We start from the raw sequence: 72,089 nt of genomic DNA on the forward strand, positions 1-72,089 counted from the left end.
TCCTAAATATAAAATGCACCCAACATTGAAGCATCCAGATTCATAAAACAAGTACTCCTAGACCTACAAAAAAAATAGACTTGAAGAACTACACAGTAATAGTGGGGAACTTCAAGACCCCACTAGCAGTATTAGATAGGTCATTGAGTCGGGAATCTAATAAAGAAATTCTGAACTGAAATTTGACACTTAGCGAATAGAGTATTTGGTAAATATACACCACAGAATAGTATGCAGTCAAAAAAAAAAAAAAAAAAAAAAGGAAATCATGTCCTTGGTAGCAACATGGAGGCAACTAGAGGACATTATCCTAAGCAAATTAATTCAGGAACAGAAAACCAAATACTGCACATTTTCACTTACAAGTGGGAGCTAAATACGGGGTACTTGTGAATATAAAGATGGCATTAATAGACACCCAGGGCAACTACTGAGGGAGGGGGTGAAAAGTGTTGAAAACTTTTGGGTGCTATGCTCAGTTCCTGGGTGACAAGATCATTCATACCCCAAACCTCACAATCATACAATATCCCCAGGTAACAAACCTGAATATGTGGCCCCTGAATCTAAAATAACATTTGAAAATATAAAAAAATAAAATACAGACTATTTCCGTTAACTCACTCACTGGGAGCTCTCCTTGGTGCTGAAGCCTACATCTTGCCTGAAGTATGGATCATTATTATTGTAATTTTTATATTAATAATTTATAGTTTTTGAGGTTAGTCATTTCAATGACATTCTGAGGAATTATATGCCTATTTAGAAACTGCTACATTATTTATCTAAAATGTAAGTTTATTTTCCAAGGCCACACAACTACTGGGGGTGAGGTTAGAACTCAAATCCAGTACATTCTACTCAAGTATAGTGTTCTGTCTCTCCACTTAAATCCAACTATCCCCATATTACTATATCTTGCCACTAGCTAACAATGTCACTCAACTTAACTATGAGGGACCCTTTGGCTCTGTGTCTAGAAACCACTTGATAAAGTTTAACACTCTTAAATAGGCATTTTTCAATTGAATTTTGGAACATGCAAGTGGAATGTAGTACTACCTATGCTGTCCTATCCCTGAGATGAAGAAAGCAAGGTGGAATCTGGACACTTGTTCTGTCCTCTTGACCAGGCATTTTAACTGCCCACAAGATTAAAGAAAAAGGAGTCAGTGAGTACTTAGCTCTGACTTAGGGATACGTGGAATAGGAAGGCTCCACCCCACTCCACATGGGTAGGAATGTGGGGCTTTTATTGCAGAGAAGCTTTGTAATTTTGCCAATCCACCTAACCTAATGCCACTGTGAATATATAAGGGAGGAAGACTGACTAAATAGGTAACATTTTTTCTCTTACCTAGGAGACACACAGAGACTGAAAGCCGGTTGAAGGTAGTATAATCTTCAAACAGGAAGTATCAATAACCATCAAAGAGAATATTTAATCTCTAGTGTACATGCCATGAACCAGAAGACCATTAGGCATGCCTAAATCTCAATTTTGTGGTTATCCTTTCCCTTCTTTAGAGAAAGTACCATGATATCATACTCAGGAGCATGAATAACATGCATCTAATATTAAAGCATTTTCTTTACATTTTTGGAAGTATGTTTTAAATAATAAGAGGAAAAAATCCTTGATCCTATACCAAAGAATCATGCTCTTATTTACCCAATTCAATTCCCTTGCCTGAAATGTAAGGGGGGTTCCTGCTATTACTGCTTAATGCAAAGACATTGAAACAACAAATAAATTATATACATTTTATTGGGACTTGCTTGTTTTCCTATTTACACCACCCTAAGCTATCATCATAGGAATTTACACCTCCATCCCCAAGCTTATGACTTCATCAACTTCACCACAAATCTTCCAAAATAAATGCTGACCTTTCCCTTTGCTGAAGTATCTTGAAATTTTAGTACAATGGGATAGTAAGGATTGTAAGAAACACCAGAAAAATAAATAGAAGAGACTACCAATGGAAATACAGCACAGACTCTGAAAGATGTGAATTAATGAATAATTACTGTGTAGCAGACTCTTTTTCCAGGACTCTGTAGGTATTACGTCATTTATCCTCACACAAAATCTACAAGGTAGTTTTGTTGATAAATCAGTCTTCAAACAAATAAGTTGAAAAATAGAGAAGTTAAATAACTTGCCCCCTTTTCGCCTATCTAGTGAAAAGGAGCCAAGTTTTAGAACCAGGTTATCTAATTCTAAATTATCTGCCCTTCACTAGTAAGCCTAGCCATAAGCAACAACACAAAATTCAAGTCTCCAATACAGCAACCAATAGTTGTCTACTTATTTTCCCTTTTTGATTCATTCAAGTAGAATTTAATTCCAAAACTTATTAATTACCCTGTTTTAAACATGTATTCTCTTTCTATGAAGATTAACTGGTTTGAAAAATGATCCAGAATTATTATATACCCATTGATATCTAGAACCATCTATGGCCCTGATGGGTACTTGACAAATTTTTATTTAGTTAAATTATTAACAAGCTTTGAATGTAAGTATTTTTTTAAATTCTAATTTTTAAAAGTAGGAATCACTCAGAATCTTAAATTCAAAATTTTTGATTTTGGAAAAATCTGACAGAGTAACTAGTCACAGAAAGAAGAGATAACTTATTCAAGGTCACACAGCCAGTTAATATAAAGCCAAGAAATTCACTGGAGAATCAGGCTCCTTTGGAAAGAGGTGAGCAATTTCTCTTCCTGCAGATAATGAGAGGAGGGTTGAAAGGACATCAGAGCAATGTAGCACGCAAGTAAGTTAGTGTTTGCAACTGGGAGCACTTGAGGAGAGACAAAATCAGGGACCTGGAGGAAATGTTTGATAACTGGCATGTCCCTGTCGTGGAAGCAGTAAAGTAACACAAGGAAATGACAAACTAATGGGAGCCCTGGTGGGAAGCAGCCGGCACATATTCTTTCCTGAATTGTAGCTTAAATGATCATTGCCATTCTTGTCAGAAAGTCTAGTATATTTGGACAACAGCAATCCCCAGATTTCTACTGCCCTGAGCAGGGGTGGAATATGTTCCAAGCAAAGTTGAATCAATGAAGACAGCTGAGAGAGGAGCTCTAAAGGAACAGAATACATTCTGACATAGATTCCAAAGGGGTATAAAAACCACTGTGTGGATGTCACAGGAAAACAGTTATCAGCTCATCACAGACAAGAATGTTCTAACAGCTAAAATGTGTATCACCAGGAGTTGCACTGAAGAAGAGCAAAATGACCTCCCAGTCACTTAAAGCATTTAAGCAGAGGCTGAATGTCAGGAATGTGAAGAAAATTTCAATACCAAATAAGTTGTTGGACTATATAATTTTAAAACTCTTTTCAAATTCACAGATTCTAATATTATAAATTAGCTTATATTACAAAGTGTATTTCAAAGTTAAACAGGGGAATTCTGCCTCACTGTCTTGAATCCAAAGCAAAGCTCTAATCTAGATTCACCCTAGACCATAGGCTAAAGGTGCCAATACTTCACATTTGGATACAGTTACTTGATAGCCTATGCAGCATTTTTCCCTCCTAGGATCACATATAACTCCCACAAAACCCTAGGACAGCAAGGCAGAGACATTATTTCCCATTAGATACAAAGAAACGGGGTCCTTAATTTAGCTAATGGTTATGAACCTCCCATGACATCATAGGCACTTTTCTAGGTACTGGAGATAGGATGGTGAAAAGAAGTTCTAGACTCGCTTCATGAAGCTTACATTCTTGCAGAGACAGACGATGAAAAAAATAAAAGTATGTATTCTGTCCTGAGGGGCTAAATGCTACTGATAAAAAATGACCTAGGGTAAGAGGATGAAGACTAATGACGTAGAAGGTACTATTTTATATAGATTGGTGAGGGAAAACCTGTAGCTGCCTATAAAAGAGTAGAATAGACAGGGGGAATGGAAAGCACAAAGGCTGTGAGATGAAAGTTTTTTGTGCTTTCAAATAATGGAAATTAGGTAAGCATGGCTAGACTGCTGTGAAAAGGGCAGGAAAAGGTAAGGGAGGAGATGAGATTGCATGGGACTTTGCAGACTGTTCTGTGGACTTTGGCTTTGTTCTAGGGAAGGTGAACAAGACTCTAAGACACTGCAAGACTCTAAGCACAGAAGCTTATGATGGCCTAGAATAAGCTAGTAGTGGTGGAGGTGGTGGGAGGTAGGTTAGATTCTGGATTTATTTTGCAGGTAGAATACTTAGCTGGATGCTGACTGAATAAACATTTTAACACAAGTCTTTCCATTTTAATCGGTTACATGATATCCTAAAACATTGACTTTGAGCAAGTCATTCCACTCTGTGTGCATCTTCATGTAACAATTGGGAAGTTCATGATACTTGCTAACTTAATGTGGTACTTTTTAAGTTTAACACATTTTTAGGTGCTACTATGCATGCTCTTCTTCTGTGACATGGGGATGAAAACACTAGGATTGTTTTGTACACAGGACCTGTTCCTTTGAGAATTATGAAGCCCCGCCTGTTTAGAAAGATGGTTAACACATCCCACCACCACTCACATAGCAGTTAGAGGCACACAATACACACAGAGCTCACCACATGCTCTTGGCATTGAGGTTTCCTGCTTTTGTCTAAATATGTTTCTGAAATACTCACAGGATCCCTGGGAGGTAACTGACTCACAGAAAGACCGAAGCAATGAGACATGAAAGGCTGGCCTACGGTCACAGAAATCTCGGTAGGAAATGGTTTTAGTCTCATGTTCAATACCATCCTTAGTCACCCAGCAGCTCTTTTCCTAAAATGCTCCACAAAAATGTTCATGGAAAGGGCCAGATGGATTCATCAAAACTGACATTTTTGGGTTTAAAAGTAACAGAGACAGTTTACACATTCCAGAAAATGAGGGGGCATTGGACTTGACAATTGTGAAATGCTTTTCTGGTGCCATTTGCTTTCTATGCAATTAGAAATTGTTTTTATTGTTGCAAGTGAGATTTACAATATGTACTTCTGAATACAGTTTCAAAAAATTATGCAGGCCTGAATGCAATTTAGAGCTCATGTTAGCAAACTGGAAGGTGGATTTTTTTCACTGGGCGATTAACTGCTTCTACCCCTTCTGTGAAAGCTGCTCAGTAGAATATATTCAGTAATACCCTTCTCCAAACTACAAATTAATTAAAATTTGTGCTCAATTTCTTCCTCCCATCTGCCTTTTCTGCATCTCGTCTTCATTTATAGCATTCTTTTGGGATTTCTAGGTTGCCATCATTTCAGGAAACAGCCCCAAAACACATGCACAAAATGTCTTCCCTTGGTACATTGGATTGTTAAAAGAGGAGTCTAGAAAAATTAATCCTGAACCCTAAAGAATAAATCTTAAGTGGTGGATACATGGGTTGAATAGTGTACCCCAAAATTCACATCCACCTGAAACTTCAGAAGGTGGCCATATTTGGAAATAAGGTCTTCGTGGGTGTAATCAGTTAAGGATCTCAAGATAAATTCATCCTGAATTATAAGTGGTCCTTAAATCCAATTACTGGTATCCTTACAAGAAGGTGAGGGGAGACAGAATAAAGCCATCTGAAAAGGGCCAGAAATTGGAGTGATGCTGCCACAAACCAAACTACACCTGGAGCCATCAGAAGCTGGAAAAGGCAAGAAATGATTCTTCCCTAGCGACTTCAGAGGGAGGATAGCCATACCAGCACCTTGATTTGGAACTCCTACCTTCCAGAACTGTGAAAGAATACATGTTTGTAGTTTTAAGTCAATACGACTATAGTAATATGTTATGGAGGCCCTATAACATTAATACAGAGGGATTTAAAGCATGATGGCACTTGCAGAAGAAAGAAAGATATGGGCAGGCGACCTTCACTGAGCCCATCAAATCACACCAGGGTGTGCGGAATGACTCAGATACCTATATTCAAAGATATACAGTTCTGGTTAATGGTATAGTGTCTGTTGGCAGCAGAATGCCTGGACTGAGTCCTAGCCCACCACTTCCTAAATGTGAGGCTTTGGCAAATAACATCTGTATTCTCTAGTTTCTTCATCTGTAAAATGGCGTTAATACCATACCTCCCTTAAAGAGATATCGTGGTAATTAAATGAGAGATCACATGTTAAACTCAGAACAATGACTGGCACATAGCACTCAATCAGATACATATTTTTTTTAATTAAAAGAGCCCATACCCAGGTGCAGTGGCTCATACCTATAATCTTAGCACTTTGGAATGCTGAGGGAGATGGATCACCTGGGATCAAGAGTTTGAGACTAGCCTAGCCAACATAGAGAAACCCCATCTCTGCTAAAAATACAAAAATTAACTAGGCATGGTCGCACACACCTGTAGTCTCAGCTACTTGGGAGGCTGAGGCAGGAGAATCGCTTGCACCTGGGAGGCGGAGGTTGCAGTGAGCCAAGATCACACCACTACACTCAAGCCTGGATGACAGAGCGAGACTCTATCTCAAAAAAAAAAAACAAAAAAAGTACAGGCACTGACCTTTCCAATTACTCCAATTACTAATTTTGATCTCTAAAATCATCTTGTTTGAAATGAAACATTGTTTATTAGATACATATCCTTTTACCTTAAAATTAAAAAGTAGAATCATACTCTATGTTCCCTTCAAAGCATGACCACTAAAGGAAAATGAACAAGGGAGAAATTCCCTGAGAGCTGAATCAAGAAACTCCAGACTAGCTAAGTAAGGCCTCTTGCCTCCTTCTCCATGGGGGAGGCTTGGGCCACCCGGCTGTTTGTCTCTTACACTACAGGTTAGTTTTCAATGCAAGCAGTAGTTCAAAATTCAGGTGGATACAGAGAGTTTCAACTCTGTAATGTTTAATCTATTAAAAAAATAAGTGAAGCAAACATAAGTGTTAATACTTAATAGAATTTGTGCCTGTTATATATTCCTGTCTGTCAGAAGTATTTTTAACATAATTACTTGAAATAATTATCTAAGTGAAATTTCAAAAACAACAATGAAAACACGTGAACCAACATGAATCAGGATATGAATCAGGATGTGAATACAATACAAACTTTAAGGTCAAAATTTCAGTTAGGCAGTAAGAAAACAGATCATGGAAACAGGTTGGGCAGAAAGAAGCAGGCAAAAGAAAAAAGAGCCTCTATCAGTGCCAACACCACCTTAGATTTCCCAGTGAAAAAAATTGCCACGAACACCTTTCTTGAATGCAGATTATTCATAGAATGGGGGCTTTTAAAGATAGAATTGGCCAGGTGCAGTGGCTCACGCCTGTAATCCCAGCACTTTGGGAGACTGAGGTGGGCGGATCACCAGAGGTCAGGAGTTCAAGACCAGCCTGTCCAACATGGTGAAACCCTGTCTCTACTAAAAATACCAAAAAAAAAAAAAAAAAAAAAAAAAAAAAAAGTGGCATGTGCCCATAATCCCAGCTACTAGGGAGGCTGAAGCACGAGAATCGCTTGAACCTGGGAGGTGGAGGTTGCAGTCAGCTGAGATCACACCACTACACTGCAGCCTGGGAGACAGTGAAACTGCATCTCAAAACAAAAAAAAAAAAGAATCAGGAAAGAGATGGACTACAGGATCCTGTTTTCAGAGAGTATGTCTTGTTCGCTCAGGCAGTTCTTAGGACATACTTGGTCCTATATAAATGTTCCTTGAGTTGAAATGATGAGTACCTTTGAGCATGGACAGCAAAGTGAGACACAGACATGGGGCCTAATGATGTTGACTGTAACCAATGCCTCACCACTTTGTTCAAAAGGAATTTTTCATATATGCTTATTCTAGAGTGAGGGTAGGCTGACTGCTGTTGGAGTTTGGTAGCAGGATGGCACAAGTCCCTTTGCTGGCTCATAAATCTTTAAAGCAATCTCCTGCTCCTGGTTCCCACACTTGGGATCACACTGAGCAGTTGTTTGGGTTTCTGCTGTCACTTCTCAGAGTAACAGTTGTGCAGAATCAAGTGTAGTGAGAGGCACAGGCTCAGGGAATAGTACCTGACTCCAGCCAGGGCTCTGACTAGCATAAATCCCTTTGTGCCATATCCTGTTAAGAATAACTTATAAGTGATGCTGTTGAAATTGCCCCAGAGCCCAGATGGGATGTCTGTAGCCATCAGAAACCTTCATTTCCAGGACACAGCCAACTGGGGGATGGCCCTGGGTCTGACAGGATGGATAATTCTTTACTCAGCAAGCTTAACCAAATGAAGCCCATGCATATGCTGATAATCAGCCTCTCTCTGCCCTTCAGTGGGAAAGACAAGTATTTCCCCTCTCTTCCTTACACTACAACTGTATTTCAGGTGTAAAGCTGCCCTGGTGGTCACTTGCGTCTTAGTTTACTGCATGAAATTCTGGGCCAAGAAATACATGGTTAGGAACCTTTTATCCTGCTGTCAGAGCCACTTGCAGATGTCCAGGATCTGAGAATCTATAGGAAGATGGACACCATCAGGGCATCATATTTCTTCAGTCTTGTACAGAGCAGGACCTGGGAAGCTGATTTTCTCCATGAATCTCCCAATGTATCATGCAGAATTCAGAGATGCTAATCCCAGGATAGAACAGGAGCAGAAGGGAGAGAAAAGAATTTCCCTCACATGGTAGGGAGTGGCTGACGTTCACTGCCTCAACAGTTTTCATGGCTTCCTTATCTTACCTGGCCATTTCCTAAAAGTTGGAAGATTTGATTTGCCTTCAGATTTCTGGATCCCCAAGAATTCAGAGTAAGATATATGACCAGACCTCCCTCCTAGACAGATGGCTAGAGCAAACTTCTTTGGAGTGATTGATGATTCAATGGCACTTCTGCCCGGGCCAACACTGAGGCTGGGGAATCTGAAGCTGCAGAGCCATCCTTGTAAGCAGACAGATTTACTCTTTGTGAGTCATGTTTGTAACCAACTCAGAGCACCCTTTCACAAGACTACCTCAGGATCATCTGCTTTCTGCTGGATGTGCAAACTCACATCCGCACACTTGCCTCCTGCTTTGCCATGGCTGGGATGGAATGACACATTTCTCTCCCTCTCACAGAGCTCTGTAACAGAAAGCATCTCCCTTCAAGTCACTTCGGTCCCGCCCCTTGAGCTCAGAAAAGTGAGGATGGCTTGTCAAGGCTGCAAAATTTTTATTCCTGTACATCTTCACCATACTATGATGAGTTAGTTACAAGTAGTTTATCTGTTTACCAAAGCAAATTCAGTGATCCTCCTGGAAGGAGGTAGGGAGGGTGTACTTTTAACTATAAAAGTTGAGCAGAATCCAGTGTGTATTTCAAATGTGCCTCTTATACCTGACCCCTGTTCTTAAATCAGAGTGCCTTTGCCCAAAGTATGTTGGTTCTCACTTGAGTGCCTACTGGACTACATGTGAGCTTCCCTCTGTGCTATATTCTTTGTGAGGTCAGGGACAAGAGGTACTGGTTTATTTATATAATATTATGCCTAATACATCTGAGCACTCAAATACATGATGGATAAAGAATAAATGCATTACAGAATAAAGTAACGGCCTAGGTTGAAATACAGAGTTTGACTGTTGTTTGCTTTTTTGTTTTGTTTTCCAGTTTTGTTTTTGGTTTGGTTTTGTTTCAATATGGGATCCTAGGGCGAAACTGTACCAAATTGGAAGTTCTTTAAGTTTGGGAGGAAAAAATCCTGTAGAACTGAAGCCTGTCAGAACTGAAAACTACAGCCAGAATTTGCCTGCCAGAAGCTGAATCAAAGCTGTTCCCCTGCTCTGCCCTCCTCCTGAGAAGACATCCAAAAATAGTTCCTCTGTGAGGGTCCCGCTGTGCCCCAGATGCCCTTACAGCTGTACTTCATCAAAACACCATGACCAGCCACAACACTTCTTCCCATGAAGCAAGGCTCATTTCTACACCCTTTCTTCAAATGCCAGGGGAACATACTCCTCTAACCTCAACTTCAGAGTTTCCTGCATCACCACCTATGTGGCTCCAGCCTGGAAGTTACTGGCAGTGTCCCCAAAATAGCCTTTATTAGACTTTGGCATGTTTTGATAACTTTAGTTAGAAGGTTCTCTGGCCAGAGAAATCTTGAATCGGTCAAGCCCCTCTATGAGGAAGGGACTCTCTGGCACATGTGCAAGGGCATAGGATCCAGACGAATGCAGACTTGGGCCAGCTGCTTCTCCAAATGCACAGCTGGCTGGTGGCCCCAGTTTGTTTGGCAGGATTGTAACAGGGCAGTTTGTATGAGACACAGAGGAGGTTCGACTCCTCAACATGGGGGAGCAGGTTAATTACGTTCTGACTCCCACCCAATGGTATGCAGCTCGCTCCTAGCACATGTGTGGGCAAGAAAATTAGACAAGCAGACAATCACCTGAGGTTCACAGGCTAGCCCTCCAGGCAATTTGACATAGGTGATAACTGATGTGGATGAAAAACACAGCCTCTGGAGGGAGACAGAAAGGGAAAAACCGTGACAGAAGTAGAAATGGGTGAGTAGAAGAGGGAAGTGAAGGAACGAGGAGCAGAGAGAAAAAGAAAAGTGATTCTCAATACTGTTCAACCTACTTTTCTGGTCCTTTTCCTTACCTGCATTACAGCATCTAAGGGCATTCCCCACCTAGAAATGCCCCTGAGGAAAAAACTACCAATTTACACTAAAGCTTATTCTGTTAACTCCCATCATTCAACATCTACGTCAACCCATGGGTGAGCCACATTCTCTCACCAGTATTCATGATAGATACTTCAGATGTGTTGTCCTCTATCATAGCACTTCCACATGCTTTACGTCACTGCATCCTCACAACCATCTTGTGGAACATACAGAACAAGCATTGTCTCCATTGTAAAGATGGAGAAACTGGAATTCAGAGATGCATGTTCTCCTCCAAGATCACATAGTAGTGGCAAACTAATAAAAGCCAGGTTTCTCAGACCAACTTGGACCAGTCTGCATGATGTTTATAGAGAGAGAGGGGAGTCCATTTGAATCTGTGCAGGAATCCTCCAGAGATTATTAGAGTGCTCGAGATGTAGTAATCCGTTGCTGTCATTTATCTTATTTATTCGGCTTAGACCAAGAAGGTACCTGCTAAATCACTTGTCACCTTGGAAAGGGGAGAACAAGGTATAGCAGCCATCCCTTCTCGCGCCCTTACCTCACCTTCTGACACTGATGGCTATATTAGTGGAGCTACACTCGTGCCTTGGATTATTCAAAGAACCTAGAAAAGTACATTTCTTTGTCAAGGTCTTGGGTCAAGGTAGGATGAGGGTATTCCAAATGGGTATGTTGAGGCTACACCTAAAATAAAAAATCCCAAGTATGGGAGGCCAGGGAGGGATCATGTCTAGAGGGAGGGTAAATGCCTCGGTAGAACCTCGGTGTTCTGCCTCTGATCTGTGAATAGCTGTATTGAAGAGAGGATCAGAGCACTTTCTAGTTTTTCCCACTCTCCCATCCCCACGGCCTTGGGCATACATTCACTGACTATTAAACTTTTATATTTAATTATATTATTTACTACTTACATCCATGTGTGAATATTAAATATCCTACAGAAGTGGAACCAAAGAAACAGTTTAAATGACATGCTCAGGTGCATTCAGCATATTCAGTGGTATTGCAGATATGAATTTTTGTTCTTATAGAAACTATACTATGTTGCTTATATTACACATTCTTCCCAATGACACCAAAGGGAATTGAACACCAGGCTCTAGGCCATATCTATCCGTACCCTGCTGCCTCAGGAGTTATGGCACAAAGAGCTCTCACTGGAGTCAGATTAAGTGGACTTCCACTAGTTATGTGACCATGGGCCTAGCATGTCAGCCTGTGGACTCCAGCTTTATCATCTTTAAAATGATTGGACTCAATTTCAAAGACTCCCTTCCAGCTTTAACATTCGATTATCTTATTGTTCCTTGGCCCTCCACTCCCACCTGTCTGCAGAGCACAGCAACTAATAAGCCTCCTTTCCACATAACCACTCAGCTCCCTCCCTCCATGGGCAGCCTGACCCCCAGTGCTTCAGTGGACCAAGAGAAAGTTGATTCTGGGAGATGCATCACCTGCCTCCCCATCCCTGCTCCCCTCTTGCCCTCCACTTCTCCCATCCACACCTGTCTTTAGGCCTCAGCTTCCTGGGTCACAACAGGAAAACTCCCACCCACCAGCTGGGTTGATTTTATTTCAGAGAAGAGAGAACAGCTGGGTGATTTTAAAGATGGAACTTAAGATCCACTTAACTAGTCAACTCCAGTTGTCAGGGCCCCGAAGCTGCATTTAAGGACAGGAGTTGTGGATGTGACGGGAAAGCAAAGAGACCCAGATGCTTTGTCCTCCCCTAGCAGGAGAGGCTGTATACTTTATGAGGTTTTCCCAAAGAACTTCTGCTGGGTTGCTTTAGTTTTATTCTTCTGTTTATAAAAGGTATTCACTAGTGTCGGGCCTTTTGAGTCTATTTGCTTAGAAGAGAAAGAGGGTCAGAAAATTAACAAATTAAACATATTCCACCTGGTCAGGCCAGCAAAAGCTAATTTTACATGGTCTCAGCCTAAGCCATCCCCAGATCCTGATACGTATCTAAATGATGGAAAGCCCTGTTCAAATTCATAAAATATTGTACAGCAGAGTAAAACAGATCTAATAGATCTATTTCTCATTAAAAAGGTCAATGCCAGGAACATCTGATGCAATATAACTGTCTGATTCAATTTAGCTGGCCAAGCCTGACTAATCCTATCTTCGAACTGGGGTGAATTCATTTCCCCTGAAAAAAATAATTTCCCCACAAACTGGCATATGGTATACTCCAAACCTATATTGTTACAAGGCATTACTACAATATTGATCAAAACCAACCAATCCACTAAACCGAAACTGAGAAAAAGTTCCATGCCACAAATTAGTATTTAAAAGCCATAAGCAATGAAATCTAAATCCTATTAGGAGCAGCGTAGTATCTTCGGTCTAAGAGCAGATTCCGAACACTTGGAAGCAAGCCTGTTCACAGTTCACCTATTCTGAATCCACAACTGCTATCAGGAAAGAGAATCTGATTTTTCAAACTTTCTTAGGAATCAATAGAATAAGACAAACAATACTATCCAACACAAAGACCACTAGACCCTGAATTAGAACAAGGGTCTATTTTCAGTTCTATCTCTTGCTCACTGTGTGATCCTGGGAAAAAAACTCCTTCCCTTCTCAGGACCCTATTTACTTCTATCATGCAAGGGTTTTAAACTTGTCTTTTTTATTGCATCCAGCAGTATTACTTTCTGTTTGACTCTAAATGAGTGTTAATTATGTAGACAGACATTTAATATGGGTCCTAAGCATTTAGGACTCTAGTCCCAAAGTCACACACACACACTTACCTTGTTAACCCCGAAGTCATCTTTCATGGTCTCTCATTTTAGAGTGCTGCCTTCAGAAATGTGCATATTTCTCCTTATAGCCATTTCTATGTGTAATTCTTAGTGTTTTTCTTGGTAAACTATTATAATACCCCATAGAGGAGTTCATGTGTTCCTTGAATATCTCCATTTCTCCTTTTGGACATAGATAGGTTTACATGTCTCTACCCTCTTGGAATTAGGCATGCTCTTATGGCACGCTTTAGCCAATGAAATGTGCAAAGTGACAACAGAGCTGGCCCATCATTTTCTGCAATTTCTTCCTCTGCCACTGCTACTGACAATATCAGAGACTGTGGCTGCTCCATTTCCCTGAGTGTAGGAGCAGATACATCAAAGCAGAGCCCCCAGCCAACCAATAGGGTGCATGAGTGTTAAGCAAATGTGTGTTTGATGAGGCCACTGAGATTTGATTGATGCAACTCCGCTTCAAAAAGACTATCACTTGGGTGGGCTGTTAGAAGAAGTAGAGTAAGGTATAGGCAAGAAGTGTATAGTCTACCTATTTACAACAGAAATCCTGGGATGTTAAGGGATTCTGTTATAAAATTGTTGTATAAGCGTTCACCCAATAGTTACATTGACAAAACCTTTGGGTATTGCAAAACGAAGTATCAGAGACAGATCAGACACTCTAGGTTGATTCAGGAAAGAACAACAATTACAGAGAAACCGAGTGATAAAACCACAGTCGCTGAGTCATAGGAGTGGGTTTAGGTACAAAGAAATTGATGCTAAGATGCTCAAGAGGCAAATTATAGAGGGATGCCCAGTCTGAATGCTCAGGGCAAAAAGTCCCCCCATGGGTTTGCTTCACTGTTACATTCTGTTTTGCAGCTGTGCCATGCGTTAGTAATGTGGTCATAATTTTGGGTTTGTTTCTGTCAGCTTTAGCCCACTGAGTAGTCTTGGGAAGCAACCATGCATAAAATCAGCTAAAAGGGGGCAAGTCACACTCATCAGAAGATATGTTCTGGATTACTAACCTAAATATTTTTATCCCTACTCTATGTTTCATAACAATGCAACAGCATTAATTTTCCCCACCAGTGTAAACATTATTAATTGCTCTAAGTTAAGCAAAGAAACACCATTAATTCCTAAAGTCAAAACAGAGGGAGCAACAAACAGTAGAGTCACTGCCTTCCTTGCCAAAGTCAGAGCCAAGGACGAGAGCGATGAAAGGCGTGGGGTGCTTCTGTCAGCAGCTTCCTAGCTCCCATCTTTTAGCATCCGGGCCCACTTCATATTTGCCAATCTATGGATCCCTGAGAACCATAACCAGGGTTATGATACAGGCTGTGGGAGGAAAAAACTGAGGGCAGGTGTGTAACTGACATTTTTGCATCAGACAAATGTAATTAGTACCATGTTCCACAGCCTGCAAAATAAGGTCATATTATCTGAATTGCAGATTTCCCCACCTGCTTCCAGCGCAGCCTTGAAGATGTGACTCTGCTACTGCCATAGATTTTTCTGTTGCTAAAGAGCTGTTCTGTGAACGAGATAATGAGGCCACCGCTAGGGCTGTGGATCGAAAACTTGGCTGCCTATTAGAATTACCTGAGCAGCTTTTGAAAGCCTGGCTGCCCAGGCCACACCCAGACCAATTGCCTCAGCATTTACAGTAGTGTGACACAGGCATCACTGACTGTTTACGTTGCTTAATCTCCCCAACCAGGTGACTTTAAATGAACAAGAAAATCTTTTTCTGGGTCTTCTCCCTGTAGATTCTTATTTAATTGGTACGGGTAGCAAGCAACCTAAGCATCAGGAAGTTCTAAAAGCTCTCCAGGTGATTCCAATGTGCAATCACATTTAAAAACGACTCCTATAGAGAATAGAGACATAAAGAAAAGTCAGAAGTGCTGTCTCTCTGACCCTTGCATCCTGAAGATAAAAGGCCCTTGGAGTGCTTATAAAAGTAAAGTGTTTAGATTAAGTCATTGAATTTATTCATTCCAAACTTTTCACAGCCTATGAGCATGAGTCAAACACTAGGCCCAGAAGATACAAAATACAAAAGAACAAAACAAGCCAGGCATGGCAGTTTATGCCTGTAATTCCAACACTTTGTGAGGTCAAAGCAAGAGGATCACTCGAGCCCAGGAGATCAAGACCAGTGTGGGCAACATAGGGAGACCCTGTCTCTACAAAAAATAAAAAATAGTTGGATAGGGTGGCACATGCCTGTGGTCCCAGCTATTTGGCAGGCTGAGGTGGGAAGACTGAGCCTAGGTGGTCGAGGCTGCAGTGAGCCATGACTGTGCCACTGCACTCCAAAAAGAAAAAAAAAAAGTAAGGAAAGAAAACACCAAAACCCGGGAGCTCAAATCCAGCTCAAGTGTTAAAATAACGTACAAGAGATGTGATGAAACAACTAGAATATGCATACATTTCTGGGGGATAGGAGGATGTAAAATACATAAAATGAAACAGCCACTTTGGAAAACAGTTTGGCATCCACTTAAACATAGAAACCGACCGCATGATATAGCAACTGCACTCTTAGGTATTTACCCAAAAGAATAAAAATATAGATCAATACTTATTGTAACTTATTATTGTATATAAATTTATGGCAGCATTATTTTTAATCACTAAAAACTGGAAACTACCAGAATGTATTAGTTTAGTTTTCTATTGCTATATAACAAGTTAACAAAAATATAGTGGCTTTAAAAAAATGCACATTTATTATCCAAAGTCTGGTCATGGCTTAGCTGCATCAGTTCTCAAAGTGTTAGCTAGGCTGCAATCTCATTTGGAGGCTTGACTGGGGAAGAATTTGATTTCAGGATTACTTAGACAATTGACAGAATTTATTGTCTTGCTTCTGTATGATTGAGGACACTAGTTTTTCTCTGTCTGTTAGCTGAAGACTGCCTTTAGCTTCTAGAGATCACCCTTAGCTCTTTACCAAATGGACTTCCTCTACTTTATCAGCACAGCAAAGAATGCGTAAAATGAGTCTGCTGGTAAAACAGTCTTATATAAGGTAATGTAATCATGAGAGTAGCATTGCCTTTGCTATATTCTGTTGGTTAGAAACAAATCACAGATCCCATCCACACTTATGAGGGGAAGATGAATCAAATACATAAACACTAGGAGGCAGGAATTACAGGGGTCACCTTAGAGTCTGTCCACCACACCATGAGTGTATCAGCTAGGAAATGGATAAGCACACTGTGGTATAGGCACATATAAAGCAATGAAGTATAAAATGCACACAATGAAACACTACTCAGCAATAAAAAAAGAATGAACCACTAACACACATAAAACATAAATAGTTCTTAAGTGAATTATGCTAAATAAAAATAGCCAAAATCAAAAGGTTGCATACTGAATTATCCCATGTGTATGATCTTAGACAAAAGGTAATACTATAAGGACAGACAAAGATTTGTGGTTGCCAAGGGCTCAGGGTGCAGAAAGCAATCGAATTGACTACAAACAAGCATGAGGGAACTTTTCTGAGTAATTGAAATGCTCTATATCTTCATTATGACAGGTAGTTATACAACCGTATGCATCATTCAAGATTCATAAAGCCCAAAAAGGTGAATTTTACTATACAGTATACAAATTATACCTCAGTAAACTTGACTTTAAAAAATAAATGGACAGAGTGACAAAGAAGCTATCAGCAGACAGGAAAGGTCCCTTTGATCCTGTCCACAGTGCATGCCCTAGTGAGAAGCCCCTAGAGAAATTTCAGTAAAGCCAATAATATAAGTTGTATATTAATACTATTCGACTAATGCATTTACTAATTGTTTATTTTATATAAGCTTTGAATGCTGCTTTCATCACCAAAAGCACATAATATATGGGCAGAGTGTGAGGGTTGCTTAAAATAGAGGGGCAGGACTGATCATCTGAGTAGCCAAAATAATAAAGTCAAAGTCTTCAAGTAGACTACAAAAACAAAACAAGACAAAACAAAAGAACATCGCTATCTATTCAGAAATAACTTCTTCAAACAGGTTGCAATAAAGCCAGGCACAAAAAGGCCTGATGGCATTTAAATCACCTGACGGCATTCTATCTCTGTTTATAGGTCTATAAACTTACTCCTGCTTAGCATGTTTCAGAGGGCAGCCTATGACAGAGGGACAGGGAAAGCTTATCAAGGGTTTTATGTTTCTAGCAGTGAATTCAGACCATCCCTCTGACCAAATATTTGTCAATAAACCCCTGAATTTCTAGGCAATGTCAACACTTATAACCAAGACACGTTGTGGAGAGATATGAAAGAGACTTATCATAGGGAGAAATTTTGACTTAGTAAAAAAATAATGCCAAAAACCACTGAATAATTATAAACATGAGGATGGTGGAATGACATTTGTATTTTAGGAATGGTCACACTTTAAGCAGTATGAAAGATGAACTTCAGGGGCAACACTAGAAGCCAGGAGAGCAGTTAGAATACTATTACACAATACCAGAAAATAAAAGATGAGCAAAGGCAGTCAAAACAAGTAGAGAAAGGGAGAGATTTATTGCAGTATTATTTGGAAGATAGAGTCAATAGGGGATAGCAAAAGACAGATGATGAAAGCTGTGTGTCTGGCTTGGGTAACTTCATAGATACCCAATAAAAGACAAGTAGGGATTGGAGATATAAGGAATTTGTTTTTCAGACTCTGAATTTGATACAGGTGGAGATTTCTGATAGACAAGTAGCTATGATCAGGACTTCAGATAAAAATACTGGGTTAGAGAAAAAGAAGAGATCATCATGGCAGACCAGAGGCAGGACTAGATTGTAGCTCCAACTCGGACAGAGAGAGCAGTGTGCAGAGGCTCACATCATAAATTTTAGCTCCAGAATGACTGCAGGAATAAATCAGGAATCCCAAAAGGACCCACAGACCCTCTGAAGAAAGCAGACTGCTTCTGCAGGACCCGGGAGACACCCCAAATACTGTGCTGGTATCCACAGCTGAGAAACCCATAGATGGTTCACATCACAGGAATCTGTGCAGATAACCCCCTGTACCAGCCCTGAGCCTGGTAGACTTGCTGGGTGGTTAGATACAAAAGATAGATAACAATTCTACCAGATATTCAAAGAAGAATTGTTACCCATCCTATTGATACTGTTTCACAAGATAGAGAAAGAGGGAACCCTCTCTGATTTATTCCATTTAGCCAGCATCACCCTAATACAAAAACCAGGAAAAGACGTAACCAAAAATGAAAACTACAGACTGATATCCCTGATAAACATGGATGCTAAAATCCTTAACAAAATACCAGCTAACCAAATCCAACAACATATCAATAACACAATTCACCACGGTCAAGTGGGTTTCATACTAGGGATGCAGGGGTGGTTTAACATATGGAAGTCAGTAAATGTGATACACCACATAAACAGAATTAAAACAAAATCACATGATTATCTCAATAGACGCAGAAAAAGCATTCAACAAAATCCAGTATCCTTTATGATTAAAACTCTCAACAAAATTGGCATATAAGGGATATATCTCAATGTAATGAAAGTCATCTATGACAAACTCACAGCCAACATAATACTGAATGGGGAAAAGTCAAAAGCATTCCCTTTAAGAACTAGAACAAGACAAGGATACCCACTCTCACCACTCCTCTTCAACATAGTACTGGAAGTCCTAGCCACAGCAATCAGACAAGAGAAAGAAATAAAAGGCATACAAATCAGTAAAGAGGAGAGTAAACTGTCACTGTTTGCTGACGATATGATTGTTTACCTCAAAAACCCTAAAGACTCCTCCAGAAAGCTCCAGAACTGATAAAGAATTCAGCAGTTTCTGGACATAAGATTAATGTGCACAAGTCAGTAGTTCCCCTATACACCAACAGCGACCAAGTGGAGAATCAAGAACTAACCCCTTTTACAGTAGCTGTACACATACACACATACATGCACATGCACACACACACACACAAACACTTAGGAACACACCTAACCAAGGAGGTGAAAGACCTCGACAAGGAAAACTACCAAACACTGTTGAAAGAAATCACAGATGACACACAAAAAAATGGAAATACATCTCATGCTCATGGATGGGTAGAATCAATATTGTGAAAATAACCATACTACCAAAAGCAATCTACAAATTCAATGCAATCCCCACCATAATTCTTCACAGAATTAGAAAAAACAATTCCAAAATTCATATGGAACCAAAACAAAAAGCCCACATAGCCAAAGCAAACCTAAGCAAAAAGAACAAATCTGGAGCCATCACACTACCTGACTTCAAACTATACCATAAGGTCATAGTCACCAAAACAGTGTGGTACTGGCATAAAAATAGGCACAAAGACCAATGGAACAGAATAGAGAACCAAGACATAAACCCAAAAACTTATAGCCAACTGATCTTTGACAAAGCAAACAAAAACTTAAAGTGGGAAAAGGACACCCTTTTCAACAAATGGTGCTGGGATAATTGGCAAGTCACATGTAAGAGAATGAAACTGGCTCCTCATCTCTCACCTTATACAAAAATCAACTCAGGATGGATTAAGGACTTAAATCTATGACCTAAAACTATAAAAATGCTAGAAGATAACATTGGAAAACTCCTTCTAGACATTGGCGTAGGCAAGGATTTTATGACCAAGAACCCAAAAGCAAGTGCGATAAAAACAAAGATAAATAGCCGGGACTTAATTAAACTAAAGAGCTTTTGCATGGCAAAAGGAATGCTCAGCAGAGTAAACACACAACCCAAAGAGTGGAAGAAAATCTTCACAATCTATACATCTGACAAAGGACTAATATCCAGAATCTACAATGAACACAAACAAATCAGCAAGAAAAAAAAAACAATCTAATCAAAAAGTGGGCTAAGGACATGAATAGACAATTCTCAAAAGAAGATATACAAATGGCCAACAAACATGAAAAAAAATGCTCAACATCACTAATGATCAGGAAAATGCAAATCACAACCACAATGCAATACCACCTTATTCCTGCATGAATGGCCATAATCAAAAAAAATTAAAAAACGGTAGATGCTGGCATGGATGCAGTGATCAGGGAACACTTCTACACTGCTGGTGGCAATGTGAACTAGTACAGTCACTATAGAAAACAGTGTGGAGATTCCTCAAAGAGCTGAAAGTAGAACTATCATTTGATCCAACAATCCCACTACTGGGTATCTACCCAGAGGAAAAGAAGTCATTATAAGAAAAAGATACTTGCACACACGTGTTTATTGCAGCACAATTTGCAACTGTAAAATCATGGAAACAACCTGAATGCCCATCAATCACCAAGTAGATAAAGAAACTGTGGTATATATAAATGATGGAATACTACTCAGCCATAAAAAGGAATGAATTAATGACATTCACAGAGGACCTGGATGAAATTGGCGACTATTATTCTAACTGAAGTAACTCAGAAATGGAAAACTAGACATTGCATATTCTCACTGATATTTGGGAGCTAAGCTATAAGGATGCAAAGGAATAAGAATGATACAATGGATTTTGGGAGTTGGGGGTAAGCGGGTGAGGAGGCAAGGGATAAAAGATTACAAATAAGGTGCAGTATATGCTGCTTAGATGATGGGTGCACTAAAATCTCACAAATTACCACTAAAGAATTTACATAACTGAATACCACCTATACCCCAATAACCTATGGAAAAATAAATAAATAAATAAATAAATAAACAATAAAATTTAAAAAGCAATGGGCATCTCTTGGGACAATTAGCAAAAGCGCTACAAGACCAAGGGCAAGAGAAAGCCTTACCACAAGAAGCGAAAGTATGAGCTGGGGTGCACAGCTGGCTGCCAACACCAAGATTAGCCTTGCCATATCCACATAGTCCGTGTGCAGGGAAGAAATGAGAAATACCGTGCCCTGAGGCTGGACATAGGGAATTTCCCTTAGGGCTCAGAGTGTTGTACTTGCAAAACAATGATCATCGATGTTGTCTACAATGCACCCAATAACCAGCCGGTCCGTACCAAGACCCTGGTGAAGAACTGCATCATGCTCATCAATAGCACAGCATACCAACAGTGGTACCAGCCCCACTATGCGCTGCTCCTAGGCCACAAGAAGGGGACCAAGCTGACTGATGACGAGGAAGAGATTTTAACAAAAAGTGATCTAAAAAATTTCACAAGAAACATGATAAAAGGAAACAGAATGCCAAAATCAGCAGTCTCCTAGAGGAGCAGTTCCAGCAAGGAAAGCTTCTTGCATGCATCATATCAAGGGTGGGACAGTGTGGCCAAGCAGATGGCTACATGCTAGAAGGCAAGGAGTTGGAGTTCTATCTTAGGAAAATCAAGGCTCGGAAAAGCAAACAAATCCTCATCCTTTCTGTCTTTGCCCATGTAATAAAAGTGTTTATTGTTCTGTAAAAAAAAAAAAAAAAAAAAAAAAAAAACTGGGTTAGAGAAAGAATTTCATGCCAACATATAAGGGCAAGTGGAAACTGTGGGTGAGTTTGCCTGTAAGAAGGAGTACAGGCTATATTGAGTAGGTTGGGTAGCTAATGTGTAAGAAAGAAACAGAAATACTTGTGAACAAGAGAGACAATGCCTTGCTAGGAGCATTTTTTACAATTTCCCTGAATGTTGGCAGGGTTTTTCTTTTTGATTTTTTTTTCTTCAAGAAAATGCCAGAGCACTAAGAAAAACTTGAGAGCATATGATAAGATGCTGCTCATATCCAAGTGGAGATACAAATTACTCCAACTGGGAGAAGGTAAAAGAACACTCCAATAAGAAAATAAGAGACAAGATCCTAAATCAAAATAGAGTCACAGTATAGGGCAGAGAGGGTGATGGTAACTGGGAAGAGAGTCGTGTTCTTGCTTGGTGGCTATAAGGATGAATGCTGAAACAATACTCAAGTGTTACTCAAGTAATGAAAACCTGGAAGTAAGCTACATTTATCGGAATTTCCCATTGCAATTTGTATTTCTGTTACAAACTTGTGGTGCATGCTTGCACGTGAGGCACTGCCCATTTACTGGTGAGGAAAAAGAGGCTCCTCCAAGATTTTTCCAGCTAGACTCAGCACATTGTGCTGGAAAAAGACTTGACTAACCATCTAGTTCATCTCTTGGCCTCCTAGAGAGAAAGCAACAACCGCTGCTCCAAAGGCAAGTGCAGTACAAGTCGACGTCTGGGAAACCAGCCGCCAAGTGTTGCCTGGTGGATAAAGCACTGAAGTGATGACCTTGAGAAGTCCCAGGTGGTCACCACATACCTGCCACTGACTGGGTGAGCTTGAACAAGCTACTGACATTCACTGGCCTCAGATTCCACATCTATACACAAGAGAATTACCTAATTTTGATAATTACTGGGGTTCTTTCTGGATCCAAAGTTTCATTACTGGAATTATTTCTTACTTGCTTACCTTCTTTTGGTCTTTAATATCTCCACCCTTAAGATGATTGAAACAGAAGAAATCGAAGTTCCCACCCAATGTTTTTATATATTATTCCCAAATAGCTTTGGGGTGTGGGTGGGGAAATGTTTATGATAACTAAGCTAACAAAGCAGGGTAGAATAAAAATGTAGGAAGTAGCAATCCATTTATATTTTACAATGAGAACAATCAACAGAGCTTTGCATTATTCAAGCGACACACAGGGAAAGCTGGTTTTTAGCTTAACACATTTTGGAGTATTCCTATTTGTAAATTACACAGGTTGCATTATGTCCACTTAACCATAATGTTGCAGGTATGAAGCACTCTGGTGAATATTATTATTATTAACTGAATCACACTATGGATTAATAGTTCTCTGTGAATCAGAATTCGATAAAATTAAACACCAGGCTAAATGTAATAGAAACATTATGAGAATGTAGAGGAAGATTAGGATTCTGATAAAAGCCTCCAAAATGGAATAAATAAGATTAATTTAGCAATAAATGTTTTTGAGTGTTTATTATACACACATCTTTGTGCTAGGAGTTGTAGGATTTCAATTTTCTAATTTGAACTTGAAAGGAAATTTTACTATATTTGGGGTTTTTTAAATGGGACCATTCTCGTGCCTACTAGGCAAGTTAAATGTTAATCTCTTAGTAGGAAGTACCATAACCATTTCTTTAGATTACTCTATGATAATATATTGGGCATATGAGGTTTCTGATTCAAAAGGAGTTATTTTTAAAATTTTTCTACAAACAAAACCAAACCAAAGCAGGTACTTCAAATTTCTCCTTGGACACCTTTGCCTTAAGCAAACAGTTTTGTTCATGCTTCCCTTTGAGCTTGCCTCATTCTTTGGGGCTGCACTGATACTTGCTTTTCACAAAGCAAGAAAGTCTTCATCGTCTTGTCTTGTTTTGCTGCTCCCTATCAAAGGCACGCTGGGTGATGCCCATCAAAATCACAACTGCAGCTAAGTAACATACTGATGCTACCTACCAGGCTGTGGGCACTACCAGGGAAGGCTACTTAGCAGCTGCCTGAACTTTCTGAAATGGCCGAAAATTGCTCTTCTGCTTGGTCTTGCTGGTGACTTCCCAGGCGAAGATAGTGCCCTGCTTTCCCCAAGGGACAAGCTGCCTGAGGACATTGGCCCCTGAGAAGCCCACCGTGCCAGGCTGGCCCAGCTCAGCTCAGCCCAACTGCTGACTAAGGAGCCCCCAGCTTCAGCAGCTGAACCACACAAAGGTTGTGCCTCCCTCCCACAGAGACAGTTTGTTGCTTTAAGTAGTTGGGGGCAGGCAGGAGGGTCTCTGAAGAGCAGTGTACAATTCTAAATGGCTCTTTTTAATATCTATGAGTTTGAATCCCTAGCACATACCTGAACAAATACCAGCAAAACTGCTTTCATTAGAAGGAAGAACTAATGTCTTTTCTTCAAAGAGACACTGTGTGTTTCCTAGGAAAACTCTGAACAAATAAAGTCTCATGGTCTTTAGACTCCTGTTTCTTGGCATTTAAAAGATTACAGGCCTACTTTAGGGAAACTAAATGTTAGCAACCCTTTCTTAGAGATCACTAATAAATGTTACAGAAGGAGCATCAGACTTGGATTCAAAAACCTGAGGACTGATTCTCATTCCTTCTTCTTGCCAAGTATATAAATCAGGAAGGTTCATTTCACCCCTCTGAATCTTGGTGACTCAACAGTAAAATGAAGATAGAGTAGTTGTAAAAGTTACATAAGATAACGCCAGAAACATAGTAAGACTTGATAGATATTCCAAGAACAAAAATCCTATCACGGGCCAGGGGCAGTGGTTCACACCTGTAATCCCAAGACTTTGGCAGGCTGAGGCAGGTGGATCACTTGAGGTCAAGAGTTCAAGACCAGCCTGACCAACATGGCGAAAGCCCATCTCTACTAAAAGTACAAAAATTAGCCAGGCGTGGTGGCAGGCGCCTGTAATTCCAATTACTCGGAAAGCTGAGGCAGGAGAATCCCTTGAACCCAGGAGGCAGAGGTTGCAGTGAGCTGAGATTATACCCACTGCACTCCAGCCTGGGTGACAGAACTAGACTCTGTCTCAAAAAAAAAAAGGAAAGGAAAGAAAATCCCATCATGAACGTGAAACATTTCCTTACCAGCCTGGCTACCAGGGAGCTGCCTTGTCGTGATCTCATGCCAGTCTTCATGTGTTTCTCTTCCTTCACGGCATAGGGATCAGCTTGATTCTTTGTTGTTGTTATTTCCTGTAGCACCAAGTGCAATCCTTGCACCCAGCAGGCATTCAATAAATACTAATTGGTTGATTGATTAAACTTGAATTTTAACACCATCTCAGCACCTTTGAGAATCAGAGAACCCCTTATGCAAACACTAAAGCCATTTACCCAGCAAACATAAGTTTTAGGAGAGCTTTGCTTCTGTAAAAAAAAAAAAAAAAAAAAAAAAAAAAAAAAAAAAAAAAAAAGCATTGGCCCTGGAAAGAAAAATACCTGGGTTCAAAACAGTTTTGGTTTTGTCACATACTGAGTGAACTTGGGCAAGTTACTCAAATGGAGGCAATCCAACCCATCCCACATGAGGGTTCTAAGAATCAAATAAGACACAAAGTGTCTAGTACATTGTTAGTGTTAAGAGTGGTGAGGTTCTATTAAACATAGCATGAATAAATAAAATACACAAACATTAAGTTTCTTCTAATCATTCTTTGGTAGGTCATTTTTAATTAAACTAAGATATGTTATTGATATACTCAGATTCAGGTTGCCCCCACCCCCATCAATTAAAACAAGGGTGTGCTATGTAATTTGTCCAGCAGCTTTGGAGAGGAAACTTGGGGTTATAAAATACCCCGAAACTGCTGGTACATATAAGCAACAAATCCTTAAGGGTACTTAGAACTCTCAAATACTGGTTTGAAAGCAGGTAGTTAGGCTTCGCAGGATAAGGATAACTGGTTATGTGAGCTGACAAGAACACTAACAGGCTGTCAGCAAATATTTCCAGAGATGGTCTTAGGAACCTGCACAATAATGTGGGAACTGAATCAATGTTGGCAAAGCATTTTTTTTTTTTTGAAATAGGGTCTCGCTGTGTCGCTCAGGCTGGAGTGCAGTGGCGCAATCTTGGCTCACTGCAACCTCTGCCTTCCAGGTTCAAGCGATCCCCCTGCTTCAGCCTCCCGAGTTGCTGGGATTACAAGTGTGCACCACCCTGCCTGGGTAATTTTTGTATTTTTAGTAGAGATGGGGTTTCACCATAATTGCCAGGCTGGTCTCAACTCCTGATCTCAAGTGATCCACCCGTCTCAGTCCCCCAAAGTGCGGGATTACAGGCGTGAGCCACCATGCCCAGCCAGCAAAGCATTTTTAATACTGGCAAATTGCAAAGAACAGAATATTTGAGATGAAAAAGAATGGAGCATTTATTGGACACTTGCTCTCTGCCAGTCGTTGTACTAGACACATAAAACTGTTTTCCTATTTGATTTCTTACATTACAGAAGAACTTAGAGCCAGAGAGTTAAGACTGACCTGATATCACAGTGAGAGTTAATATTAAGGCCAGGATTAGAACCCAGAGACTAGTAAAAACATCTTAAACTGTCATTCTTTTCAGAGCAATCTCTTACTCATCAGGCAGGAAAAGCCCTGCAATTCCCACTTTACCAGGGTAGAAAGAAGTTCCTCCCCACCACCACTTCTCAGCATGGTTAAAGAATCCTGAAAAAGTTGCAACCCCCACTTTTACTCCTCCACCTCCATGCTCTACTAAAAGATGCTACACAGCACACGATGAAACTTAAACATAAAAGGGCAATAAAAAGGCCATATAAGGAACAAAGAATATCTAATTGATTGCCTTCATTTTATACTGGAAGAAATTGAGGCCTAGCAAAGCTAAATAATTTGCCAAAGGCACAAAAGAAGACAATAGGAGAAATATGACCCCAATCCCAGGGACCATATTCCAGTGTCTATTGGACAAGAGAACAAATATTCTTTTTTGTTACCTTTTGTCTTCTGGACACTGTAAATCTGTGGCTCCCGAACCTAAGCAAGCATCAGAATCATCTGAAAGGTTTGGTAAAGTCTAGATACATCAGATCCACCCCACAGTTTCTGATTTGATAAGTCCAGGTTGGGGCCTAAGATTTCCTCTGCAACATTTCTGACAGTCCTGACGCTGCTGGTCCGGAGACCACATTTTGAAAATCACTTTTGTAGAATTGATGCTTGTTTTCAAGTTTTAACTCTTTACTTTAGAGCTGAAGTTCCTCTTTCCAACCTGTTAAGAAGACAACTATAAGTTCTGATCAAGCTTCACTGGTATTGCAAATGTAGAAAGAAATATTTCTGGGCAAGTGCAGTAGTCACTCCTGCAGGAAACCTTCTGGACATAATCTGTGCAAATCACGACAGGGCCTTGGAGGCAATGGAGTCTTTAACTTTGTCTATTCCATATTTTTTCAGAGACGCCACCGGCAATCTATTAGAGCAGTGTTCACAACCTTTTCCATGTTAGGACATACCTAGGAAAGGATAATTTTTGTACCACACGGGAATAAACATAGAGGCTCCTAATGGCCAGAAGTAGCCTGCCAGGGTTCTCTGGACACTCTAGGCCTTATAAAAACCTTGCCATCCACATGGCTAGGGGGATAAATGCTTTTTCCAATATGAACTGATTTGTGGCACTTCAGTATGCTAAACATAAAACGCCCCCAATATTAGTCTGTTCCTTTTTATTAAAGATAGCAATGGGATCCCAATTATCAAAAGTAATTAAAATATAAACATCTTAAGCAAGGAGAAAAAAATTGCCTGAAAGGGTGAATATTGTGGCTAAATAGTAACTAAGGAGACTAGAACTCACATTATTTTCCAGTTCTTAGATTCTATGACTGCATCTTATTTTCTTTTTTGTTGTATAAGAATAATTTTATTTGATTCATTCTTCATGTCATTAAAACCCCCTTGATGCCGATTTCACTGAGTCTAAGAAAACATTTATGTTAGATGTATCATTACTGGGTGTATCACTAAGAAATGATTCTGCCAATAAAAAAATATGGCCCATGCTTTCCTATTACCTAGGAGTAGAAGTTTAAGCTTACAGAAGGAGCTCTTTTAAATTCACTTAGACTTAGTTTCCATATGTCACTCATAGTGCACCCATTAAACAAATAAATATGCTAATCTCATAATTTCCTGTTCTGCATACGACATTTATCACTTCCTGACTCCTTATGATACCTGTCCTTTTCCACCCCATACCATGCCTCAGTTCATCATTAATGGTGATGCAACTTTAAAAAAAAACTGATAGACTAATGTCTCTAGAATTTTCTTTCAGGCCTCCAACAACCATTCTGCAAGTTTTAATATCCATGCTCAAAAATGATCACTATATTCCAGTACCACTGGCCTATGATGATTACAAGATGTATTCTCAGTTCACAAATGTGAAAATATTTCTTAAATACATCTTAGAGTGAATAAAACATGGAAATTCTATTTAATATTGCTAAGAGCTCATGGAGAAGCAATGGCCTTGAGTTTCACAATGACCACATATTCTCTTTATGAAAGCGTGCCCTCCTGAATATAACAAGACCTGCTCATGAGATTTAAATCTCCTTTTCTTGGAGTCTTCTTTTGAAGGAAATCATACCTTTCTTTTGAAAGATATCATCTTTTGAAGAAAATCCTGAGGTACTTTTCTCAACTGCTGCCTCTAGAGTAGACACAACTGCAGATGATTCTAGTCAATTTCTTGGACGTGCACAGGGCTTAGCAAATCATATTCCTTTTTTGAGTAAGGTCTTGCTGTGTTATCTAGGCTGCAGTGCAGTGGCATGATCATGGGTCACTGCAGGCTCCACCTCCCAGGTCCTCCCAAGCAGCTGGAACTACAGGCACACACCACCATGCCTGTGTAATTTTTTTTTTTACAGCATCTTGCTATGTTGCCTAGTGCTCAAGTGATTCTTTCATCTTGGCCTTACAAAGTGCTGAGATTATAGGTGTGATCCACCACACCTGGCCCCAGATTGTTCTTTATGTGCCATGCAATATTGACATGTCAAACAACTCTTTGCCAGCACTACAAATTAAGTATTGTCCTAGATTGTCATAAAACCATTACATCCCAGCTTACTTCCAACCGGATTCCCAGCTGGGAGTCATGCTGAAAGTCCCTAGGAAGGCAGCCTTTCCTGGGTGGAATAAAAATCCATACTACTAGGATATTTTTTATTCAAATCAGTTCAACAAGTACTTTGTTTGAAGTACTTTGATACGCCCAGCACTGTTTTTTAAATTATTTTTTTAATTTTCAAAAATTATATACTTTTATAGTATATGACATAACCTTTTGATATATGCATACATTGAGGAGTGACTAAATCAAGCTAATTAACATACTTATTACCTCACACACTTTTTTTTTAGTGAGAACATTTAAAATCTATTCTTAGCAATTTTCAAGAATACAATACTATTAACTGCGATCATGTTTCATAATAGACATCCTAAACTTAATCCTCCTCCATAACTGAAATGTTATTTCCTTTGACTACCATATGATCCAACAATTCGACTTCTGGGTATATATCCAAAAGGAATGAAACCAGGATGTCAAAGAGATATCTGCACTCCCCTGTTCATTGAAGCATTATTCCCAATAGCCAAGATATGGAAACAATCAAAGTGCCCATCAGTGAAAGAATAGATACAGAAAATGTGGTGTATACACACAGTGGAATACTAATCAGCCTTTTCAAAAAAGGAAATCTAGTCATTTGTGACAACATGGATAAACCTTGAGGACATTCTGCTAAGCGAAAGAAGTCAGACATAGAAAGACAAATACTGCAGGATCTCATATATGAAACTCAGCACTCTTAAGTCTGGGTTGTTTAGGGGTGAGGGTTACCGATTATTATAGCAAAGATAGTCAGTCCTCTCCTCAAAAAGCTGATGCTTTGTCTAAGGAAACAAGGGTTGGTCATGTGAAATAATGAAGGAAAAACTGAAGATACAGGTAAATATCAAATATTTAATTGAAGTCAAGAAGTACTGCAAATGCCAAGCAGAAAATATTGGGAATAGTTGTGGATTGTAGTATTGGCTGGAGTTATCAGGCGACATTTTATGATGAACATGGATATAAGTTTGTTCCTGAAGGATGCGTGGAATTCAGTAACACAGAAGAACAGTTCAAAGTAAACATAAACAAAACTCCAGAGATGGGTACACAGATATGTAAAGATGGAGTTAGGTGGGCTACATGTAGATGATCAAGCCCACACGTCACCAAAGCAGCACAAGCACAGAGGCATAAATATTTAATGTGGACTTCATTCCACAATCAGAAGAATCTTTATCGTCTCAGCCAGAGGACTTGCGAGTCTTGGAGTAAAAGTCTGAAAGAGTATCATATGAATATAATTGTCCTCAGGTACTTTTGTGGCAGGCCAGCTCTCATTAATGCAGGCCTCCATAACAACTGTTCCAGCACTGACTGAGTGGGTAAGTTAAATATTAAAAGCTGAAAGAGCCAGTGCCTTTATACAAAGGCTGGAATGTAACAAAAGCCCACCAAGAGTTTTGCCCAGGCATTTCCTGGGCCTTAAAGCATGACAAAACAATGAAGGAATTCTTAACAGGACTTGTTGAGGATTAAATAAGTTTTATTGGGGGGCCTGAAGAAACTCCCCAGACCTCTGCACACAAGCTTATTGAGGGTCTGAAGGAACTCACCAAACCTCTGTGATTTAGCAGGAGACAAGATAAGGGTAATCGTTCTAGCACCTGGAAGCATTTAGATTAAGTAAACTTACTGAGGCTCCAGAAGAAGTTCTTCAGGACTCAGACTTTAGTTATAGATTAAAAGAAGTTAATCACTTATGTCTTTAGATGAATGCACACTTACACGTAGACATATAGCTTAGAAGGTATATAAGTTCTGGAAGACTTTGTAATTTTGAGTTGATCTAGTGATATTTTCTATGTCTTCTCCCTGTAACTGGTTACAGATATAAAAATCTCTTCCTCCCCAGTTCATCTGCAACTCATTATTGGAACATAAGAAATGGCAGCCCAGCCCTCAATTTGGTCTGTGAACACTTTCTCCATTTTCCAAGTATATGTGAGACACAGATAACACTAGATCAAGTAACAAAACACTTAAGCAACTATGTTTTATATAACCAGATGCAGTTACTTTTAATTGTATATACCTGAATACACTCCACTTATCTATACCCATGGGTGGCTATCTTTGTGGCATTCATAATCCAGGTATATTGTCTCCGTAAACCTACCTTAGTCCCTTAACAAAGGACATAAGATTAGAAGTTACATTCTCCAGACAAATAAAACCTGAATATCTTGATGTCAGGTATCTGTTATTACAATATAAAGTCATATTTATATTAAATATCCCCAATGATAGCCTTAGCCTAATTGTTCTCAGCTGGGAGGAATTATACCACACAGGGTATGTTTGTATTGATGTATGGAGGTATTTTGGTTGTCACAACTGGGTTGGGGGTTGCTACCAGAATCTCATATGTACAGAAGCCAAAGATGCTTCTAAACATCTTACCATGCAGAGGACAACCCTCCACAAAAAAACTATTATTATTATCTGGCCCAAAATGTCATCGGTGCCAAGGTTGGGAAACCCTGCTTAACTCTTATCAGTTTACATGATGATTAAAACACACATACATACACTTAAAAAATGCAACCTCATTCTCTTTCCCTAAGCTAGATATTTTAAGAACTCTCCAAGAAGTTGTCTCAAATGGTTTTGCCAGCTGAGTACTTTTAAGTCCAAATAATAAAATACCTGGACCAATATAGCTTTAGAAATAAATAAATTATTTTGCATAAGTCTAGAGATAGGTATATCCAGGATTGCTTAATTCAGAAAATGAGTCGCATTGAGTTTTCAGATACTTTTCTAGTTTTTGTGTAAGTGGCTCTCCTCTCTGACCACTATGGTAAGTTGAAAAACTTTCCCCAAAACGTTATCCATGTCCTAATCTCTAGAACCTGTGACTATTACCTTATATGACAAAAAAGGTTCTTTGCAGATATGATTGGATTAAGGAGCTTGAGATGGGGCAATTAGCCTGGATTATTAGGGTAGACCCTAGATGGAATTTCATACATCCCTATATGAAGAGGGCAAAGGGATATTTGATAACACACAGAGGAGGAGATGAGAAGACAGAGCAGGAGAGATTTGAAGCTGCTGGCATTAAAAATCAGAGTGATGGGGTCATAAGCCCAGGAATGCTGACAGTCACCAGAAGCTGGAAGAGACAAAGATTCTCCCCTAGAGCATCCAGAGGAAACAAGACTTTGCTGACACCTTGATTTGGGCCCAATGATACTAATTTTGGACTTCTGATCTCTGTAATGGAGAGAGAATAAGTTTCTGTTGTTTTAGGGCTCCAAGTTTGTGGTAATTTGTTACCAGCAGTCACAAAACACCTGCCACAAATTCAGGTATCACTTCCTCCTACAGCTGATTCTGGAAGAACAGAGAGAACCTCTTCTCATGCATCAATAACTTTCTTCCCTAAGTAAAAAAAAAAAAAAAAAAAAAAGAGGAAAATCTTTCCCAGCAGCCTCCAGTAAGGTTTCCATAGGATAGGTCTCAATGGCCAGAAGAATGTCACATGCCTACAGCCAAAACAGTCACAAGCAAAGGAAAATAACATAATCATGATTAGCTTAAATCAATCGTGGTGCTTCCTCTAGGGCCCAAGGGAGGCCAATCTTTCCTGTGTGCATTGTTCTGCAGTGTTAAAACAAGACTTTGGAAGAATGGTCTGAGAGCTGTTAGGTAGGCACCCAACAGTGGCAGTTTTCTTTACCCTGCCCATGTGGCCACGTCTGCTGTGATGGTGCCAGGACTGCTCATCGTAGTCAGCAGTTCTCAAAGAGGCTCTCCACTACTACCACTGAATGGAACTCTGCAAGATGTCACTGCACTGCCCTTAGCTCCTTCATCCCAATCCCTGGAAATTCCTTTCCCCTTCATGCAATGGATGAAACTCCTTGTATTAGATTTCATAGTCAAGAAATAAAGTTCTCCTCATTATGGGGAAGCTGTGATTTGAGATGAGGGTGATTTGTCACTGGAAAAGAGGTGAGTGGGAAATAAGATCAATACCTTCCTTGGATTCACTTTTACCCATATCTGTTTTCTACAGACCTGAATTTTTGCTGAAATTATTTTAGTAGCTGCAGCAGCCCAATCTACACCAGACCAACTTGGATTATTTCCAAAGGTTCTTATGCCCAGCAGAGTTAAAGATTGCATCTCTCTCCTTCCTTTAAGCCTCTTCATCATTCTCCTTCCAGTTCTCACCCACAGCAGCAATACAGCATTAATAAAAGCCTAATATAGAATGTTCTTATTTCTCTGCTTTGATCCTGGACTGGGGGCAGCCAGGTCTAGGCTAGCAGCTGGCCCAGTGTAATTATCCTCCCCCACACTGTGTTCCCCCTGCTGCACTATAAGGGCATTAGGGCTGGAGGGCAGGAGCAAGAGACAGTATCCAAAAGTAACATGCCTATCGAATTGCATACATAACCTGCATTTCTTTTTCCTTTTCTTTTTTTTTTTGAGACACAGTATCGCTCTATCACCAGGCTGGAGTGCAGTGGTGTCATCTCGGCTCACTGCAACCTCCGTCTCTTGGGTTCAAGTGATTCTCCTGCCTCAGTGAGTCACTGGGACTCCAGGCAACCGCCACCACGCCCGGCTAATTTTTGTATTTTTAGTAGAGATGGGGTTTCACCATGTTGGCCAGGCTGGTCTCAAACTCCTGACCTCAGGTGATCTGACTGCCTCAGCCTCCCAAAGTGCTGAGATTACAGGAGTAAGCCACTGTGCCCGACCAGTAACCTGCATTTCTGAGGTTACTATGACTTGGCCACCATGAAGTGGTAACAGGAGAAAATACATTTGTCTACAAGGTGATGGATTACAGGTAAGAGAATACGACCCTGTCAACATCTGTACCATACCCATTTATTAATGTCCATCATAATAGTATAGGACCTTGATATGTATTTAAATAGTCTTATAAATAGACTTCTCATGCTTAGAAATCTCTTTCCAGCATTACTATGATAATTAATGCCTCTTGACAGATTTATCATTTTCTCGTTCTATGAACATACTCTCAGCACCTCCTATGTCCAAGGTACATGGCAGGCACTGACTGGGATATGGACAGTCTCCAGGCACAGCCTGGAGAACGCTGTAGGAGTTCGCAGTCCACTGCAGCGCTTCTGCAATTTTTCTACTCCTGCTAGCTGCATACTTCCATATAGACTGTCTGCATATCCCCAAGGAGATTCTTTCAAGGGATAATTTCAGTAATTTGTTTTAAAAAAAAACAATAGGAATACTAAAGTTTAAAAAATGTTTTGCCAAGCTTCACCCTCCTCACCCCTGCTGTGATTCTGATAAACACTCTCTGGGTGAGCTGGGCAGAATCTGTAGTCCAAAGGCGTCCATTAAAGCTATGCTGCAATGAAGCCATTTTCCTCAGGTTGCCATGCTCATTGGCCTCCGCAGGATGGAGACTCCAGCAGGGCACTCCCTCCGTGTGGTTATGATGAACACATTGTGCTCCCATAGACCCACGCACAGCACACTCCCCCTCATGCTTATTGCCAAACACAGGGCTTTCTAATCACTTTGTGTTCAGACAGAGGTCCAGGAAGTCCAAACCCAGCCAAATAAAAGCAGAACTGTTCAGCAGAAGCAGCAGCTTTAACAGGTGCTGTCAGTTAGGTCTTGCAGAACCTTCTATTGCTCCCATCCTGGGAAAGCATGTGTTGTAGCAGAAAGAGAACAAGCTCTGGTGACAGGTCTGAGGTCACATCCTGGATCTGTCACTTACCGGCTGGGTTTTCTCAGATAAGTCAATGTCTGAGCTTTCACTTTCATCTTTTCATTTCTTTATAAAATGGAAATTATCATCCTCATCATATCTATAGTTCAACCTACTGTTCAAAGGCCATTGGCAGTGCTGTCACTATTAATCTCAAGTAGAAAGTCTGAACGATTACTGAAGGCAGAGTGTAGACAGGAATCTTCTTTGCTGGAGCCATTTCCCCAGTGGTTAACATTCTTTTTCCCCCTTCTCTAGATGCAATCTAGAGCCCAGAAACCTAGTAGGATGTTGGACATTCCTTTGCATTTAGCTACTTGGATACCAAAGGGAATATAAATTCTAGCCAATAGTTTCCTTCCTCCTTTCTATGTCATCAAGGCCGATTCAGCATGTAATAGAATGTGCAACCTTTTATTTTTTCTAACCTCACAGAGTCTACAAAACCCTTTCAAATATAACTCTGGTTCTCAAATGTTTGCAACCTTCAGAAGCACCTAGAGGTCCTGTTGAGCACAGATTGCTGGCCTCATCCAGAGTCTCTGATTCAGTAGGTCTGGGATGCGGCCTGATAACTTGCATTTTTAACTCCTTCCGAGGAGATGCTGATGTGCTAGTCTGGGGTGCATCATCACAAAACTGTATTAAGGAAATAGGCAACTACCTATCAGTAATTGCAGACACCATGAATAACACAGCTCTCCATACATTTCTTCCATTATTTGTGCTCTTTGGCTGAAGTTACTTTTTTGGATTTAAACAGCAAGAGTCCTACTAGAGTAAAACTATGTTATCTGTGACAAATTGCTCCAGTAGACATAATGGTCATTGTCATTTTATCTCAGACTTCTTTCATTTAGATTTGCTTATAAATCAGCAAATGTTTTCTTAAAGAGCCAGAGAGTGATATTTTTGGGTCTATGGGTTGTTCACTCTCTGTTGCAACTACTCTACTCTGCCTTTGCACAAGACAACCACAGATATGGGCAAAGGAATGGATTTGCTGATCTAGAGCCTGTTCAAATTGGACCTGAGGTCCAGACACCTGAGGGATTCTGATGAAAAAACTGACTCGCAGAGAGTGTTGTCAATTACAGTCACACAGCTCTACATGTGGGAGGCCAGATCCACCCTGGGGTCCTTCAAAGGCTTCAGTTCCGTCACTGTCCCACATAGGTTAGGAACGGAGGCATACATTGTAACACTTAATACAGTGTTCTAGCTTCATTTTAGATTTTCATTTTTGATTCTGTTAATCGGCCTGAAGAGAATTACAATATTTCTAATATAATCTAAACTGCCACTTATTGAGTGTGCCATAGAATTTCAATTTTCTTTCATATTAATATTTGCCCACTGAATATTTAATAGAAATGAGAAATTATTTTTCTCCTTTTCTGATTACAAAAAGTACAGAAGAGTGCTGTGAAAAATTCAGAAAGGCATTTGTGTCGTCAAAATGCTCTCTCCCTGCCAAAATAGTCAGAAGGATACTAACCTTAAACCAAAAATGAATTCTTGATACCGTCATGTTTGGATTCTTAGAATGGGAAAATATACATTTAAGGTATAAGACATTCTAAATGGGGTTTGGGGGGTGAGTCTCTCAGGTAGAAATTTGGAGATCTGGACAGGGAGTCTGAGGAAAAGACATATTCTCTCTTGTTTGCTTTCTCATTCTCTTATGTCTTAGAGGGACCCTCATTTTAGAGGAGCCTAAACCTGTTACACAACTTTCTTTATATATTTAGAGTGAATTTCCTAGTTCTCAGCATAACTGACATTACTAATGACCTCAATACCTTCAACTATATTCTTCCTCTAAACTAAAGCAGATTATATTGACATAAATCAAATTTATATACATGCACACATACATGCACATGACAGATTGACATTTTATATATTGTCTACATAAACTACATATATAATTTATTTATAGGCACAAATAGGGGAATGTGGTATGATATCCAAGTGTGTTACATAGACTTGCTAATTTTAAATAATCATAGAATCATTTGAAAAAAAACAGGTTGAGCAGGGAAAACAAAAGATAGATAGTAATAAATTTTTATATCATATTCTCATCTTTCCCTAAATTATTGTTTAATTGCAAGTCACTCACCACCATTTGGAATAACAATAACATTAATGAAATGGCATTTACACCCCACACCAGATACATAGAAAGGCCAGTGAAACTTAGTGATGAGGAAAAAATACAAGATTTTTTTAAAGCTGTCATAAAGTATATAAAAAAAATCCTGTGGTGGTTTGACACAAAAAGACGGGGGTTGGAGGAAGAATAATCTAAATGTTTTCCCAGCTTTTCAAGTTTCAAAAAATTGGAAAATTAAGAAAAATTTTCAAAAAAAATTAATTTTAGAGGAGTTCTATATCACAAGTTGGAGGCACATAGGAAAATCCCCACATGAGCAATAAATTTCAAAATATTAGACTAGAGAGATTAGTCTGTGACTGGGTCACAGTAAAAAAATTATTGTCAGGGAAGAAAGGAATAGTCTAAAAGATACCTTACTGGTCATAATCCGGACATTCTTTCATTTGTCTAACTTTGTTTTGTTCAGAAAAACAAATACACAAGTCAAATGGAGAGAAAACCTTGATGGCAATTCCTAGAAAAACTGATCTAGAAAGTTTTGTTCATCCCTGACTTTATATTAACCAAACTATGACTTTTTCTCCTTAAGGCAACTACCCTTTTATATGGAGTCGGTAGAAGTATAGCCTCATCATCCCCAGCTTTAGAGGGGAAATGTCCGTTATCTCTCCCAATCCCCTTGCCCCTACACACACCCCACCCCACAAACCCACCTCCTCGGTTCCCCCAGGAGTCAGACTATCTCTAGACTATTCTTGGCATGGTTTGGATGTTTGCCCCCTCCAAATCTCTTGTTGAAATGTGACTCCCAATGTCAGAGGTGGGGCCAGGTGTTAGGTGATTGGATCTTAGGGAAGGATCTCTATTGAATAGTTTAGCACCATCCCCTTGGTAATGGGTTCATTCTTTCTTATTACTTCACATGAGATCTGGTTGTTTAAAAGACTGGGACCTCCCCCATCCCTCTTCTGCTCCCTTTCTCACCATGTGAGGTTTCTGCACCCCCTTTGCCTTCTACCATGACTATAAGCTCCCTGCAGCCTCACCAGGAGAAGAAGCTGTCACCACCATGTTTCCTATACAGCCTATAGAACTGTGTCCCAATTAAACCCCTTTTCTTTATAAATTACTCAGCTTCAGGTATTTCTTGGTAGTGATGCAAAAATTGACTAATACAATTCTGTTTAGGTAAATGCATATTTTAATAATTAGAAAAATATATAGAGGATGAAACTAGGGATCCAAATCTGGAAACCATGTTCTATGAGGAATGACTAAAATACTTAGCGAAAATCATCTTGGTGGAGGGTGGGGAAATCACTTAGTGGAATGTGATAGATGCCTTTCAGTATCTGAAAAGTCACGTTACAGATAGAGCCGTCAATTTGCTCTGATGGGATAGAGAGAGTTGAATGAGGGTCAGTGTGCATTTGGATGGAGAAATCTGTTTAGTAAATAATGAACTAGAGTTAGCTATAGTCGATTATTTTGTAATGTAGCAAACATTGTTTCATCTGAAATACTCCAAGAAAGGCTGATAACCACCAGTCATTGATGTTGTAGAAAAGATCAAAATGTTGTAGTTCAGCTTTACGTCTTATCCTTGAATCCTCTCCATAAACATCCTGCTATGTGATCACTCAGCTTATGACAGTACATGTCCACTGGGAGAAAAGGCAACCCTTTGGGAGAATAATGGAGCTAGACTTGTATTTCTTACAGTGTAGTTGCAGGCTTTCTGCATCAGATTACACAGTTTGTTTATCAAAACAGTCCATCATCCCGCACCAGAACGTCTGGATGGCCCCAGAGACCTGGATAGCCCCAGAGACCTGCATTAATAAACTCCTCAGATAACTCTGATGCATGTTAGAGTTTGAGGCCCATTGAACTAGATAAATATAAAGTCTTTCTGATGCTAAGAGACAATGATAAAGAACATTGGGATAGATTCTGAATCTCCCCACAATGATTAATTCAGTGCTATAAAGATATTTTAAGTGAATGGACATTTGCAAGCTTTGAGGTCATAGTAACCTAGTATTTAATGAAGAATTTTCTTCTTTCTATAAAAGAGTACATGGATCTTTCTCTAATGCCAGGTTCCATGATATAGTTTCCATAGACTGTGACAAACTAGGACACTCTAACCTTACACGAACACATTCCCAGCTCCATTCCAAACAATAGACACCAAGCATCACCACTGTGGCAAATGCCAATTTGCTCTCTCAGACCTTAAAACAGAAGTTTAGAACTGGAAGATATCAAATTTGACTCTTGTCTAGACCTTTGTGGAAGCACCTGGCTACCTATATTGGCAGGATCAGGCCCAGCCTGTTTGAGTCATGGGGTCTTTTCATATAAGTTTTGCAGAATTCAAGCCTCACATCCCCTTCATTCTTACCTCCCTCTTTCTCTGGTCATAAATCTTTTCAGGGAGTGACTTAACAGACATGAGAAACCACAAATCACACTCTAGGAATGTTGAAGTCTCCTCACACAATCATATGTGGAACTATAGAGTCCTTAGATGCTAAGGACCTAAGTCACTTTTGTAAGTATTTACAGAGCACCCACTTTACACCTGGCATTGTAATTTCAGAGTTTAAAAAATAGTTGAATCAACCAGTAGAAAAAAATTGAAGTTCCTTGATATTCACTCCTAGAATTCTCACCCTTGAGAAACCTTCTTACCCATCAGCAAAGAGTACTTTTTATACCTTATAAACTTCCTTACCTATAAACTGCTCCTTCACAGGAAAAATAGAGATCTAATATTTCGTTTTCCCAAAAGAACAGTTCCCATCTTCTTGAATATGGTCTCTTCCTTTATTGACTATGGGCCTCAAACATGTGAGTATCACCCTAATTCACCCCGATTTACTGACAATGTTGAGGAGTGACTGCTGACTGAGTTTCTCACCCCAGATAGGTCAACCTATGATGTTGCTGAAGCATTTTTGAATTTGGATGGAGAAATTGACTTTCAATCTCTCTGTGGAGGCAGGGGTAGAAAATGCAGGGCATCCAAGTTGCTGGTAGCCACGGTCCCTGCTCTGTAGAAGAAGGTAGTCTGTGTCAATACAGCCAACATATGGACAGAAGGAAGATGAGCAGGTGGTGTCCAGGCTTCGTATCCAGTCACCCAGAGGATTGACTGTTTGTCAAGGCAGATGTTTGTCCTTCCAACAATGTAACTAAGTGCAGAAAAATTTAGTAGGTTCCCTTCTGTATCTATCTAATTTGAACAGTTTCTCTTTCCTGCCACCAAAAAAGTTGTACTAACCAACAGGAAACCTAAACATATCTGGTAATTGAAGTTCTATTGTACACAGGCCCATAATTCTCCCAACTCTCCACCTATTCAGTTGTACTTTTCTGAGAATTGATGGAGAGCCCTTGTAACAACCTAGATCCTACCTAATATAAGATCAGAAACTAAGTCCTATAGCTGAGAATATTCTTGGTGGAAATCATTAGAACTTAAAAATGTTTTTTATTTGCTTTTAAATGTAGATAAGAATGAAGGATTTGGGGAAATACTTTGAAAATAAGAAGGGGCTAAAGACTGATACTCCAATCAATGTTTTCTGTTGTAGCACACAGATGTATATTCAAAGACCTGTGATATAGTAGAATCTCAGAAAATCCCAATTCTCTCCTAGTCTCTGTGCCCACGTTAAAATCCATATCCTATTAAGATGTTTTTCTTACCAGGGGAAGAATATCTTTAATGTTAACATAAATAATACCTAAGGAAATTTCCAACAGAAATTGAATACAGTATTTGTATCTGTCCATAAACAACAAACAGGGTGTGTATTTGTAATATAGGAGGATGGATGAGATGGGTTGGCTAAGAAGAGACAGGGACAGGAAGGATAAGCAAGGGAGAAAGGAGAAAGAAAGCAAATTAATGGCTAGAAAGTACTTTATAGCTACCTGATGTTTATTGAGACCCTGGAGGCTTATTTAATGCAGGATCTTTCCGATCTGGATTTAAATAAGGACCAAACTAAATTAGCAGAAGAAAAACTATAGATGGCTTGAAGGAGTATGGCAATGGAATGGAACATAGACCTAAAGCTAACATTTACAAATAGAAGAGGAGAGTTGATCCCAAGAAAAAAATAACAATCAAACAGGCAGATTCAAGTCTCTTTCTTTTAGTCACCCATCTATCTCTTTGTCAGTATTGAACACCTATTATGCTTCAGAGCCAGGGCTAAAGGCTATGGAGAATACAAACACGAATAAGACAGCCTGCCTGTAACAATGACCTTCTAGAACAAAAAAAGAAGATGTGAACAAAAATTACTCAATGCCCAAGACAGTGTGAGTATCATGAGTGATTTAACCTTTTCTTAGGATTCAGAGCAGAGAGAAACCATTTTCTACTAAGAAGCTTCATGGCAAAGGTAGCATAGGAATGGGAACTTACCGGATACAGTCACTTTCAAAGCCACTCATGCAAAAGTAAGGAACCCCAGAGCATCAAATAAAACCCCTCCAGACATTCTCAAGGACTCTTGATATCCAGTAAATATTGTAATTGACTTGTTTCCCTTTCATTTCTAGCAGTGAGGTCACAGAGGTTCCCAGGGTTTTGCCTGATTTCTTTTCCACTCTCTAGTTTCTTCTGAAGATGAAGTTATTGTAAAACATGCTTTTTAAAAATGCTTTGATGGAAAGGAAGAAGAGCTCAGCTCAGAGAGGAGAAATCCCTTCTGCATTTAGTGAATATACACCAAAGAAGCTCAGATGCTAGACCTAGAATGAGTTTCCAGAATTTCTTCCAGGTGTCACATTTACATGAAAACACCATCCAGATGGCACGTTAGCCCTGAAGAGACTTGAGACCACAAGCAGAGGTCCTTGTGTTCTTCAGAGCTACCAGAGTCGGAGCTGGATGACAGGAAGACATCACAAACCTCCAGTGGCCTTAACGTCCCACTCCTTCACGCATGCCTCCTCTGGGAAGAGACTGAAACAGCTAAAATGCAGAATGAAGTCTGAGAGCTCCCAGAAGAAATGACAAATCCATGTTTTAAATAAATAGAGAATCCCTTAAAACCAGACAAAATATTTGTAGAAAAATGAATATTTAACCTTAGGCTAAAGAAAATGGAAGGCAGTTCTGTTCATCCCCCAATACTCTGTCTCTCCACCATCACAAGGTCTTTGTAGTAGCAGAAAAGAGACAATAGCTATAGAAGAATATGTGTGCTTATTGTTTTTAAAAAATAAAACAAGGACAATAAAGAAAACATAAGCACAAATCAAAAAGAATCAAACTGGCGTCTTTCTCTTCATATGCAACCCAAGAAGCTTGAAGTCTTTGTAAGAAAAGACTTAAGAGAGAAAAGAACTGAAACTCAAGAATTCTCCACCTAGCTAAATTACCATTCACCTATGAGAGTAAAATTAAGTTATTCAAAGATAAGTAGAAATTCAGAAAGTATTTTACCCAAGTATCTTGCCTAAGAAAATTACCATGGCGGGCGGGAAGAGGACCAATGCAACAACAAATAATCCAGAAAGGGATTTCAAGATGAAAAGTAAATAATAATAAACAATAAATATGTTAAATGTATAGATGTGATTACATATTAAAGGATATAGGATAGGCTTTATAGCTGTCTAGGGGCATGTTAGCATTATTCTCAGATACATGTAAGATTTTTAATATAATTTCACAATTGTGAGTTCAGAACATACTTAGATGAGGACATGTTACTTGGGGAAGCTGAGAGTGAAAAATGAGAACTGCTTTGGTGACTTAGTGGACCTTACTGTACTGTTGTCTTTGGTCAAGTCTATATTGTATAACAACAGAATTTAAGAGGTGCATCCAGGGGGACCAATCCATCTCAGTTTTCCCAAGAGTTTCCTGGTTTTAGCACTGAAAGTCCCATATCACAGACTGGGCACGGTGGCTCACGCCTGCAATCCCAGCACTTTCGGAGGCTGAGGCAGGCAGATCATGAGGTCAAGAGATCAAGACCATCCTAGCCAACATGGTGAAACTACGTCTCTACTGAAAATACAAAAGTTAGCGGGGCATGGTAGCATGCACCTGTAGTCCCAGCCACTCGGGAGGCTAAGGCAGGAGAATTGCTTGAACCTGGGAGGTGGAGGTTGCAGTGAGCCGAGATAGTGCCACTGTACTCCAGCCTGGCAACAGAGCGAGACTCCATCTCAAAAAAATAATAATAAAAAAATAAAATTTTAAAATCCCATATCACAGGAATCTATTCAGTCAGGAGAAAGTAAATTGTTGGTCACCCTAGGTACACCTGACTTAGAGGAAGTTGCCCCCAACAAATATTCAGAACAACCTATGTGTAGAACTGTCAGGCCTAGGGTGCAACACCTGGGATCCTAAAGTTGTAAAGCAGCAGACCTCAAGCAGAGGTGGGAGGTGTGGATCTTCCCTGCAGAGGACATGTTGTAACGTCTGGAGACGTTTTTGATTGTCCAACTGGAAAAGGGTGTGAGGTATTAGAGGAATGCCCCCTGCATCTAGTGAGTAGAGACCAGGCCAGGGTTGCTGCTTACTACCATAGAATTCACAGGACAGGCCTCCAAAATTAAGAATTATCTGGCCTAAAACATTAGTGGTACCCAAGTTGAAAAGCTCTGTTTTAAAAGAACCAAAAGTCTAGCAGAAAAGTTATGTAAAATGGAAAGTGTACTGTATTATTCCATTAAAACACAAACTGTCAGACTGTATTAAAAGCGAAATATAGACTATTTAGAAGAAACACTCATAAAATAAAGTGATAAGAAAATTTGATATAAGAAATGGACAAAGAGATACCAGGTCAGCACAAATCATATGAGAGCAGAAGAGCCAAAATTAATAATAAAAATCTTGGTTCTACAGATTAAAAACACAAACAAGATAAAGACATGCAATTTGACTTGGAAAAAAAAAAAGACAAAATGATCATAAACCGTGTAAACTAAATAATATGTAGGCTAAACATATAAGCCAAAAACTATTGGGAAAGACAGGAAGAATTTGACAGAGCATATAATCACAATGGGAAAAAAAATTCTGTCTAGATTAGTCTATTCTAGTAGATAAAAAAATACGCAAAAGTAAAAATGTAAGAATTAACACTAAATCTTTTCAATGAACACATTTTTTGGTAAGTTCTTACAATGTACACAAAAACAATCAAATATTTGACCACAAAACAAAAATCAGTTTATAATCGATTTTTATAGGCCACATTCTTGCAGGCAATAAAATTAGGGGAAAAAAGTGAGTGACCAAAAAAACTTAGCTGCTTCAGAATTAAGGAAACAAGCAAAAACAACAACAATAAACTTAAACCCATACAGCTCTAGCTAAAATTAAAATGGAAGTTATAATTATTCTATAAAGCAATTTAAATGAACATACATGATACCACAACTTACAGGATACAATGAAAATGATATTTAGGAGAAAATGTATCTTCTTAAATATCTTCATAATTAAAGATGACAAAACTAGAACTAAGAACTTATCTAAGGTAATATGAGGAGGGAGGGAGGGAAGAAGAGGCTGACTTCAAAAAGAAGGAAGAAAGTAAAAGCTGAAATTTCAGAAATAGAAATAGAAAAAATAAACATATCTAAACCCAGTTCTTTGAGAGACTAATATGTTAGTAAAGTCTTTAGTGTGCTAGAACATGAAGAAAGAAACAAAAATAAAGAAGTCTAGATATGAGATTAAGGCTCTAAGCAGAGATACAAAGGAAAGAAATTCTACTTGTAACTATGGGGCAGCAAGTTTTGGGGTCCTGGACAAAATGAATTCTTGGACAAATATGAATTACTAAAATTTTAAGAATAAAAATATATCAAAGCCAGAGAAGATTAGGGAAGTCATTAAATACCTAACCTTGTGAAAACGGAATGCTTAAATTTCTCTAAACAATAGGAAGAAATGGAAGGCTCTCTAATTCACTTTTTAAATCAGCATAACTTCATTATCAAAAGTTGAAAAGGTAATATAAAAAAGAAAAAGACCAATCTCATGAATAAAAGTTAAAAATTTAAATACCTTATAAAATAGTTGGTAATACAAAAAAACAATATATTTGAAGAAGCTGAATTTATTTCAATGAAGCAATAGTGTTTTAATATCAGGATATATATTAACGTAACCCACTATATCAAAAAATAAAATCAGAAAAGATAGTCTATTATTATGGATTCTGGAAAAGTACTTTATAATATTCATATATTCCTAATAAACAAGACTACATGCCATCAGAAAGAAACAATTTATGTTAAGCAACCACATTGGTTAGCCATTTATCAGAAACCAGACATAAATACCATAAGCAACAAAACTTATTTCGGTAGAAATCAAGAACTAGAAAGAAATCTATGATCACCGTTACTATTCAAAATTGAGTTGGCAGCATCAATAAATGTAATAAAATGAGAAAACTAAGTTATATTCCCATCAAAAGATAAGATAAAATTTATATTATTTTATAGTTAGAAAACTTGTGAGATATTAGTTTAAAATAAGATAAAAACCTTATCCTTGTAAGAATAGAGCTTGGTAAGATGGATGGATGCAGGATAAGTATATAAAAATCAATAGCTATTCTCTATTCTAGCAAAAAGTAACCATACATGAATATGGGAGGAAAAGCCACCTGCAATCAGAATAAAACAAATAGGAATAGACTTTAAAAGAAAAGGAGGGGATTTATGTTAATAAAACCAAAGAATATTAAAATAACTATAAGAATAAAATAAGTAAGAAAAGGTATAAAATGTTGTTATGGAGGAGTCGATATAATAGAAATGTTATTTCTTTCAAAATTAGTATAGAGCTCATTTCAATTAGGAAAAAATTTAACACAAAAGAAGAAATGCCTGAGAACAGACAATAAAGCTATAAAAAGGAAGATAGTTCTGAAGGGAAACTTGCCTTTATGTACAAAGAATTATAAATATTTGAACAGAAAATAGAAATCAGAATTAAATCACAGTATGTTAAGTATGTGGCAGGTTCAGTAATTCAAAATTAGTGAGAAAAGGAACATGAACATTGGAATAATTGAATATGACATAGCTAGTCATTCATCCATCCAGAAGAAAACAAAAATGGGCTCCCATCTTAAAGTTTTTACATGGATTAAAAGCTTAAATTTTAAAACAATATATATAATAAATATCATAAAAGAAAATCAAGAAGCCTATTATATAATATAGAGTTCAGGGAAACATTCCTATTCAAAACTGAAAATTCAGAAACTAAAACATAAAAACACTGAAAATTCTTTGAAAAATTAAAACCGAAAAAACATATATCCAAAAAGATACTATAAGGTCAATGTCATATATCTGGTGAGGAAATATAACACAGATGTAAGAGAGAAGGACAGTTTCCTTAATATACCAAGAACTTTTACAAGTTCCTAAGGAAAAAAGACAATTCAGGAAGAATTGGAAAGGAAGGGAATATACATAAAAATTGATAATTTATGAACAAAAATTTAAAATGGCCAAATATATGAAAAGATTTTTATACTAATGAAAATTTAAGTAAATAAAAAATAAAATTAAAATGAATGATTTTCCATCAGATTGATGAAAACTAAAAGGTGCTATAGTACCTACCCTTGATGGAGATATGGAGAAAGGAAATTTTCATCTATTGTTGGTAGAAGGTAATGTGCTACAGCGTTCTTGAAAAACAATCTATTAAAGCTGTTAAAATGTAATAAAATCTTTAACTCAGATCTTCCAAATTCTTCCTGGAAACCTTCTACAAAATTGTTAGAAATAGGTAGAAACTGGATTAGCTATAGTTATTGGCCTGTTAGCAAAGGAGTTGCTGAATAATGTATGGTAGTTTCACCACGGAATATCATGTAATTACTTAAAAGAGGGAATGAAAACTGCCAGAGAAGATCTTGACAAAGTATTATTGAGTCAAAGAAAAAAAAAAAATAGAAGAAAATGTTTGTGTTGCTTAAATCCAAGCACTCAAAAATAAAGAAAAAAATACATATGTTTATGTACATATGCGTGTATAGGCTTATCTACGTAGAGGAGAAATAAGAGGGAAAACCCATCCGATTGTTTTGTAGGTTACTGGAAAAGGAAGGGCATATTAAAATTTGTGTGGGATTAGGGAAAGAAAATCAAAGAAACAAAATTTAAAAACAAAGATGACAAAACCCATGACTACTGTTGACTTACAAATTTAAATAAAATCATATATTTGAATAAAACTAAATGAAAAAAACTGAAAATTTTAAAAATAAATGAACCTTTCCTGCTATCTGTCCCCACTAAGGCCATGTAAGTAATCACAGAAACACAGAATGGCTGTACTTAACAAATGATGAGGAAGTTTACCTTAAATCAGATAAAAAATCGATTTTGTCACGATGAATCTTGATAATGACATCGAGGTCTTTGATTGAGTTTTTCTAAAATCATTCTCAAGAATTGGGTCTATTCCTCAAAGCAGATAACCCAGTCTTAGACAATATCAGGCCCAGTATTCTCATTTGATAGATGAGGAAATTAAGGTTCAAGGAGGACTGAAGTCATTTTTCCTAGTTGCAGAGCTCAACAACGTGGAAAATAACCTAGAAGCTACTTCCTCTCCACAGGTTTCTCCAACTTTCAGTTTTGTTCCCTATTATTCTATGAGGCCTCTGACATCCAGGATACGGGCCATACCAACATAAAAGAAAGAAGTAGAAATCAATGGAGTAGAAAGGTCTCATCCTCCCAGATGGAGCGCATATGACATTTTCTTCTTAAGAAGAGAGAATTGTGTCATGTGTATGTTCATTGCCACACTATTCACAATAGCAAAGACATGGAATCAACCTAGGTGCACATCAGTGGTGTACTGAATAAAGAAAATGTGGTACAAATATACCGTGGAATACTACACAACCATAAGAATGAATGAAATCATGTTCTTTGCAGCAACATGGATGCAGATGGAGACCATAATCCTAAGCCACTTAATGAAGGAACAGAAAACCAAATACTGCATGTTCTCACTTGTAAGTGAGAGCTAACAATTGACCACACTTAGACATAAACAGGAGAACAACAGACACCGTGGACTTCTAGAGAGCGTAGAGAGAGAGCGGGGCTTAGGTTGAAAAACTACCTATTGGGCCAGGTGCAGTGGCTCACACCTGTAATCCCAGCCGTTTTGGAGGCCAAGACAGGTGGATTACTTAAGGTCAGGAATTCAAGACTAGCCTGTCTAACAAGGTGAAAACTCATTTCTTCTGAAAACATAAAAATTAGCCAGACGTGGTGGTGGGCACCTGTTATCCTAGCTACTTGGGAGACTAAGGCACGAGAATCACTTGAACCTGGTAGGTGGAGTTTGCAGTGAGCTGAGATCATGCCACTGTACTTCAGCCTGGGCAACAGAGTGAGACTCCATCTCAAAATAAAAAGAAAAACTACCTATTGGTTACTATGCTCACTACCTGGGTGCATATACCCACATAGCAAACCTTTACACGTACCCCCTTTATCGAAAATAAAAGTTGAACTTAAAAAAATTCCCACCAAAAAAATAAAAAAACTTCTTGCACCAGACACAGTGAATCACAGTGTATCCCAAAGCTCTACCCATTTACTTACTCATGGAAGTCATGCCCCAGCCAAATGTCTACATGTTTACATAGTGCTCTTACCCATTATTCATGCTCCAATCCCAAGACCATCACTTCTTTAACTCAGGTAGTACTTTTCACACATCCAACAATTGTTTACTATTCCTACATGAGTAAGAAGAAGCTGAAATAAAGGTATTTAAAGTTATTCTCTCCCCCTTGTTAGAAAAACAGAACAAGTTGACATGAATTGACTACTTCATGCAATGCAGATTATTAATGAAGCCCTGTTGCTAATTTAAGCCCTAGGAAGATCAGATTATTTTTTTCCTGCAATAGACTAAAATTGTAACCTTGGTTACTTAACAGTCAAGCAAGAGACTATGAATCCCTTGTTGCCAATTCAGTATCTCCACCAGAGAAATAATTTAAGGCATATGCCCCATTAGGTAGGTGGAAGATAACTATTGTATGCCAAAGACATCATGTTTCTATCTTCAGTTATGTTTCTATTTTCAATTATGGAGTAAAGAAGTATGGCTAACATCCAAATCAGCCAAGCTGAGCAGCTCCTTCTAACTCAGTTCACAAGTATTTGTTCATTATTCCAAGTAGCAGTGCTGAATAGGAACTATGTGAGAGCTACAACCCTGCCCCTGTATGAAGCTGGCAAAGTTATTTTGCCTCTCTGTGACTTAATTTTCTCATCTGTCGAATAGATTGTTTTCAGCTCCAATAAAATAAAGTTTGTAAAGTGGTCAGCATTGAGCCTGGCCATGCAAATACTTTAAAACAATTACAGTAAGTTCTCATTTAACATTGTGGGTAGATTCCTGGAAATTCCAACTTTAAGTGAAATGAGCCAGGCACAGTGTGTCATGCCTGGAAGGATCTCTTGAGTCCAGGAGATGGAGATCAGCCTCTGTGAAATGGTGAGACCCTGTCTCTTAAAAAAAAAAAAAAAAAAATTAATTAGCTGGGCATGGTGCTGCACACCTGTATTCCAGCTACTCAAGCTACTCAGGGGGCTGAAGCAGAAGAATCACTCGAGCCCAGGAGTCAGAGGCTGAAGTGAGCTATAAAGTGAGCTATGATTGCACCACCGCACTCCAGCCTGAGTGACAGAGTGAGACCCTATCTCAAAAATAAATAAGTGAAAGGAAATACAACAAAACCATTTTCCCTCATCAACATTGTAACAAAACAATGTTGAATTAGCTGTTATTTGAAGACCTGTTTGCTGTATGTAGTTTCACTTAAAGTCACAGTTTCCAAGAATCTGCGATAACATTAGTGAAGACTTACCACAGTCTCATTTATAAGGAAAGTCTTTGTGTTCAACCCTACCGGCAGGCTTTGTGGAAATCACAATCAGAGAGAAAATCCTCACACACACATAAAAATGAGAGATGTAATTGCTGAACCTAGGTGGTGCGCATTCTGAGTCCTTTTGATCCTTAGAGGTGAGGGAGGTAGATGAAGAATTGTAGTGGTATAAGTAAGTATCACAAGTCCATGGGAAAGAACCATGTGAGGAGCTGGGATGTGATGATCTGAATCTTTTGTATGTGAATACAGCTAAGGAAAGGGGAATAAATGACCATGGAAATGATTTCCCAGAAATTTCAATAAAATAGTTTTCACAGTGGAGTTGTCAAGATCAGGAGTTCCCAGACTATACCAGGATCACATGGGGATGCTTGTTAAAACACAGATTGCCTGGCCACCTCCTCTAGAGTTTCAGATTCAGTAGTTCTGGGATGAGACTCAAGGACTTCAATTTCTAATAAGTTCTCAGGTGCTACTCCTACTGGTCTGGGGACCACACATTGAAAACCACTGGTGTCCATAACTAAATCTATTTCCCAGTTTGGTTTACTGATGAAAACTTGAGTAAAGAAAATTAATATGAGTAGAGAGAGTTCTAAGCATAGAGCATTTTCACAAACCTTTTCAAACCTTTCCATCATCCTTTGACATGCTCTATGGCCTTCAAACGTTGTCAACAAGTAGCTGTTTAAAATAAAAACTTCTCTTGAAAAGGTAGTAGATGAAACAAATGTGATTAATCTCCTTTTATTTGGGATCTGGAGAAAAATGTCGCTGGTGTTTTGCTATAGATTTTGACATGTAGCCAGAGTTTGGCTTTGAAAATAAGAGCAGCATCTCTGCTCCAGGAGACATCAGAAACAACAATTAACATTCAGGCAATCGCACTCAGACTCCACCAGCAGCCCAGATTCTTGTGCCCCTGGGAATATTGATCCAAAGAATCAATTTTCCTTATAAATTAAAGGGGGTGAAAAGATCTAATCATTAAGGCATATGAGATTTGGTTTAAGTGCAGAACAATTATGCTATGTGAAGACAGTATGATAGTTTGAATATCAATCATTTGGCAATGTTGTCATGTTTGGACTTGGGGAGTCCTTAGTAACCAAAAGAGGAGGTGGCTACCTTTAAGGGATCATGCAAGCTTTTCCAAATATGGGCTTGTATGTTCAGGAAATATATTTTTAATAAATGATGAAATTTGGTTCTTTGTAATACTTGTATGATCCAAATGCCCGTTGGCTTAAAAGACAACAGCCCACTGAAAGCAAACACTCTCCATATAAAGGACTGCCCAGTGTTTCTGGAGTCCCCACAGTATGTACTTCTTTAGCAGTCTCTTCTCTCATTCTCCCACTCCATCTGTGGCCCTCATGTGACCACATTTGCTGCTTCCCTGCTATGCTCCTTGGGGTGATGAACTATAGCCATTGACCCACGTCTAGGTAAGCAATGCTGTCTCTGGAAGGGCCCAGAGTCCCAGCTGTGGGGTTCCAGGTACTGTGGGAGTTAGGGATTAGGTCTGTCTTCCCCACCCTGTGCCCCATTCTTCACCGGCTTTGCTAAACTGAGGGCACTACAGCAGCTCTCTTGAACAATAGTGTATCAGTCTGCTAGGGCTGTTCTAATGGACTAGTGTAGAGTAGCTTATACAACAGACATTTGTTTCCTCACAGCTCTAGAGGCTGAAACTCCAAGTTTAAGGTGTAAGCAGGTTTCATTTCTTCTGAGGCCTCTCTTGGCTTGCAGATGGCCGCCCTCGCTGGGGTCTCACATAGTCTTTTCTCTGTGTGCAGCACCTCTGGTATCTCTTCCTCTTCTTATAAGACCAGACATACTGGATTAAGGCCACACCTTAATGGCCTCATTTTAACTGAACTGCCTCTTTCAAGAGCTTATCTCCAAATATAGTCACATTCTGAGGTACCAGGGGTTAGGTCTTCAACATATGAATTTGGCGATAGGGGACCACAATTTAGCCCATAACAAAAAGCACAGTTGCATTCTTACTGTAATATTTCATTCTTCAAAGCACATTTGAAAGACCCGGTCCAAGGAAAAAAAAAAAATCCCTACACTTTTATCTTCCCACCAAAAGTCAACTAAAACTCTATTACAAAAGTAAAATTCCCATGAAAATGAATTTTTAAAAGAGATAGATGTTGGTGTAGGTGTGTCCTGGGATGAGGATATTGTCTATATCAGCCAAGAATAAACTGTCACAGCTTATGCCTTAAGTTAGATGTTATAGCATTTGGAGACGAATGTATCCCTTCTATTAATAGATCACCTAATCCAGACCTTTTATTTTACAAACAAAGGAAAGAAAATGCCCAGATCGATTAAGTAGCTTCATAATATCACAAAGTTACACAATGATAAATCTGCCTCTCCCAATTCCTAATGCTCTGCTTTTCCCAATACGCATAGTTGCTGTCTATAAAATGCCTGCAGCTCTTACACGTGGAAGGAAGCCAGGATCCCATCGCTCTATCTAAAGTCCCCGGAGCCACCTCAGGTGGAACTTAGGGTATGGTATATCTGAGGAGAGCTGCCATCCACACAATTCTCCCATGTTCTTCCTACAGAATACTTTAGTGAGGCCAGGGTTTCAGGGAGAGGAAAAAAAAGTCTGCCACACACTCATAGCGTCCAGGTCCGCTGATGATATACACAAGAATTGCAGAGAACATCCCAAGCCAAACAGACAAACAAAAAACAGTGGTTCAGAAAGTCCTCAAAAAGTTAATTCTTTATTTTGTGTACAACATTTCCCTATTAATTAGCTTTATCCAATGAGAGATTATTTTTATACACATATACATACATATACATACATGCACACACATATACATGTATACATACATGTACATGCATATATGCATACGTACATTCATACATACATATGTACATATTTTATAAATATACATACACAATTGGCTCTTAAACAACATAGGTTTTAACTGCACAGGACCACATATTTGTGAATTTTCTGCTATCCCAGAGAGAGCAAGACCAACCCCTCCTTTTTGTCCTCAGCCTACTCAATCTGAAGACTAGGATAAAGATGTTTATGATGATCCACTTCCACTTAATGAAAAGTAAATACATTCTCTTTTATGATTTTCTTAGTAACATTTTCTTCTCTCTAGCTTACTTTATTACAATAATACAGTGTATATACATAAACGTATAAAACGTGTTAATTGGCTGTTATGTATTAATTGACTTTAGGTCAACTGTAGGCTATTAGTAAAGTTTCTGAGAGTCCAAAGTTATGTGTGGATTTTACCTTACATGGTGGACAGGAGCGGACAGTCACCACTCCTAACCTCTGTATTGTTCAAGGGCTAATTATACATAATTTTATTTAAAATGCACAGAGATTTGAGACATGAAGTTATTTTTCACCAAAAACTTCAGATAATTTCCTCAATTGTCCAATTATGTCATTGTGAGTTAAAAGACCTGAAAGTGCTAGACATCCCCAAATAGTCCTAGATATCCTGAAATTGTCCAATTATGTCAATCTGATTTAAAAGACCTGAAAGTCCTAGACCTCCCCCAAAATTAGTGATGCTGGGTCACACAGCCTTTTGCTTCTGCAGGCCTCAGCCCCTAGAGCCATTTGTGTGAATCAATTGCTCTTTTCTGTCCTCAGGTTGGCACTGCGAATAGAACAACTAAGTAGTTCAAGCTACTCACCCAATAATTGAAAGACCTAGATAATGGCAATGAATTTGTTTAATATTATTGTTGTTAGCACCATAATTATCAAATATAGAGCCTATCTAACACAAAACATATATTGTTGGCCATGTAGGCATCATATCAAGTTTTCTAAACTAACGGCATTAGAGAGAACAAGACCAGCTTCTCTCCAGAGGCTATCAAAATGCTCTGTCAACTAACCCAAATCATTTTGAAGCTGTCTACCAGCACATGGCTATACAAAATTGGCAACTTTGAAATCCTTCTGAATAATGACCTTAGGCATGTAATTTGACTTATAGGTGCCCCCTCTTCCTACCAATTAGCAATGCCTTCTCTTCCCTTCTTCAACCTAGTCCTAGTATTCTTCAATGTTAATTAATTCACTTATCCATCAAATATTTACTGGACATGCACTAGGATACTCCTAATCAGCTGGGACACAGCACCCTTAATTATCTCAAAACACCCGCTTCTGACCTGTCTTAGGACCCTTGTCAAGCTAACAGCCTCATGCTGATGAAAATCTTATGTATATGTAGTTGTAATTTGTAGCATGGGACCTCACCACCACCATTCTAATGGAATCAGACAGATGTCTGTACTTGTTTGGAATGAGACAGGGATGCTCAGTACTGGAGAGTAATGTGTAAACCCTATTACAAGGGACTTTTAACATAAGAGGCCCAGATATGTGTGCAAAAAACATAAACCAAATGAGGAAAACACACTCAGCATAGAGAATAAGAAGAAGCCACAACCTAACTGAAGCTTTGACTAAGCAGAAGCCAGAGTGGCTGGCAAAGCAAAGAGGAGAGGCAAGAAAGAAAGGGAAGGAAAGTTAGGGCTGCTGCTGAGTCACAATAAGGCAATCTGGAAAATTATTATTAATTCACAAGAACAGCTACTGCATAGAGTTATTGAAACCTAAATGATGATAAATGACATTTTAGTGCTTCAGTAGGACTGCCTTCACAACCAATGAAGTATTTTTTGTCCTTTCTCATTTCCTTGGTATCAAAGGAAATCTGAGTGTGCCTCTTTTACTTCAATTAGGAGAGAGAATCTATCTAGCAGCCAGTGGGTGGAAAAGACAAATATACCAAGAATTATAGTACATGTGATAGGTGTGTGTTACAGAATAGAGCAAGACCTTAAAACAAACTAAGGATTATAGGAAAACAGAGGGAGACCTTAAACTGAAGATTAATTATGTCTTGGGCTGAGTTTTAAAGGTCAAATAGGAATTGAAGTCATGGGAAAAAGACATTTGAGGCAAAAGTTATTGGGTATGAAGGCACTGAGGCATGAAAGAGTTGGTTGGGTCCAGGAAACTACAAGTATTTTGATCTGGCTGGAATGAATGCTGAATTTGTGGGCGTGTCCAGAGTTAAGATTAGGGGCAGCCAGGGGCTGACAAATAGTCTGGTGACTAAGATAAGGTGTTTGTTTCCCATCCAATAAAAACTTTGGTGAACCATTGAAGGACTCTAAATGAAAGAGGGAGACAATCAGGTGTGCATTTCAGAAAGTTCCTTCTGGCTTGATTGTGAGAATGGATTGGAGTGTGGCCAGAATGGAAGCAGGAAGTCTACTTAGAAAATAAATATTGTCCCCAGGTTGGAACTAGTGAATGACTTAGCCAAAAGGGGAATAGAGAGGGGCAGATAAATAGGGAGAAAATATATACAGAAGAGGTAAAACTTGCAGAATTTGGTGATGTATTCAGTGGATGCAAAGAAGAACACTAAAATGACCCTAGTATTTCTGGCTTGACCTCTGGATGAATGGCTACACTAATCACTGAGAGTAATAGAACAGAATGAGCAGGTGCAGTTAAGGAAGACAAGGAACTCACATCGGGAGATGGTAATTTCAATGTATCTGTGGGACAACCAGGCAGAAATGTCAGGTAGACATATATGGTCCTGGATCTCAGCAAAAACATGTAGGAACCACCATAGAGAGAATAATCAGTGCTAGGCATTTCGTTACAATCCTGAGTCTGCATATGGAATGGAAGGAGCCAAGGATGAAGGGTCGGGCACTGGATAATACTTCACTTTAGAGAACAAATAGCAGAACATATGACAGAGCAGGTGAGATCAGCTAAACTCCTCTGCAAGCCTTTCCTATCTCAAGCCACCTTTCTAAATTGCCATAGCAGTGACCATCTTTGCCTCATTTCAAAAGGTGCTATTGTATATTCTTCCCACATTGTTTCATGTATAAAGATCTCAACTCTGCCCTATGGAGACACCCTGTCATATGCTGCTGTTGCATGGTTTTCCACTATCACTAACTGTGGGACAACAATTCAGAGACAAGAGCCCTGAATACTTCCTCCAATGTCCCAACAAAATATGCAACCTTGAGAAAACTGTCAAAGAGGGTTATCATTTCATTGAACCTATTCCATCAGTCAGGCATAATACAAAGCACTTTATGGAACTGTTATTTATTTTTTTAACAAATCAATAAGATAGTGTTAAAAGATAAACCTTAGACAAATTAATTTGAACAGAGTTTAATTGAACAAAGAACAATGTGTGAATTGGGTAGCTCCCGAATGAGAATAGTTTCAGAGAGACTCTGGCACACCTACGTGGTTGAAGATTTAGACACAGAAAAAGGAAGTAAAATACAGGAAACGGAAGTGAGGTACTGAAACAGCAAGATTGGTTACAGCTTAGCGTTTGTCTTATTTTAACATGGCTAGAATAGTTGGTCACCATTGATTAGCTGAAACTCAGTGTTTGGCCCAAGAGGAGGTTATAATCTGTTTACACATCCAGTTGAGTTACATTTTACTATGTACTTAGAAACCTTTAGGCCGATTGTAGAAGACATAAGGCTTAGGTTAAACTTAATTTAACAGCAGAGATGATTATACTACAGAAATTAATAAAGTGAGGTTCTGAGAGGTTAAAGAATTTGTCACAAGGTAGCAACAGAAGCCAATTTTAAACCAAAATTTGTCTTAAACCCAAAGACCTGTTCTTTCTATTAGCCAGTCATTCTTCTTGGGCTGATCACTGCCTCTCTTTTAACTTTCACCTCCTCATCTGTCAAATAGCATTAGGAATGCCTGTTTTGTCTTCTTGAAAGAATTAAATGAAGGTCAAACTAATGTATGTGAAGATACACTGAACAGTATAAAATGCTACAGCAGAGAAACTGATACATATCAAATAGCCTCTTTGTGTTTCTACGTTTCCCAGCCCCAATTCAGTTAGGTGAAAGGAGTGACTAGTTATGGACAATAAATGTGGGATGTGATGTCCATCACTTCTGGGTAGAGGCAATGAAAATTTCCTGTGAGATTCTCAGTCTCTCTCCTAACCTGCTTCAGAGACTGAGGAATCTGCATATTCTAGAAGGTGCAGATATACTCCATCCACCTAACTCTTAAGTGGTTGATGTGGAGAATTTCCTACCATGTGAAATATAGCAGAAGTGTAGAAATAAACCTTTGTTGTGTAAAGCCACTAAGATTTGAGAGTGTTTTGTCGCTGCACCAAAATCTGACTTCTACTGACTGACATAGTCATACAATATGAAAAACTGCTGTTACATGTCAACATTCAATATGTGATAAGGGTGGTAAGAAGGCATTGTGATTAAAAGTGTGGATCATGGAGCCAGAGTACATGAATTCAAATCCAAGTAAGTTCTGCCATTCATAAACTTATGGCCTTGGCAAGAAATTTAATTACTTGGTGTCTCAGATTTCTCATTTGTCAAATGAGAATGATAAAATTACTTCATAGGAGCTTGAATGAAATAAAATGAGTAACACATTTATAGCGTTTAAAACAAGGCCTGGAACATGAAAACACTCAATGAATGTTAGCTATTTATATTTTTAGTCCACACTGAATTGACTTCAATTCCAATTAGCCTAGGAGGTTAACCAAAAACAGCCAAAGGAAAATTCTCACATATGTCCCCCAACAAAATTCACAAAGGCACTCTTCATATCTCTGTCGATAAAGGAAAGGAAATGAGCAGTTCATGGAACATACAAAGGTGTTCTGCACCTTTTGACTCTCTTTCTCTCTTTTCCTCCTGCCTCAGACCTGTGGAGAGTTGCAAAGAAGAGTCTTTCTCTACCCCAGTGAAAACACATAGAGGATATATTCCCTAATGGAGGCACATAGCCTAATTTTGTACAGTTTACAAGCTAAAAATAGCTTTTTGAAAATATTTCTAAAGGGATGTTAAAACACACACACACACACACCAACAACAAAACAGACTGCATGACAGAGACTACATGTGAATTACAAAGACTAAAATGTTTATTTTATTACAGCCCTTTACAGAAAAAGTTTGCCAATCCTGCTGTATTGTAAACACCCCAATCCCAACTCAGCTCATCTTAAGAGCTGGGGAAAGGTTAGGACTCTATTAATTCCTACACCCACTCCCCCAGTCATCTTCCCTTCCATTCTCATTTTACCATGCTAATGAAATCTATGAATAGAAAGGAAAAAAAAAACAAAACACTAAAGGGCTGCCTAAGCAAAGAGTGAAATAAAAGAGAGAGGAAGTCTCAGCCTTTTATAGGGAGGATAACTGAAGAATTTTACTGAAATATATATATTTTTACTGAAATACATATATTTATATATATACACACATATTTACTGAAATATATATATATATATATTTCTCTTTTAGTATTAATTAGCTAATCCACCTCTTTCTTCCCATCTGTTTATAAACTCATGGTACCCTGAAGGCAAGTACCCAAATTAGCAGACCTTAGCAATAGCCCGGTCTCCATTTTTCTAATTCTTTTCAATTCATTCTTTATTGAGCTGGGGTTTTGAACTACTGGAATTAATGTTCTCTCCTCCCTCCCTCAACCCCTGAATGCATTTTGTTCTTTCATCCAGAATGGATTGTCAAAAGCAGTGGCTAAGAAACAGGGTTCCAGTAATGTCTGGTTGACAGTAATGACAGGAGAGAGAACTAAGGCAAGCTTCCCCTCCTTTCCTCATCATCTTGACATTTAAGTAAGAAATATAATGAATGACAAGCTTATTAAAAATAAATAGCAAGTCATCAAGACTTTACAAAGGCAGTAATTAAGCCACATTGACCCTTGGGTTAAATTTATCTGACAGCTAATAACCATCTGGAAAGGCAGAGGGCACAAGACAAGGCCTAAGTTATTAAGCTACCCCAGTTGGAACCACTTCAACCTCATTTCTTTCCCACCAGGAAAATCTGTTTCCATGACCCCTAACTTCATCCCAACCATTCCTTCCTTCTTCATACCCTTACTTTTGCTAGAAATAGTCTTTTTTTTTTTTTTTTTTCACTATGTTGAACCCTTCTTTTTTCACTGCCTTATTAATTCTCAACTAAGGATTTCCAGCATGGGTCTGAATGACAGCTCCCAGTTAAATATTCTGATCCTATGACGAACACCATATTGATGGTTGTTGACACTGACAAAGCTCTGGAAACCTTCCCCTCAACAACCTATAAAGGAGACTCTTGAATTATATATCTAGCATTGCTTTGAAAGTCTGTCATTTCTGATATTGTATCACTTCTTGGAGTACCTTTAGGTTGTTGTCTATCTTATAGCATATTTTCTTCTCACACACTTTGTTCAAGATCCAGTTTAAAGTCACTTCCCCTGTAGAGCATTCCTTGAAAACTTCAGAAGGAGAGATTTCTCCTTTCTATAAGCTCCTTAATATTTGTTGCCTCACTATACAGTACAAATTATATTCTGTAATATATCATATAATATCACCTTACATTATTTTATTTGCATCATTTTTGAGTGTTTTACTCATCTCCAAAATCAATAGGAAGCTCTAAGAGCCAAGTCTCATTTCATCCATATTCCCCAGAGCCATGTAGAATGCCTCATACATAACAGGTGCTAAGTAAATGTTTGCAAACTAGATTGATTGCATAATGAGCTCATAAGCTAGGACTGTCCTGTGTGCAAAGTTGGACTTCTTTTAATTATATTAACAGTGTTTCCCAAAAGTTGAACATTGATATCACCTAAAGAGCTTTTAAAAATTGAGTTGACAAGGTTGTGCCTAATGTCAGTTTGATCAAAACCCTGGGAATGGAGCCAAACATAGTATTTTAATGTGATTTTGCTCCAGGTGATTTCAATGTCCAGTAGAGTTTAAGGCCATGCATATATTAACCTTAACTACAGAACTGAATCCTCTACTTAACTCTGTGTCTTAACTTTCATTTTAAAACTTATGGAGTCCCAACCAAGTGCTAGATACTGCATTTGGTGCTGGATATATAGTGGTGAACAAAACAGACATAGACCCAGCATTCATGGAGCATACAATCTGGTTAATCTAATGACCCTACAACTCTTTCTTTTGCTAGCACTCCTCTAATGGGTTAATGCTGTCAATGATTAGTTTAGGGAGAGCACCACTTAAATTTACTGATAATAGTTGTTGTTGTTGTTGTTGTTTGAGACGGAGTCTCACTCTGTCGCCCAGGCAGGAGTGCAGTGGCGCAAACTCGACTCACTGCAAGCTCCTCCACCTCCCAGGTTCACGCCATTCTCCTGCCTCAGCCTCCGGAGCAGCTGGGACTACAGGAGCCCGCCACCGCGCCAGGCTAATTTTTTTCTCTTTTTTTTTTTTTTTTTTTTTTTTTTTTTTTTGGCAGAGATGGGGTTTCACCTTGTTAGCCAGGATGGTCTTGATCTCCGGACCTCATGATCCGCCAGCCTGAGCCTCCCAAAGTGCTGGGATTACAGACGTGAGCCACCACGCCCCGCCAAGAATAGTTTTATCAATATTATAATGCACTTCCTCCTTTTGTTTTAAACAGTCGAGGCAACCATGGGCTCAGACTTTAGTTGCAAGATCCACAAAGAATACAAACATATTACACATGCAAACGGTAAAAAAAATAGTGACAAAGATGGTGAAAATGCTGACTGTGATTGTGATGGTGATAGAAGTGGTGATTTTTTTTTTTTAACACTGACAAATAAAAGAAAATCCTTTGAATTTCAACCTCTAATTGGATCTAGGCAAAAGATCTAGCCAATAGGTTGTGAATCCTTTTTGAATTCCCCAAAGAAATAGAGATACAATGAGTTTGCATTAAACCTTGAATTAAAACAATTAGTATTTTACAAGCCTTATTTACTGCCTTTAGGGGAAATGAATTAGATGGATAAATGTAGAATTGATACATTGAAATGTTGTCTGCCTTATTGAGGGTATGATGCAAGCATACTAATTGGAAGGCTGCTCTATAGTGAATCCATTGAGAAGACAAAAACTAAATTATATTAACCGAAATTATCAGATTTTTCTGATCTTGGGTCCTTAATCACTCATGACTCTTTGATTAATTTAGCCTCCTCCAGTTCATTTTTATACTTCTGATTATTTTCCACTGCAGTGTTCTGGAAGCCCATTTCAGATGTTCTCTGCTTCAGAAGGGAGGCTGCAAAAACCGGAGGAAGAATCTGGTGCCAGATCATTTTGCTAATGGAAGATAATTATTGTGATTATCTCATCCTTGCTTAAAAGCTCTAATGGTAGCAAGCAGCCTCTCTGACAGGGTGAAGTTTCAACCAAAATATGTTGACTCTCTTTGTGGAAAAACTTGTCATATTCCTCTGAATGAGGAAAGACTACAGATAATTCTTCAGTAATACTCTTAAGAGAAGGCTATACAGCATAACAGAAAGAGGACTTACCTGGATCAACACGTTTGATAATTTCTAGCTCTGGCTGACCACCAGGTTACTACATGACCTTGATTGATTCCTGAAATCTGAGTTTTATTTTCCTCCCTTGTAATAGAAGGGGTACTGGCAAGAAAAAAAAATGACACAATGGACATGAGCAGCATCTGAAAACCATGATGTGACTGTATGAATTTATTGTAATTATTCATAAAAATTATAAAATTATACAGAATATATTTTACAAATTTAAGTATGTTATTGATACCTGGTATCTTTTTCTGGAGCAAATGTTCTAGCCTCTCTACTTATCTAATCAAGATGACCATTTCTATATTCAGTGGGCAAAAATCACCTCTATTCTTTAAGAGGTATGTACCCTTGGAAAAGTTACTTAAACCTCTTGTAGCTCCAGTCACATTATCATTAAAATAGGAATTATTCCTACCTTGGAAAAGACCGAGATTCTTTTTGTGAAGATAACATAACATTGATACCAAAACCTGAGAAAGATAGCTTCCCATACCTTCCAAAAAAAAAAATTCCTTGCCACATTTTTTATATATAAATACTGACGCAAAGAAATTTAAGGTATTAATCCTATGGTATGTCAGAAGTATAAAACACACAATGACCACATTTATTTGGTAAAATAAATATCTGATGCAAGCCAGAAAATCATAAAAAAAATGAATTGGACTAACTTCATCCAAAAATATAACCTTTTTAAAGTTAAAAAAAAATTCAAAAGAATTTAGTGCTGACTCAGGAAAATAAGTTGAGCAGAATTTTAATAAGCATTGGACTGTGAATAAGTAATCCAGAAATTGTCCAAAATATATGCAGGAATTTATATCATAAAGGTGATTTCTAAGTAAGAGAGAAAATGATACTAGATGGATGATGTCAGACAATTGTTCATCTATCAAGGGGAGATAGAATTAAAAGAACTGTAGTTACAGCGAGACCACACTATTTATATTGAAAATACCTAAAAGCTTTTCAAGTAAATGAGAAATAAAACATGTAAAAAGTAAAAATAAGCGTATTATAAGAAATTATTTAATATTTTATAGTTTCAGTGAGGGGAAGACTTTACATTATTTAAACAGATGCCATAAAAATGTTTATATAAGCTTCATAGTAACCATGAAATTAAAGTCTATAGTAGATACACAAAAGATAAAAAGAATCAAAGTGCAACTCTGTAGAAAATCATCAAATCACTAAAAAGAACAGAAAGAAGAAAGGATCTGCAAAACATCCAGAAAACAATTAACAAAATAACAACAGTAAATCCTTACCTATTACAGTTACTTTAAATGTAAATGGACTAAATTTTCCAATGAAAAGAAAAAGCCAGGTGTGATGGTACACATCTGTAGATTCAGCTACATGATAGGCTGAGGCCAGAGGATGACTTGAGCCCAGGAGTTCAAGTCCAGCATGAGCAACTTGAGCCCAGAAGTTCAAGTCCAGCCTGGGCTTCTACTCCATATGGACATCCCATCTCGGAAAAAAAAAAAGAAAAAGCTGAAAGGATTATTTTTAAAGCTGCAACTATATGTTGCTTACAAGAGACTCACTTTGCCTGTAAGGACACGCAGGGTCACAAAGTAAAGGGAAATGTAAATGGAAAACAAAAGTGAGTAAGACTAGCTATACTTGAACAAAATAGACTTTAAGTCAGAAACTGTAAAAAGAGACATAAAAAGGTTGTTATATAACGATACAGGGTTGACTCATTAAGAGGATAGAACAATTATAATACATGTGCACCCAACATGGGAGCACCTAAATATATAAAACAAACATTTACAGAGCTGAAAGGAAACATAGACATCAGTACAGTGATAGTAGGGAACTTCACTTGTAACAGTGAATAGATTATTCAGACACAAAGAAAATACAAAACATTGGACTTTGATATGATTAAGATATTTATCCCCTGCAATCTCATGTTGAAATGTAATCCCCAGTATTGAAGGTGGGGCCTCGTGGGAGGTGATTGAATCATGGAGACAGATCCTTCATGAATGGTTTAGCACCATCCCTTTGGTGATAAGTTAGTTCTCACTCAGTTCACAAGAGTTCTGTTTGTTTAAAAGTGTGTGGCACCTCCTCCCTCACTCTCTTGCTCCCATTCTTGCCATGTGAAATGATTGCTTCCCATCACCTGCCACTATGATTGTAAGCTTCCTGAGGTCCTCACCAGATGCAGATACCAGCACCATGCTTCCTCTACAGCCTGCAGAACCAAGAGCCAATTAAACTCCTTTTCTTTATAAATTATACAGCTTCAGGTATTCCTTTTTAGCAAGGAAATAATGACTTAATTCAGACTTGAGCTACATCTTAGACCAAATGAACTTCACACACAAATAGAGAACATTTCATTTAACAGCAGCAGAATACACATTTTTCTGAAATTAACATGGAAAATTCTTTAGGATAGGTCATATGTTAGACCACAAAATAAGTCTTAACAAGTTTAAGATGATTGGCGTCCTATCAAATATTTTTTCCAAAAACAATAGTATGAAACTAGAAATCAATTACAGGAAAAACCTTGAAAATTCACAATTATGCAGAAATTAAACACCATTCTCCTAAACAATCAACAGGTCAAAGAAGAAATCAAAAAGGAAATTTTTTTAAAATCTTAAGACAAACATGGAAACACAACATGCCCAAACTAATGGGATGTAACAAAAGCAGTTCTAAAAAAGAAGTTTATAGTGATAAATGCCTACATTAAAAAAGAAATATCTCAAATAAACAACCTATTGTCATACTTCAAGGAACTAGAAAAAGAACAAACTAAGCCTACAATTAGTAAAAGGAAAAAAATGAGGATTAGAACAGAAAAAATAGAGACCATAAAACAATAAAACAGATCAAAAAATTTAGAGATGGTTATTTGAATAGATAAACATAAATGACAAGCCATTAGCTAGACTTAAAAAAAAAAGAGAAGACTCAAAATCAGAAATGAAAGAGGAGGTATTACAACTGATACTGCAGAAATACAAAGGATCATAGGAGACTTACAATGAACAATTACACATCAACAAGTTGGATAACCTAGGAGAAATGAATAAATTTAGTTTTGAAACATGCAACCCACAAAGACTGAATCATGAAATTGAAAATCTGAGAAGACTGATAATAGGTAAGGAGATTGAATCAGTACTAAAACATCTCCCAAAGAGAAATGCAGAAACTGATGGCTTCATGGCCTAATTATACCAAATATTTGAAGAAGAACCAATATCCGTTTTTCTCAAACTTTTTACTAAAAACTGAAGAGGAGGGAATACTCCCAAACTCATTTTTACAAGCCACCACTACCCTGAAATTAAAAACAGAAAAGGGCACTATAAGAAAAGGAAATTATGGGCCAATATATTCCTATTAACACAGAAGCAAAAGACCTGAATAAAATATTAGCAAAACAAATTTAACAGCATATTAAAAGGATCATACACTATGATGAAGTGGGATTTATCCCTGGAATATGAGGGTGGTTCAACAAATTCAAATCAATAAATGTGACAAACTATATAAACAGGATGAAGGACAAAAACCAAAAGATCATCTCAATACATGCTGGAAAAGCATTTGACAAATTTCAACATCATTTCATGATTAAAAACTCACAACAAAACAGGGATAGGATAAATGTATCCCAACACCATGAAGGCCATGTATGAAAAACCCACATCTATCATTCTCAACGGTGACAAATTGAAAGACTTTTCTTTAAGATCAGGAACAATATAAGGATGCTCACCCTTACTGCTTCTATTTAACATAGTACTTAAAGTCCTAGGCAGAGGAAATAGGTAAGAAATAGAAGACATCCAGATTGGAAAGGAAGAAGTTAAATTGTTCTCATTTTCAAGTGACCCGATCTTTTATAGAGAAAATGCTTTTAGAATAAACAAATGTTGTCAGAATAAACAAATTCAATAAAGTTGCAGGATATAAAAATCAACATACAAATCAGTTTTATTTCTATATACTAAAAATGAGCTATTTAAAAAAGAAATTCCATTTATAGTATCAAAAATAATACTTAGGAATAAATCTAACCAAGGAAGTAAAAAGTATGTACACTAAAATCTATAAAACATAGATAAAAGAAATTATAGAAAACACAAATAAATGGGAAGATATTCTGTCTTCATGGATTGAAAACATATTGCTAAGATGTTCATATTAGCCAAAGCAATCTATTGTAATAGATTGTAATATTCAATGTAATACCTATCAAAATTTAAATGGCTTGTTTTACAGAAATGGAAAAAAACTAAAATTTATCTGGAACCATAAGAATTCAAATAGCTGAAGCAATCTGGAGCAAAAAAGCAAAGCTGAAAGCATCATACTTTGATTTTTAAACTATATTACAAAGCTATAGTAATAAATACAGCATATTATTGACTTAACAACAGACACATAGGCTAATGGAAGAGAATAAAGAATCCAGAAATACTCATGTATATACCAGCCAACTACTTTTTGACAAAGGTACCAGAAGTACACAATAGGGAAAGCACAGACTCTTCAATAAATGATGTTGAGAAAACTAGATATCTACACACAAAAGAACGAAACGACCCTTCTCTTAAACCGCATAAAAAAATCAATTCAAAATGGATTAGAGATGTAAATGTAAGACTTGAAACCATAAAACTCCTAGAAGAAACATAAGGGAAAAGATTCTTGACATTATTCTCACCAACGATGTTTTAGATTTGATACCAAAAACACATGCAACATATGCAAAAACAAATAAGTGAGACTACATGAAACTAAACGCTTTTACAGAGAAAAGGAAACATTCAATACAATGAAAAGGCAACCTATAGAATGGCAGAAAATATTTGTAAACCATATATCTGATAAGGGATTCAGATCTAAAGAACCTATACAACTTAATAGCCCAAAAAAACAAACAATCCTATTTTTAAATGGGCAAAGGAACTAAATAAACATTTCTCAAAAGACATGCAAATGGCTAACAGGTATATAAAACATGCTCAATATCATTGATCTTCAGGGAAATTCAAATCAATAGCACATTAAAATATCACCTCACAACCTGTTCAGATGGCTATTATCAAAATGTCAAAGATAACAAGTATTGGTGAAGATATATAAAAGGGAACCCGTGTACACTATTGGTGGGAATGTAAATTGGTATAGCTGTTATGGAAAACAGTTTAGAAATTCCTCAAACACTTAAAAAGTTAACTACCACATGATGCAGCCGTCTATTTCCGGGTATAGAGCCAAAAGAAATACATCTTTACAGGATATCTGCATTCCCATGTTCAATGCAGTGTCACAATAGCCAAGTTTTGCAAACAACCTAAGTGTCCATTGATGGATGAACAGGTTAAAAAATATGGTTTTATTCACACACACATGACACAGGGATAATATTCGGCCTTTAGAAAGAAAGAATTCTGACCACTTGCCAAAACATAGATGAACCTTGAAGACATTAGGGCTAAGTGAAATAAGCCAGACTCAGAAAAATACTGCATGATGTCACTTATACGTAGAATTTAAAAAATAAATAAATAAATAAGTCTAGCTTATAGCAACAGAGAGTAGGAGTTACATGGAGCTGGAAGGTAGAAGAAAGGGGAGCTGTTGGTCAAAGAGTACAAAACCTTCAGCTGTAAAACAAATAAGTAATGGAGACCTAATGTCCAGCAGGGTAACTATCATTAATATAATGTATATTTGAACCTTGCTAAGAGGAAGTCTCAAGTATTCTCACCACATACACACACACACACACACACACACACACACCACAAAGGAACTATGTAAAGTGATGTTATTTAGCTTGATTGTGGTGATTATTTCACAGTGTATACATATGTCAAAATATTCCATTTTTGTATACTCTAGATAGATGCAAAATAGATGCAATTTTTCACCCCATCAATCATAGAGAATAAAGGATGCATGTTTTATTTGTTAATCATATCTCAATAAAGCTGGAAAGAAAATAAATTAAACACAATAATGAAAAAGAAGGATTTAAAATACTGGGAAAATACCATGAAAAAAATTTGAGAAATATTTGTAACACAGAGCCCTGTAACACAGGGCCTAAGTTTTTTAGTATACAAGGAGCTTTCACAAATCAGGAAGACAAAGATGAGTAACTTAATAAAAACAAAGCACACAAGAAGGCATTTCACAAAAAAAAAAAAAAAAAAAAAAAAAAAAAAAAAAAAAAAAAAAAAAAAAAAAACCATGCAATTGGTCAATAAGTATTTATACCTTTAAGAATTTAAATCATTAAAATACGTTTTCTACCTATTAGCATAATATAGATTTAAAGGTTTAATGATACTCAGTATTGACTAGCTTGTGAGACATAAACCACAAAGGGACATAGGATTGTCAGAAAATATTGCTTGCATATTGGTGGAAATGTAAATTGGTACATTTTAGGAAAAGATGAGTCTCCCCTATTTCATCTAATTTCACTTTCTGCAGTTTCAGAAAATTATCTGCTGTCAACTGTGGTCCAAAAATATCAAATGGAAAATTCTAGAAATAAACAGTTCCTAAGCTGTAAAGTGTGTGGGCTAAATAGCATGGTGAAATCATACACAGTCCCATTCCCTCCCGACTGGGATGTAATCCATCCCTGTGTCCAGTGGACCCATGTTCTCTACAGTAGCCACCTGTTAGTCACTTAGTAGCTGTCTCAGTTAATAGATGCATTGTGGCAGAACTGCAGGGCTTGGTTACAGGTAACCTTTATTTTACTTAATAATGGCCCCAAGGCACAAGAATAGTAATGCTGATAATTTACATATGTCAAAGAGAAGCCATAAAGTTCTTCTTTTAAGAGAAAAGGTGAAAGTTCGACTTTAAAAAAAAAATTATATGCTGAGGTCACTGCAATTCTGAAGAAGGAAAAGAATTCACACAGAGTATATACATGGATCATTACTATCTGAAGTTTCAAGCATTCACTGAAGGTCTTGGAACGTATGCCCTGTGGATAAGGGGGAACTATGGCACCACTTTTAAATATTAAAATGTGTGTATTTTTCATCCTAACAATTCTGCTTCTAGCCATTTACTCTCATTGGAAAGGACACATAGGTATGTCCTGTGTTAGTCCTTAGGAGTTGGTCTGCAAATAGATAGACATAGTAGAGGCAATTTTGCTTTTCAGTCTTTTAATGCTCTTTATAATTTTTTCTTTTATGTGTTGCTTATGTAAGAATAATCTATTTTCAAAAAAAAAAGGTTAAAGAAATTAAGACAATGCCACCATCTTAAAGAGCTGTCATAATGATTAATGATAATCTATGTAATATACCCAGAAACATACTTGGCATATAGTTAAGTGTTCAAAAGAAAGGATGGTTTGTATTTACATTTTCTTTTGTGAAAAAGAAATATTCTAGATGTCCCCATTCCTTCTTCCTTCTCATTTTCTTAGATGACCATCTAGCAAAGCCTTAAAGTGTGTCCAGTTCCTTTGTCTAAGCAATGTAACCCCATCAAATCTGGGATATGAGCAGAACTGTGGAATAGAGATACTAGAGTTGGAAGGATCTTAGAAAATATCTAGCTAGACTCTTTTGTTTGATTTTTAAATAGGTAATATATTTCCAGAAAAGGAAAGTGACTTGCTTGAGTACTCAGCAGTTTAAGGTTAGGTAGATCTAGAACATACACCAATAGAGTATTCTGTTGAGGGAGGAGAAGGGAATGTTTAAAATTTTGAAGGTTCTTGAAAATAAATGGGACTAACTTACGTGTGGGGAAGCAGGGACATGTGAAAAAGAATATACAGTTGACCCTTGAACAATGTGGAGGTTAGAGCACCAACCCCCTTTCCCCAGGCAGTCAAAAATCTGCATGTAAATTTTGATTCCCCAAAACTTCACTAATAGCCTACTACTCACTGAAAGCCTTACTGATAACAGTTACCAAATATTGTATATGTTATATGTATTATATACTGTATTCTTACAATAAAGTAAGCTAGAGAAAAGAAAATGTTAAGAAATTCATAAGGAAAATAAAACATATCACCTATTCATTAAGTGAAAACGGATCATCATAAAGGTCTTCATTCTCCCTCATCATTTTCAGGCTGAGTAGACTGAGGAAGAAGAGGAACAAGGGGGATCAGGTCTTGCTGTATCAGGGGTGGCAGAGGTAGAAGTGGAAGGAGAGGCAGGAGAGGCAGGCACACTTGGTGTAACTTTCATTGAAAACAACAAATTGCGTATAAGTGGACCCCCATAGCTCAAACCTATGTTGTTCAATGATCAACTGTGACATCCACTTATAAGTGCTGTGTACTATTATTAATAGTTCTATTAATAATAATATACAGTTCTAAAATATAATGGCCATCAAGTAAAAGCAAATCAACCTGGGGAGCCCAAAGGAAGTGCTCTTCCTACCGTAGAGATAAATAGAGATGAAGGGGACTAAAGCCTCGAAGGCTCTTTCTACTTATTCTTTAGAATCCCAATGATAGAGTAAGGGGCATGCAACTGAAAATCGAGTCCCAGGACCTAACTCTTTCTAGCTCCTAATTCGCTTTAGAATTTTCTTAGTCACTAAACCAGAAAAGAGCTTTCTACTTCACAGTCCTGTTTTAAGGGTCAAATAAAATAGTTTGCCAAAGTGCTTTATAAATCCAAGGGATTATTCAAATGTAAGATATTGTCAGTGGTCAGCTTTCTTTTCTAGTTATGTATTGCCTTTACTAAGCAAACTCATTTAAAGTAGCACACAAAGATGCATCCTATTTCATAAAATGTGGATACACAGAATGCACAAACCAAAGGAAAGCTGTTTGCCTACGGTGCAAAGGATAATGCTCCAAAGGAAGCAAGCTGAAGCGTGAGTTCAGTAAATATTCTGACATACGCCAACACTGGGTGCTCTCAGTCAGCTGGCTGGCAATGCTGTTTTTGAGATTTGAACAGCCTATAGTCTTCAGCCATCAGAGTTATTAGTGTCTCTCTGAGAAGGGCATGAAGAGATGCTTCCACATATCCAACATGGCCTCTCTTGAAGCCCCAAAAGGCCGATTTTAGTGTTGGAGAAAAAAACACCCTTTTGCAAATAACTCAATAGCCACCTCTACAAATCTTTGGCTGTGGCTGAGGAAATAAAACCTAAACTTATTGACTTAGAATTAACAAGAGGTTGAGTTTCATTCAGCACGCCTTTTAAGTTCTATTTTATAGTATATTTATTTTGTGTTTACCATGAATATCATAGGTAATGATCCTAATGGTAGCTTCCTGATCGAGGGAGAATGATGAACAGTTTAGATTTTTGATTTTGTTTTTAAAGAATTTCTGTGTTTGAAACATTGTTGTTCATACCTTCTCATTTTTTGATGGTTTGGGGCTATAGAAGGCTAGGTTCAAGTCACTGTCCCTCCACCATTTGGAAGCATTTCCCCCTTGTGTTCTGGCCTCTATTTTTTGCAGTGAGAAAGTTTAGTTTTACTCTCATTTTGACCCTTTGTATAAAATTGTTTTTGTCAAGCTATTGTTATATTTGTAGTTGCTTTTTAATCTCTTGAAAATTTTAGGATCTTAGCATATTCCCTCATGTCCTGAAATTATACCACACTGTGAATTGCTATGTGTCTATTTTCAAGAAAACTTGCTGATCATGTGGTAGGTCATTTCAGTATGGAAACTCATGTTCCTCAGCTCTAGAAATTTTTTCTACATTGTGTATCATTTTCTCCCATCAGTTTTTCTCTTTTCCTTTTCTGAATATTAATCCTTAGATGGTGGACCTATTAGAATGCTCTTATACTTTGACAGTTGCCTTACTTCTTATAAATACCTGTGTTAGTGTAAATACTTGTTAATATTGTTTACTTTCTAAATTATTCTCAGCTCTCTCTTCTTACCCTCCTATTGATTTTTATAAATTTCTGCTACTCTATTTTTAAAACCTATTTTCAGCCAGGAAGGGTGACTTATGCCTGTAATCCCAGCCCTTTGGGAGACCGAAGTAGGAGGATCACTTGAGTCCAGGAATTTGAGGCTGCAGTGTGCTATGATCATGCCACTGCACTCCAGCCTGGGAAACAGAGCGAGACTCTATCTCTAAAAAATTTTATTTTAATCCTATTTTCTCTAAAAATACCTTTTAAATAGAATATACAATATCTGTGATCTCCAAACTGGATGCTCTCTTTTTGAGAATGCTAGTGAAGTTGTTTCTCTGTGCATTTGATTGTTGTGTGTTAATCTGCCACACGTGATGCTGGTTTTGCTAAAAACATGACTGAAGATCTTTGGCTTCTGTTCATACAAAAAAGTAGATCATTCAGAAGCTGGATAGTAATCAGCTCCTTCAATCATTATTTTTCTTGTGTTAGTCAGATAACCAAGGAGAATATTGTGTTATGTAACCAAGGAGAATATTTCAATCTCTGCTTGAAGGGAATTAGAATAGTTGCAACTATTCCTAGAGCCCAGTGAGGGAAGAAATTTGGGAATTTCAACATTTATAACAACATTCTACACCATCTTGTGTTATCAGTAAGGTAACCCTAACCTCAGCTGTGATATGCTCCCAACACAGTCTGTTCTTTCTCCTAAAAATAAACCTCTGCTCCTTTTATTTGGGGTTGAGAAAGAAAGTCTTTCAGGTGGAAAGAGTGATATGTGGGCCGGGCATGGTGGCTTACGCCTGTAATCCCAGCACTTTGGGAGGCCGAGGCAGGCAGATCATGAGGTCAGGAGATCCAGACCATCCTGTCAAACACGGGGAAATCCTGTC

General features: G+C 38.1%; 1 pseudogene; it reads left to right on the forward strand.

Annotated features, from left to right (window-relative positions):
• Window positions 1–21,137: 21,137 nt before the first annotated feature.
• Window positions 21,138–21,820, forward strand: LOC103222409 (small ribosomal subunit protein eS8 pseudogene; annotated as a pseudogene).
• Window positions 21,821–72,089: the final 50,269 nt, after the last annotated feature.

Source organism: Chlorocebus sabaeus, chromosome 18, assembly GCF_047675955.1.
Source record: "Chlorocebus sabaeus isolate Y175 chromosome 18, mChlSab1.0.hap1, whole genome shotgun sequence".
In the NCBI taxonomy this organism is placed as follows: domain Eukaryota; kingdom Metazoa; phylum Chordata; class Mammalia; order Primates; family Cercopithecidae; genus Chlorocebus; species Chlorocebus sabaeus.